Here is a 72089-nt window from a genome sequence, read left to right as displayed (position 1 = left end):
TATCTATCTATCTCATATCTATCTATCTATCTATCTCCTATCTATCTATCTCCTATCTATCTCATATCTATCTATCTATCTATCTATCTATCTATCTATCTATCTATCTATCTATCTCCTATCTATCTCCTATCTATCTCATATCTATCTCCTATCTATCTATCTCCTATCTATCTATCTATCTATCTATCTATCTCCTATCTATCTCATATCTATCTATCTATCTATCTATCTATCTATCTATCTATCTCATATCTATCTATCTCCTATCTATCTATCTATCTATCTCATATCTATCTATCTATCTATCTCATATCTATCTATCTATCTCATATCTATCTAATATCTATCTATCTATCTATCTCATATCTATCTATCTATCTATCTCCTATCTATCTCTCTCTCTATCTATCATCTATCTATCTATCTCATATCTATCATCTATCTATCTATCTCCTATCTATCTATCTATCTATCTATCTATCTATCTATCTCATATCTATCTATCTATCTATCTATCTATCTATCTATCTATCTATCTATCTATCTCATATCTATCTATCTATCTATCTCATATCTATCTATCTATCTATCTATCTATCTATCTCATATCTATCTATCTATCTCATATCTATCTATCTATCTCCTATCTATCTCCTATCTATCTATCTATCTCATATATATCGATCTATCTAATACACATGTAATATCTATCTATATAATATCTATCTAATATCTATCCTTTATCAATTTGTCTATTGATACATCCCTGGAGTGGAGAAGACAGGTGTCACAACAGAATGGGAACAATTCAGACTCTCAGGATTTTGCCTGCAGGGAGGCTTTCTACTGTCCGGGTTCATTGAAGGGTTCACTTATATATGGCAGACAAGTGTAATAAGACATCTGTTGATGATGTTGTGTATGGTGTGAGGTAGTGATTATATGGCATTGGATGGATGGTGGGTAATTACCAGGTATTAGGTGGGTAAGTGGCTGGGGAGGGGTAACATGACAGGACCTCCATAAGGCTACATTCACACAAACGTATGGAGGACGTATACACATGTGCGGCACCATACCAATCCGTACACAGGAAAAAGATAGACACGTTCGTCTGAATGCAGCCTAAGACTACTACAAATACGTCAATATTACCCAAACTCAGAATGCTCTATTACTGAAAGTCCTGATCTGTCCCTGCTGATGACTGCCCCTAGTGGTGGGTGTAGGAAGATATAAATTTCCCCTTGAAGTGTAAGAGGATTCTTTCTTCATTTTCCCTGCCCCTGCTTTCTTCAGTAAATCACTTTACTTTCAAAGACGCTTACTTTTTAACTAAAATTCATACGTTTTTGGCAAAAAATTATTTTCATTATAATGATAATACTTATTTGTTTATGTGGTGTGTATGTACATTGCTTTTAATGGAGATTGAGATTTACAAAGGATACGTATGTGTCACTCCCCCTACACCAGGGGTCCAGTACCCCCAACTACTACCTGAAAACGTGGAGGAACCTTAGTAAGCAGTGGGTGCTCCGAACTAGTCAGTGACATCACATCTATTCACACATTAAGGGTGCGAACACCGCATTTTCGTTGGGTTTTGTGGGTTTTTTTCAGATTTGTCACGAATTGCCCCGGGTTTTTGGCGCACGCGATCGGATTGTGGCGCATGGGCGCCGGCTTGCATGCAACAAAAATTGGGGGGAATGGACGTCGGACAACCCAACTGATTCGGACAAACTGCGGAATTTAAAAACCAAATTGTGACGCAAGATCAAGCACTCACATGTACCGGGAAGAAGAAGGTGAACTCCGGCAAACCTCAGTGAGGGAAGCGAAACATGCAGGAAATTGGACGCACGATCTTAGTGAATCGCGACAGACCCGAATCCTCTTCGGACAACGCACAGCGGGGATCGCGACGGTAAATATGCCCCAATGAGTCAGGCTTATAAAATTAAGAACGGACATTGCCTATAGCAACCACTTGTATTCCTCCTTTCTGACTAGCTTGTGACTACAGGTAATAGAGCTAGGCCTCGTCTGTCAATACAGGCCTCGCTGCCATAGCAACCAAGTTCTCATTTGTTTACATCAGGTTAAAAAGCGAAATCTGAGCGGTGATTGGTTAATAAGGACTAAATTCTTTTTGTTTCTTATTTGGGGCACATTTAATAAGGACCTTGTCGGACTTTGCACATTCTTTTATGTCCAAACTGATTGCACATGTATCTTAGAAGTGTCCGCGTCACATACGCGTCGCACCCGATTCATTTGTGTCGCAGCTGCATTATGCCCGACGCAATACAAATTTCTGCACATAAAGGGGTGTTCCGGTGCTCAGTCGGACCAGTTTTAAGTGTGTGGCTCATCGCATGTTAAAGGTGCACCATAAAAATGTTGGTGCACACTGTCAGAGCAGTGCATCAGGCGCCAGATTCTTGCAGAATGGGCGCCACAAATCATGAATCTGGCGCCCCCTCTACACTACGCAGACAAACTGCACCTAGTAAGTAAATGTGGCCCATTGTACGTCAGTCCCCTTGAAGTGGATGAGGCTAAACTGCAATACCAAGCACAGCCACTATATAATGTATGGCGCTGTGCTCGTCCAAAATACTGTGGTCTCTTCCAATGGGTGTGGTTATGGACAGGGTTGGGGTTACTAGCCATCCTGTCACTTTAGGGGCCCATAATCTGGTGACAGGTCCCCATTAACTACATAAGTTCCCATAAGTTCTACAGTAATATTAACCTAGTAGTCAAGACCCATACCATTGCACATTATTTTACAACAGAATAAATAAAATTATTAATGAAAAATTTTACTAATATTTTATATCAATAACATTTCTGCTACCAATGCACTACATATTATAAGTATTAGGACAATCACGGTAAGAAGTAGATTATTTTAATGTAATGCTTTAAATTCATAATGTTAAAATATGTATTATTAATTATTCTTATTAATGTTTATTTTTACATGTTATTGTATAAAAAATATTTTAAATACAAAAAAATGATTTTTACTAGTAAAGTTTAAATTTTTTACATTTCATTAATGATTTCTAATATTTTTGAATTTATTTATTTATTTATTTATTTATTTATTTATTGTGTTTAAAAAAAAAATCTTTAATTATTGTAATAAAATTCCAGAGCCGTGGAGGCCGATCTGTCAGTTTTGGTGAAATTCTGCTTTCAAAACAATTAGAAAGGTGAAATAAACATGAAGTAAAATGATCAATTGTCATCATTCAGTTTGTGGGATTTGGAGGAGCCCGGAGGGGCAGAAAAGCTTCATTTTTCACGGAATAAATGACAGGACGCATTTATTTAGAAGGTGTTTGAAGCGGCGCGGGCTGACGACACAGAGGAATTAACATTATTCTGCGCTCCTCTAATTGTTCCTGAAAACTGCACAACGCGGCAGTCTTATTTCCAAAAGAATTTCACGTAAAAAGAAATTAAATTGTGCTAAAGAGATCCTCCTTAAAGGGGATGTCCAGATTTGGTATTTTGTATGGAGGATCCATTTTACTGAAAATGTACTAATAGGGTAGGGGCATAGAGTACCAAATAGTTGTGGAAGGAGTCTCACCTGTTGGAAAATGGGAGTCCTGTGTAAATAAAGATACTGTATATACTCGAGTCTAAGCCGACCCAAGTATAAGCCGAGGTCCCTAATTTTACCACAAAAACCTGGTAAAACCAATATTTTTTTTTACTCGAGTATAAGCCGAGTTGGGGTTTTCAGCACATTTTTTGTGCTGAAAAACTCGGCTTATACTCGAGTATATATGGTAAGTTGTTAGTGATTGCCAACCACAACCTATATATATCAGTCTCTGAAAAGGTCTTACAGAAAAGGGCAGCACAGGGGCTATAGGGCAGCACGGTGGCTTAGTGGTTAGCATTACAACCTTGCAGAGCGGGGGAGCTGGGTTCAAGCAAAGAGGCAATGAGTTTGCATGTTCTCTCTGTGTTTGCGTGGGTTTCCACCGGGTCCTCTGTTTTCCTCCCACACTCCAAAACATACTGGTAGGTTGATTAGATTGTGAGCCCCATTGGGGACAGGGACCGATTTGGCAAACTCTGTGCAGCGCTGCATAATCTGTTTGCGCTATATAAATAAAGAATTATTATTATTATTAACATGCAAGGAAATATATCCATATGTCCATGGTTGGACTATCCCTTTAAGTCCACGTTCCGTAGCTAGGAGCCAGTACTTAGACAAAGGATAGGCAAAGTAGGCAGTTGCCTAGGGCATAACTAAGATGGGAAAATAATTTATGCCAAGACATTGCTGAGGAGAACCCCATTTTTGTGGCTGTTCTGAATGGACAGCTCAACGCTGGTTGGGGGCATTATTGATATCCTGTAGGTAAGTCATGTATTTATGAATTTATATTATGTGAATATGTCATGAATCATATAATTGAGAATAACCCTTTAAGTAGCCTGCCTGGAGAGATGTGCAGTTATACAGTTGTTTAGGTTGTTAGTAAAAGCATGATGGTAAATAAATATATATTCCTCAGGGGTGTGTCCTCACACTTCTGTGCTCTGTGCTCTCTGCAATGCGCTTCTCTACAGCCCTCTCTCCTCTGAGTAAAGGCTGTAGCAGACTCCTGGCTGAAAACCAGGCAGAAGGGAAAAGTTTGTGGATCAGTGGAAGGCACAGAGAACAGCAGTGTCAGGACTATTTGGAAAGGATAATATAATCCATCTTACACAGTTCTGCTGCTACTAACAAGCCATGTCAGTGCACAACTAGAGACATAAAGTTATTTTGCACCCCCTATACGTAAGATATAGGCGCATCTTCCTTCCCTTATTACAAAATATGTAAATTATAATCAAATTACAAACAATCAGTGTGAAATAATTGAATTATTTGTTCCTACGTGTTCCTTATAATGCAGCCACCGCTTCCTATTGACATGACGGGGCCACGATGCATTTTCCAATATATCTTTAGGGGTTTTTTTTCTCCCTCTTACCAGCTGTTTCTCCAGCGCATTAGTTTTCTACGTGACCCCCTGAGATATTCATCTATTTTATCGGAGTTGTGAAGGAACCTTACGTATGAATTGTAAATGAACTTATAAATGCGATCTAATAAATGCGTACCTATTTATACATGCATATGTGCGCATACATCGCAAGCCGCCCGAATGGAATTATTGAGTAGATATTTCAGTCGCTGGAAGAGGAGAATTCATTTGTGGAACGTATCAGAGTCACGGCACGATGATATTCCAGCTGTTAAATCCCAGTGCTGGGTGCCGGCAAAATATCTCGTATTATCCGGGAAAAAAAGATTATAGTGTAAATGTTCTGGATAGAATCTTAAGAAGATACAAAAAGGGGAGGCCAACAACTTCCCAAATGAAAATTCTATTAAAATTATTAAAAAAAAATGTACATATGACTTCCTGTTTTTTGGAGATCACTTTTCAGCTTTGCCATATGAACTGGGACAGGAGGTGCGGAGTCTTCTCATTAGAACTAAAGGGAAATTAAAGCTCTGGATGGAGGACAAATACTTTGTCCATGTGTTGGACATGTGTAACCCCACTCCTAAGTGGATATCCCCACTCTGTAGCCGCAGTCCTTACGTTACTAACTGTAAAGTTGTGAATAATGCTGGATAAGGGCGACAGATATTCTTCTCCACTCATGCATTCACAGGCACACTTGGCTCAGTTCAGTATTCTTCATGGGGAAGTGATCACCCTCACACTGACAGACACATTAGTCCAAATTTATTCTACAGTTTTTGGTGTATACCACACCACGTTATCACTTTTCAGCTTTGCCATATAAACTGGAACAGGAGGTGCAGAGCCTTCTCATAAGAACTAAAATGAAAGCTCTTTACAGTAGTACAGGTGGAAGCCAAGTACTTTACCAAGTTCTGGAAAATGTATCAATATCTAAGTATAAAAATGGGGTCAGACATGTGTAAGTCCACCCTTTAGTGGTTGTCCCGACTTGGTTTGAGTTGGTAGCATCCCATGCGCAATTCTCATTCTACTAACTATAAAGTTGTTAAACTGGAGTAAGGTTTAGGCCGGTGGCACACCTGGCGTTTTTAACCCGTTTTTGGGCCATTTTTAAGCAGTCCGTAAAAAAACGCATTCGTTTTTAACCCATTTTAATTAGGATAATTGGTAAAACCAGTTAAAAAGGGAGGCGTTTTTAACTGACTGCTTAAAACGGCCCAAAAACGGGTTCTAAGAGCCACATGGCACATGCACACTTGGCTCGGTTGAATAGTGAATGGGAGATGGTCATCCTCCCACTGACAGACACATTGGACCACATATAGTAAACAATGTATGCTCGTTTTTGGTGTACACCGCCCTATATATTATACAGCTTTGCAGTATAGACTGGGACAGATGAGCAAAGTTTTCTCATCAAAAGTTAATCTATTGCCCCTGATTTTGGGAAAGTGTCCCAGCAAATCCGGGCTGTATGGAGATGACGGAGAGGGAGACAAATCTATGACACTTCTCATTGTAAAGCACAAGCACCCTGCTGACTGTCTCCAATATGGCCGCCCCCTGAAGTATATTACAATAATACCAAACTAAAAAAAATATAGATGTATCTGAATATAATATATTGTTTGTGCAAGGCTTTATTTGGTGCATGTCTGTCCCTCCGCCAAGTTTGACAAAAGTTGATGAAATCTGTGACTGTAGAAATTGCAAAGAAATACAAAGTCAAGTTCCAAAAAACAGATATCCCCCATTTATCATCCTGTAACTATTCCAGCAAATTCTATACTTCCAGCCTCTGATATCATGCGGTTGCTTCTTGGCCCCCGTCCGCTCCTCGGCGTTTACTCACCATTGAGACTTCTGCGGTTCGTTTTTTTGCCAACACTAAGCTAATCATATCACGTCTCCGGTTTCCCTATAGTGGCCTAGTGAAAAACACAGCACAGCAGGGCTGAGTTTGACAAGTGATAACCGATTCAGCTCTGCTACATGTCAACCAATAACAGCGAAGCTGGGAAAAACACAGGCACAGCAGAGCTGAGTTTGTCGAATCATAACCAATTCAGCTCGGCTACAGGTCAACCAAACACGGTACAGCTGTGAATAACACTGGTATAGCAGAGCTGAGTTTGTCAAGTGATGACTCTTGTAGGGTACAGTCACCTGTACCGCCAGCGCTGCGTTTACAAGTGCACTGTCAGCGCAATGGGGGCGCGCACAGACCGGAACGTATTTGCATTGGTAAGCAATCGCAAGCGTCTCACAGAAAACGCTAATGAGACTGGGCCGAGGCACAGCCCCTGCGCTACTGTTGCGCTTGTAAAAGCAGCGCTAAAGGTGTGTATGACCGTACCCTCAGGGCGCGTTCACACATAGCGTTTTTGACGCGTTTTCATTGCGTTTGAAACGCATTACAAAAGTTGAGGAGAGGTGATTTGCCTAATTACATCACTGTTAACATCTCCATATACAAAATGCATCGTAAACATGATGTTAACTCACGTGTTAACAGTGTGTTAACAAACGTTAACCGTAAGCTGTTGTAATGCGCTTCAAACGCAATGAAAACGCGACAAAAACGCAACGTGTGAACGCGCCCTCAAGCTTTGGGAAATAATAACTAATTCAGCTCTGCTACATATCACAATTAATATTCAACTAAATTTGCACATCCAGTTTGTGGGTCATTTATATTATATGTATCTATAGCTCCGATGTAGCATTTTTTTTTTTTTTCAATTCAAGGCAGCAGGTTTTCGTAATCTGCAAATTTAACCCAAAAATTGTGATTAACCAACTCAGCTCTGCTACATCTATACTGTAAATTACATTGAACTAAAGTCAATAGTAGACAATTGGGATTGGATTTACGGACTGGTCCCGCATAGCGCAATCTGATCCTGGCGGTGGCCCCCATGGGCGTAGTGCGGCCCAGTATGTAGGGGCTGTATAAGTGACAATACGCCGCACGTTGGAGTGTTATAAATGACAATACAGGTGCCATCTGCCAGCGTCTCGTACAGTCATAGGGGGGGGCTGAGCGTCGGCGCCCCCTCCAGCACTGAAAGGGTTGAGCGAAGGAATACAGGATTGGAAAGGAAGGGAACAATATCTCCATTTCTCTCTGGATGTTTGTGTGCGAAGCGGAGCGCAGGTCCGGCCCATCTGTGCATTGGGACGTTGCAGCAACAGATGTGCACTTCTATATATAAAGCTTCTTCATTAGGGAGGTAACAATACCAACAGCAGTAATAATTCCCTTCAATATGAAGAGTCTTTAAAAAACGCTGCCTTTAAATTACACTCTGCAATTAGTTTAATTGTTTGTAATCTAATGATTGCAGTTATTATCAGCAGCCGGCGACTTGCTGGGTGCTGGCGCCACCTAGTGGATGGAAGACAAGGCGCAGCGCTCTCCCTTTAAGACTGACCTACAGATTCCTGACCCCCTAAACATAGCCTATTATTCAGGGACCGTTACTATAATGATAATAATTCCTTTATTTATATAGCGCTGCACAGAAATCAGTCCCTGTCCCCAATGGGGCTCACAATCTAATCAACCTTCCAGTATGTGGGAGGAAACCGGAGGACCCGGAGGAATCCCACGCAAACACAGAAAGAACATACAGGGGGTAATTTACTAAGGGCCCGATTCGCGTTTTCCCGACGTGTCACCCGAATATTTCTGATTTGCGCCGATTTCCCCTGAATTGCCCCGGGATTTTGGCACACGCAATCGGATTGTGGCGCATCGGCGCTGGAATGCACGCGACGGAAATCGGGTGGCGTGGCCGAATGATAACCCAACGGATTCGGGAAAAACTGCCGCATTTAAAACAAAAAAGGTGTCGCGGAGCTTGCACTTACCTTCACTAGGAATAGGCCGGTGAACTTGAGCGCGTTCCGATGCTTTTCAGCGCAGCAGCGCCACCTGGTGGACGTTGGAGGAACTGCCTTAATAAATCCCGGCCGCACCCCAATCCAGCGCAAAGAACGCGCTGCTGGATCGCGAATGGACCGGGTAAGTAAATCTGCCCCACAGTCTCTTTGCAGATGTTGAATGACCATATACCTTATTGTATCAAGTTTGATTGTTATCTCCTTTTTTTTATCCCAGCATTGTATAAAACACTGTATAAGCTTTTCAGAAAAATCTTTCCTGTTACCCACCATTTTTTTAAAATCTTTCTTCAATTCATCTTTATACAAATGAACTGCTCGGTGCACTGGAGGCGGGGTTATACCTGCAGGGGCACTTGTGTACTTCTTTCTACACCTTATTTTATACGGAGGATGCCAATCGTTATGTAAAAGGGTGGTGCAAAGTATGGGCCCGCCCCAATGCACTGAGTTTGAAGAAATGGCCCCACCCCCAGTGCACTTAGAAACTAATTTACATAAAGTCATTTCTCTGGAATGACAGATGGCTGGGAAACAGGAAAGATATTTCTGGGAAGTTTATACAGTGCCCTATACAATGGTGGGGGTTACTTGTGGGGTCATTTGGGGGCTGATAAACTCCCTTTAAATGTGCACAGTGTAGCAGCACTATCAGCGCTGGGTGCTCCCAGCGCCTCTATGTTGGGGCTGTGCTACTTTTGTAGTCCTGTATCTATTTCCCCAGCATGTGGTACAGTGGCTTGTTGGCGCCCCCCAGCACCAGGCACGTTGTTGTTGTTGTTCGGAGATGAAAGGGGAAAGATGTTACATTTTATTTTTGTAGTAATATAAAAGTTCTCTGCTCCGGACCGTCCATTGTCACCTACCTCCCGAGAGTCCCTGCACAGGACCACAGATGGTATTATAAGAAAGCAACTTTGTTAGTTTTTTTTACTTATTGGAGCCAAGATAATACTAATATAATACCATTATAATACGGCCACATACTGCCCCAATAATACCGCAATACAGCCATATACAATTCTAATGTTACTGCCATTCACAACCCAAATATTTCTCCATAATACTGCAATATACGGCTCAAACCGCCAAAATACCACCATATTAGAATCATACAGTATGCTACAATATAGTGACATGTAATAAAAAATAATTGTGCCATAATCTCTCCATAATACTGCAATACACCATCCATATAATACCACCTAAATGTTTCAATATATGGCTTATAAACTCACAGGGGGTCATTTACTAAGGGCCCGATTCGCGTTTTCCCGACGTGTTACCCGAATATTTCCGATTTGCGCAGATTTTCCCTGAATTGCCCCGGGATTTTGGCGCACGTGATCGGATTGTGGCGCATCGGCGCTGGCATGCACGCGACGGAAATCGGGGGGCGTGGCCGAATGAAAACCCGACGGATTCGGAAAAACCGCCGCATTTAAAACAAAAAAGGTGTCGCGGAGCTTGCACTTACCTGCACTAGGAATAGGCCGGTGAACTTGAGCGCGCTCCGATGCTTTTCAGCGCAGCAGCGCCACCTCGTGGACGTTGGAGGAACTGCCTTAATAAATCCCGGCCGGACCCCAATCCAGCGCAAAGAACATGCCGCTGGATCGCAAATGGACCGGGTAAGTAAATCTGCCCCATAGAGTATGCAACAATACTGTGATATATAGTCAAAATTATTTTGCCATATTCTCCCCATAATACTGCAATGTACAGCTCTAATAATACCTCCATAATACTGCAATATACAGCTCTAATAATACCTCCATAACAATGCAATATATGGCTCACACAATACTTCCCCGATACTACCATACTGAAATCATATAGGCTGCTATAAAAATGCAATATATAATATCAAAATTATTGTGTCATAATGTCAGCATGATAGGGCTACATACAGCCCAAATTATACCTCTATAATACTGCCGTATCCAACCCAAATAACACATCCATTATACTGCCACATACAACGTAATTCAAACTGCTATATTACTGCTAACCCACATAATACCCCCATACTTCTGCCACACACAACCGGAATAATACCCCCAAAATACTGCCTAATAAAACCCAAATAACACCTCCATACTTCTGCCATATACAACCTAAATAATACCTCCATACTTCTGCCATATACAACCTAAATAATACCTCCATACTTCTGCCCCATACAACCTAAATAACACCTCCATACTTCTGCCACACACAACCGGAATATTACCCCCAAAATACTGCCATATACAACCCAAATAACACCTCCATACTTCTGCCATATACAACCCAAATAACACCTCCATACTTCTGCCATATACAACCTAAATAATACCTCCATACTTCTGCCATATACAACCCAAATAACACCTCCATACTTCTGCCATATACAACCTAAATAATACCTCCATACTTCTGCCATATACAACCCAAATAACACCTCCATACTTCTGCCATATACAACCCAAATAACACCTCCATACTTCTGCCATATACAACCTAAATAACACCTCCATACTTCTGCCATATACAACCTAAATAACACCTCCATACTTCTGCCATATATAACCTAAATAATACCTCCATACTTCTGCCCTATACAACCTAAATAATACCTCCATACTTCTGCCATATATAACCTAAATAATACCTCCATACTTCTGCCATATACAACCTAAATAATACCTCCATACTTCTGCCCCATACAACCTAAATAATACCTCCATACTTCTGCCATATATAACCTAAATAATACCTCCATACTTCTGCCATATACAACCTAAATAATACCTCCATACTTCTGCCCTATACAACCTAAATAATACCTCCATACTTCTGCCCCATACAACCTAAATAATACCTCCATACTTCTGCCATATACAACCTAAATAATACCTCCATACTTCTGCCCCATACAACCTAAATAATACCTCCATACTTCTGCCCCATACAACCTAAATAATACCTCCATACTTCTGCCATATACAACCTAAATAATACCTCCATACTTCTGCCATATACAACCTAAATAATACCTCCATACTTCTGCCATATACAACCTAAATAATACCTCCATACTTCTGCCATATACAACCTAAATAATACCTCCATACTTCTGCCCTATACAACCAAAATCAAACTGCTATAATACTACCACCTATAACCCAAATAATACAGCCATATACAACCTGAATTTTATTGTTATATACAACCCAAACAATACCATCATAATACTGCCACATACAGCCTAATTAATACCACAATACAGCCTTCTACACATCTAATAATAGTGCCATTTCCAACCCAAATAATATGGTTATAATACAACCTAAATAATTCTGCCATACACAACTCACATAATACTGCCATAGTAAAGTAGAATAATACCATTATAACACTGCCATATACAACCCACATAACATGCCACAACACCCTAAACCAAATACTACTGCACTAGACAAGCTCAATTATTCTGTTACACACAAATTAAATAATATGCAGCTCATATTATACTACTATGATACTGCCACATGTAGCCCAAATAATACTGCCATATACAGCTCATATTATTCTACTATGATACTGCCACATGTAGCCCAAATAATACTGCCATATACAGCTCATATTATACTACTATGATACTGCCACATGTAGCCCAAATAATACTGCCATATACAGCTCATATTATACTACTATGATACTGCCACATGTAGCCCAAATAATACTGCCATATACAGCTCATATTATACTACTATGATACTGCCACATGTAGCCCAAATAATACTGCCATATACAGCTCATATTATACTACTATGATACTGCCACATGTAGCCCAAATAATACTGCCATATACAGCTCATATTATTCTACTATGATACTGCCACATGTAGCCCAAATAATACTGCCATATACAGCTCATATTATTCTACTATGATACTGCCACATGTAGCCCAAATAATACTGCCATATACAGCTCATATTATACTACTATGATACTGCCACATGTAGCCCAAATAATACTGCCATATACAGCTCATATTATACTACTATGATACTGCCACATGTAGCCCAAATAATACTGCCATATACAGCTCATATTATTCTACTATGATACTGCCACATGTAGCCCAAATAATACTGCCATATACAGCTCATATTATTCTACTATGATACTGCCACATGTAGCCCAAATAATACTGCCATATACAGCCCATACTATACTACTATGATACTGCCACATGTAGCCCAAATAATCCTGCCATATACAGCTCATATTATTCTACTATGATACTGCCACATGTAGCCCAAATAATACTGCCATATACAGCTCATATTATTCTACTATGATACTACCACATGTAGCCCAAATAATACTGCCATATACAGCCCATACTATACTACTATGATACTGCCACATGTAGCCCAAATAATACTGCCATATACAGCTCATATTATACTACTATGATACTGCCACATGTAGCCCAAATAATACTGCCATATACAGCTCATATTATACTACTATGATACTGCCACATGTAGCCCAAATAATACTGCCATATACAGCTCATATTATGCTACTATGATACTGCCACATGTAGCCCAAATAATACTGCCATATACAGCTCATATTATACTACTATGATACTGCCACATGTAGCCCAAATAATACTGCCATATACAGCTCATATTATTCTACTATGATACTGCCACATGTAGCCCAAATAATACTGCCATATACAGCTCATATTATTCTACTATGATACTGCCACATGTAGCCCAAATAATACTGCCATATACAGCCCATACTATACTACTATGATACTGCCACATGTAGCCCAAATAATACTGCCATATACAGCTCATATTATACTACTATGATACTGCCACATGTAGCCCAAATAATACTGCCATATGCAGCTCATATTATACTACTATGATACTGCCACATGTAGCCCAAATAATACTGCCATATACAGCTCATATTATACTACTATGATACTGCCACATGTAGCCCAAATAATACTGCCATATGCAGCTCATATTATACTACTATGATACTGCCACATGTAGCCCAAATAATACTGCCCTATGCAGTTCATATTATACTACTATGATACTGCCACATGTAGCCCAAATTATACTCCTATATACAACTAAAATAATACCATCATAATACCGCCAAGTAGTTAAGTATTAATACTACAACACCATTACCATGTAGAAATGAATGTGAATATTTGGGACTGACTTATCTTACAGACCCCCGTCTCTCCGGGGACACATGGTACGGGCCAGTAATGGTTCCCACAGGTCGTATTATGAGCTGTCCATAGATGGGGGGACATATATTTGGAATAGGGGTATAATATGCAGTAAATGAATGTGAATGGCGGTTTCTCTCCGTGCACCAGGCTGCATAATTACACAGGACAGATGGACCATAAGTGGCAAATTACATGAAAAATAAAAATGACCTAGAATTAAGGCACAAAACACACCATATGGGCAGCACCTGAGAGATGACTCCCTAATTATTACCTAGGAGGGTCCCGGCATATGCTGGAAACTGCCACACACCCGCTATCCCACTACCACTAGGCTTCAATATCAATATGTGCATTCTGATGTAGCAGAGCTGTATATGTCGCTTCAATAGCAATATGTGCATTCTGATGTAGCAGAGCTGTATATGTCGCTTCAATATTAATATGTGCATTCTGATGTAGCAGAGCTGTATATGCCCCTTCATTATCGATATGTGCATTCTGATGTAGCAGAGCTGTATATGTCGCTTCATTATCAATATGTGCATTCTGATGTAGCAGAGCTGTATATGCCCCTTCATTATCAATATGTGCATTCTGATGTAGCAGAGCTGTATATGTCGCTTCAATATCAATATGTGCATTCTAATGTAGCAGAGCTGTATATGTCGCTTCAATAGCAATATGTGCATTCTGATGTAGCAGAGCTGTATATGTCACTTCAATATTAATATGTGCATTCTGATGTAGCAGCGCTGTATTTGTCGCTTCTTTATCAATATGTTCAATCTGATGTAGCAGAGCTGTATATGCCCCTTCATTATCAATATGTGCATTCTGATGAAGTAGAGCTGTATTTGTCGCTTCTTTATCAATATGTGCATTCTGATGTAGCAGAGCTGTATATGTCGCTTCAATAGCAATATGTGCATTCTGATGTAGCAGGGCTGTATATGTCGCTTCAATATCAATATGTTCATTCTGATGTAGCAGGGCTGTATATGCCCCTTCATTATCAATATGTGCATTCTGATGTAGCAGAGCTGTATATGTCACTTCAATAGTAATATGTGCATTCTGATGTAGCAGAGCTGTATATGTTGCTTCAATATCTATATGTGCATTCTGATGTAGCAGAGCTGTATGTGTCGCTTCTTTATCAATATGTGCATACTGATGTAGCAGAGCTGTATATGTCGCTTCAATAGCAATATGTTCATTCTGATGCAGCAGTGCTGTGTATGTCGCTTCAATAGCAATATGTGCATTCTGATGTAGCAGAGCTGTGTATGCCCCTTCATTATCAATATGTGCATTCTGATGTAGCAGAGCTGTATATTTCGCTTCAATATCAATATGTGCATTCTGATGTAGCAGTGCTGTATATGTCGCTTCAATAGTAATATGTGCATTCTGATGTAGCAGAGCTGTATATGTTGCTTCAATAGCAATATGTTCATTCTGATGTAGCAGAGCTATATATGTCGCTTCAATAGCAATATGTGCATTTTGATGTAGCAGAGCTGTATATGTTGCTTCAATAGCAATATGTTCATTCTGATGTAGTAGAGCTGTATGTGTTGTTTCAATATCAATATATGCATTCTGATGTAGCAGAGCTGTATGTGTTGTTTCAATATCAATATGTGCATTCTGATGTAGCAGAGCTGTATATGTTGCTTTAATAGCAATATGTTCATTCTGATGTAGCAGAGCTGTATATGTCGCTTCAATAGCAATATATGCATTCTGATGTAGCAGAGCTGTATATGTCGCTTCAATAGCAATATGTGCATTCTGATGTAGCAGAGCTGTATATGTCACTTCAATAGCAATATGTGCATTCTGATGTAGCAGAGCTGTATATGTCGCTTCAATAGCAATATATGCATTCTGATGTAGCAGAGCTGTATATGTCGCTTCAATAGCAATATGTGCAGTCTGATGTAGCAGAGCTGTATATGTTGCTTCAATAGCAATATGTTCATTCTGATGTAGCAGAGCTGTATGTGTTGTTTCAATATCAATATATGCATTCTGATGTAGCAGAGCTGTATGTGTTGTTTCAATAGCAATATGTTCATTCTGATGCAGCAGTGCTGTGTATGTCGCTTCAATAGCAATATGTGCATTCTGATGTAGCAGAGCTGTGTATGCCCCTTCATTATCAATATGTGCATTCTGATGTAGCAGAGCTGTATATTTCGCTTCAATATCAATATGTGCATTCTGATGTAGCAGTGCTGTATATGTCGCTTCAATAGTAATATGTGCATTCTGATGTAGCAGAGCTGTATATGTTGCTTCAATAGCAATATGTTCATTCTGATGTAGCAGAGCTATATATGTCGCTTCAATAGCAATATGTGCATTTTGATGTAGCAGAGCTGTATATGTTGCTTCAATAGCAATATGTTCATTCTGATGTAGCAGAGCTGTATGTGTCGCTTCAATAGCAATATGTGCATTCTGATGTAGTAGAGCTGTATGTGTTGTTTCAATATCAATATATGCATTCTGATGTAGCAGAGCTGTATGTGTTGTTTCAATATCAATATGTGCATTCTGATGTAGCAGAGCTGTATATGTTGCTTTAATAGCAATATGTTCATTCTGATGTAGCAGAGCTGTATATGTCGCTTCAATAGCAATATATGCATTCTGATGTAGCAGAGCTGTATATGTCGCTTCAATAGCAATATGTGCATTCTGATGTAGCAGAGCTGTATATGTCACTTCAATAGCAATATGTGCATTCTGATGTAGCAGAGCTGTATATGTCGCTTCAATAGCAATATATGCATTCTGATGTAGCAGAGCTGTATATGTCGCTTCAATAGCAATATGTGCATTCTGATGTAGCAGAGCTGTATATGTTGCTTCAATAGCAATATGTTCATTCTGATGTAGCAGAGCTGTATGTGTTGTTTCAATATCAATATATGCATTCTGATGTAGCAGAGCTGTATATGTTGCTTCAATAGCAATATGTGCATTCTGATGTAGCAGAGCTGTATATGTCGCTTCAATAGCAATATGTGCATTCTGATGTAGTAGAGCTGTATGTGCTGTTTCAATATCAATATATGCATTCTGATGTAGCAGAGCTGTATGTGTTGTTTCAATATCAATATGTGCATTCTGATGTAGCAGAGCTGTATATGTTGCTTTAATAGCAATATGTTCATTCTGATGTAGCAGAGCTGTATATGTCGCTTCAATAGCAATATATGCATTCTGATGTAGCAAAGCTGTATATGTCGCTTCAATAGCAATATGTGCATTCTGATGTAGCAGAGCTGTATATGTCACTTCAATAGCAATATGTGCATTCTGATGTAGCAGAGCTGTATATGTCGCTTCAATAGCAATATATGCATTCTGATGTAGCAGAGCTGTATATGTCGCTTCAATAGCAATATGTGCATTCTGATGTAGCAGAGCTGTATATGTTGCTTCAATAGCAATATGTTCATTCTGATGTAGCAGAGCTGTATGTGTTGTTTCAATATCAATATATGCATTCTGATGTAGCAGAGCTGTATGTGTTGTTTCAATATCAATATATGCATTCTGATGTAGCAGAGCTGTATATGTTGCTTCAATAGCAATATGTGCATTCTGATGTAGCAAAGCTGTATATGTCGCTTCAATAGCAATATGTTCATTCTGATGTAGCAGAGCTGTATGTGTTGTTTCAATATCAATATGTGCATTCTGATGTAGCAGAGCTGTATGTGTTGTTTCAATATCAATATATGCATTCTGATGTAGCAGCGCTGTATTTGTCGCTTCTTTTTTAATATGTGCATTCTGATGTAGCAGAGCTGTATGTGTTGTTTCAATATCAATATATGCATTCTGATGTAGCAGAGCTGTATGTGTTGTTTCAATAGCAATATATGCATTCTGATGTAGCAGGACTGTATATGTCGCTTCAATTTCAAAAATCCGGATTCTAATTTAGCAGAGCTGTATATGTCGCCGATTATAGAAACAGTCTCAGATTCTGAAAAACTGCCCGAACCTTGTACTTCTCACTCAGCTTAGTGCTCGTTACAGTGTATCAGTTTAATAAGTGAAAGCTATCACAATCCATCATAATAAACCAGGGACATTACTCATAGATCCAGGCACCAGGACTGTGGTACTCTTCTTATATCTGTTATCCATGCCTCCCTCCTTCTAAAATCAACTTGTATAATTATGCTAATGAGCCAGAAGGGCTCCTTGGGAAGTTACTAGAGCCGTTCCGTGCTGTAGCTTCACAGGCTGTTACACTGTATATGGTATGTTCCCCTGCCATTGAGTGCTAAAACATCTGCAGTGAGATTATATCAGGCATTGGGCGGAGAAGGGGATACAGTGTAACAGCCTTTGAAGCTACAGCACAGAGTGGTTCTGGTAACACCCCCAGAGGTCTTCAGGCTCATTAGCAAAATATTAAAAGTTATATTTAGAAGGAAGGAGGCCATGGATAAGAAATATAAGAAGATGACCACAGTCACGGTGCCTAAATCTATGAGTAATGTCCCTGGTTTATCAGAATGGATTGTCAGCAAGTTTGTTGACAAAGCGTTTGATTTGTTTTTACATCAGTTTGGAGAATTTAGCATCGTCTGGATAAAGGCTACTGCGAGAGTTCAGCTCTGAAGGCGGCAGAATTCAGTCCCATTCTGTATGTTATGGGGGATCAAGGTGGAGGTATGATGGAGATACAGAACACTGAGAGCCATAACAGGGGCTCTGCCTCCCTCTAGTGGACAATCTGGGGACTTTTTTTTAAAAAAAAGCTAAAAGTTTATCAATTACACATTACAGCTGCAGTGCAAATATGTCTTTCTGCTTTCTCTAAGCATTTGCTTTACGATATAATAGTGTATTATAACTTACCTTGCTTCCTGACAGAATCCTCTGTGTAGTCCCAGGGGTTGGGCTTTGGTTTGGATGTATTTAAAAAAACAACATGTGTGCTGCAGACTCCTCAGCTCTCAGCCCCCACCTTCGTGCTCCTGTAAGCTCCTACTGCCCCCACTGATGCCAGCTCTCCAGACTGTGACCTCTGTGAAGGAGCAGGAGGGAGGAGCTATACAGGAGCACAAAGGTTTGAGCCGAAAACTGAGGAGTGAGTAACACAGACAAGTCACATGTTGTTTTTTTTAAATGCTTGCAAACCAGAGCCCAACCCCTGGGACTACACAGAGGATTCTGTCAGGAAGCAAGGTAAATTATAACACACAATTATATTGTAATGTAAATGCTTAGAGAAAGCAAAAAGGCAGATTTTTAATGCAGTTTGATTGCGCTTCTATAACCTGTCTTTGGTGAAAGTGTAGTCACTGGTGACAGGTTCCCTTTAATAAACTGTAATTATGCAAAAATTTTGTGGGAAAAAAAAACTGTTTTCAACAAAAATGTACTGAATAATTTTTGTTTAGTGGGTCTATGAATTTGTTCCTAGCAGGGCGGCGCCAGCACTGGGCATACCCGGGCAAGTGCCGGGGCCCAGAGCTGCTGTGGGGTCCCAGATAAGACTGTACATAAGGAATCAATGAAGTAAGGGGGGCTGTATCTAATGAATCCATAGGGAGTGAGGGGGCTGTTTGGGATGATAAACTAGGGAATATTTTAGGGAACAGGAGACTGTTTCAGTTTCATACATACTTTGCCGAATCCTGCCTTAATCCAGTTTTCCTGATCACTCTAGCAACTCTAAGATAAGTGCAGATATTCCTTCCCCTCTTTTTTGGAGAAGGTCCATTTTGTTCTGACTCCAACTCCGGCTGCTGGTATCTAGTCTGCAGAAGAACCACTGGGACCAGAGTCTTCTCTGCAGGTGGTGTATAAACTTCCACTGGTCACAGACTTCATCATCATGTCACCATACCGTCACTTCCTAAGGTCCTTGATGTCCTATCTTGGTGGCATGTGTTTGCAGGGGTTTGAAAACATGGCTGCTTTCTTCCTAAGACAGCGCCACACCTGACCACAGGTAGTGCATAGTATTGCAACTAAGCTCCATTCATTTCTACATAGCTGATCTGCAATACCAGCACAGACCATAGTCAGGAGTGGCGCTGTTTTAGGGAAGAAAGCAGCCAAGTTTTTCAACTTCTGGACAACCCCTTTAAGTGGTGTAAGGAAACAGAACTGAGGTCATTAACAAAAAAAATGGCAGCCCTAGAGTAAAAAGTAATGTTAATGAAGGATAAAAAATGTACAACCCGGGGAACCAAGGACGTCAGAGCTGTTCTAATATTTTAGGATATCATCTACTTATTTTTTAAAGGTCTCATTAAAAGTACAAATTCATTGTAGGATGGCACATCCATTTGGCTGGGACGGGACCCCAAACCTTGATGAAGATGAGGGTCCCAGAAATAGGACACTTGGATATCATGGGTGGGCGGTTCCTTTATCTGTAGGACACACCCAATAAGACGGTTTCTCGTTGTGGTGGACCGTCCATGTATTACATACAGGACACAGTGTAATACTATGTTTGTCCAGCAGAGGCCGCTTAAGGGGAAGTTCATGACTAGCCAAGAAGTCTTAGGCAGGAGGAACTGGCGGCGATCATCTGGTCTCTAAAGGGGAGGCCACACATGGGGTGTGTACCTGTAGAGTATATGGTGGCAAGGAAGGAGTTAACAGCGGAGTGTCAGGGATGCATACTAAGTACATCCTTATTTGTCTTCCACCACGCCAGGTGATCATATCTCTGAATGCCAAGTACTTAACCTTCTACATGGCACCTCAAATGTATCCTTACTACCTATGGGATATTGTAACTCAACTTTACTAAATCACCACCTAACGTGTATGGGGCCTTCAGACTCCTCCCAGATGTCAGGGAAAGAAGCATCGGGTATGTGAGAGGTAGTGGCGCCTCACCAGGGGTGCTGCCATGCCAACCGGCTCCTCTGTTACTGGAGATGCCCAGCAGCCATCAGTTTCTAGCACCAGGAGGATGTGCAGGGGAGAGCAATCCAGACAATCACTGAAGCTGGAGAGGCAGAAGTGAGTGTGGTTCACCATTCCTGTACCCCAACACATATGCCATCGCTAAAAATGCTGCTCCACGTCTCTTGTCTGTAGCCCCTACTACATCTATCTGTGACCCCTCCCTGCCAGCCTCTCCTACGGTTACCCATTCTACATTCCATATATCTCTGACCTCATCAGCCAATACCACCCCACACCTAATCTCCGCTCCTCACAGTCCCTTCAGAATCACTCTATACTCCATTACCATCCGCTCTTCTCACAACTATTTTCAGGACTTCTCCCGTGCTTCCCCCATAATCTGGAACTCTCTACCCAAATGTGTCAAACTGTCCCCCACCTTCCAAACCTAATCTAACCTGACCACAGGTGTCTCAGGCCATCCTGGGTCCTGCACCCCAGGATAATACATCAGTATGTGAGAGGTGGGGTCCTGTACCCCAGGATAATACATCAGTATGTGAGAGGTGGGGGTCCTGCACCCCAGGATAATACATCAGTATGTGAGAGGTGGGGTCCTGTACCCCAGGATAATACATCAGTATGTGAGAGGTGGGGGTCCTGTACCCCAGGATAATACATCAGTATGTGAGAGGTGGGGGGTCCTGTACCCCAGGATAATACATCAGTATGTGAGAGGTGGGGTCCTGTACCCCAGGATAATACATCAGTATGTGAGAGGTGGGGGTCCTACACCCCAGGATAATACATCAGTATGTGAGAGGTGGGGGTCCTGTACCCCAGGATAATACATCAGTATGTGAGAGGTGGGGGTCCTACACCCCAGGATAATACATCAGTATGTGAGAGGTGGGGGTCCTACACCCCAGGATAATACATCAGTATGTGAGAGGTGGGGGTCCTACACCCCAGGATAATACATCAGTATGTGAGAGGTGAGGGTCCTACACCCCAGGATAATACATCAGTATGTGAGAGGTGGGGTCCTGTACCCCAGGATAATACATCAGTATGTGAGAGGTGGGGGTCCTGTACCCCAGGATAATACATCAGTATGTGAGAGGTGGGGGTCCTACACCCCAGGATAATACATCAGTATGTGAGAGGTGGGGTCCTGTACCCCAGGATAATACATCAGTATGTGAGAGGTGGGGTCCTGCACCCCAGGATAATACATCAGTATGTGAGAGGTGGGGGTCCTGTACCCCAGGATAATACATCAGTATGTGAGAGGTGGGGGGTCCTGTACCCCAGGATAATACATCAGTATGTGAGAGGTGGGGTCCTGTACCCCAGGATAATACATCAGTATGTGAGAGGTGGGGGTCCTACACCCCAGGATAATACATCAGTATGTGAGAGGTGGGGGTCCTACACCCCAGGATAATACATCAGTATGTGAGAGGTGGGGGTCCTGTACCCCAGGATAATACATCAGTATGTGAGAGGTGGGGTCCTGTACCCCAGGATAATACATCAGTATGTGAGAGGTGAGGGTCCTACACCCCAGGATAATACATCAGTATGTGAGAGGTGGGGGGTCCTGTACACCAGGATAATACATCAGTATGTGAGAGGTGGGGTCCTGTACCCCAGGATAATACATCAGTATGTGAGAGGTGGGGTCCTGTACCCCAGGATAATACATCAGTATGTGAGAGGTGGGGGTCCTGTACCCCAGGATAATACATCAGTATGTGAGAGGTGGGGGTCCCACACCCCAGGATAATACATCAGTATGTGAGAGGTGGGGGTCCTGTACCCCAGGATAATACATCAGTATGTGAGAGGTGGGGTCCTGTACCCCAGGATAATACATCAGTATGTGAGAGGTGGGGTCCTGTACCCCAGGATAATACATCAGTATGTGAGAGGTGGGGGTCCTGTACCCCAGGATAATACATCAGTATGTGAGAGGTGGGGGTCCTGTACCCCAGGATAATACATCAGTATGTGAGAGGTGGGGTCCTGTACCCCAGGATAATACATCAGTATGTGAGAGGTGGGGGTCCTGTACCCCAGGATAATACATCAGTATGTGAGAGGTGAGGGTCCTACACCCCAGGATAATACATCAGTATGTGAGAGGTGGGGTCCTACACCCCAGGATAATACATCAGTATGTGAGAGGTGGGGTCCTACACCCCAGGATAATACATCAGTATGTGAGAGGTGGGGTCCTGTACCCCAGGATAATACATCAGTATGTGAGAGGTGGGGGTCCTGTACCCCAGGATAATACATCAGTATGTGAGAGGTGGGGGTCCTACACCCCAGGATAATACATCAGTATGTGAGAGGTGGGGGTCCTGTACCCCAGGATAATACATCAGTATGTGAGAGGTGGGGGTCCTGTACCCCAGGATAATACATCAGTATGTGAGAGGTGGGGGTCCTGTACCCCAGGATAATACATCAGTATGTGAGAGGTGAGGGTCCTACACCCCAGGATAATACATCAGTATGTGAGAGGTGGGGTCCTACACCCCAGGATAATACATCAGTATGTGAGAGGTGGGGGTCCTGTTCCCCAGGATAATACATCAGTATGTGAGAGGTGAGGGTCCTACACCCCAGGATAATACATCAGTATGTGAGAGGTGGGGGGTCCTGTACCCCAGGATAATACATCAGTATGTGAGAGGTGGGGGTCCTACACCCCAGGATAATACATCAGTATGTGAGAGGTGGGGGTCCTGTACCCCAGGATAATACATCAGTATGTGAGAGGTGAGGGTCCTACACCCCAGGATAATACATCAGTATGTGAGAGGTGAGGGTCCTACACCCCAGGATAATACATCAGTATGTGAGAGGTGAGGGTCCTACACCCCAGGATAATACATCAGTATGTGAGAGGTGGGGGTCCTACACCCCAGGATAATACATCAGTATGTGAGAGGTGGGGGTCCTGTACCCCAGGATAATACATCAGTATGTGAGAGGTGGCGGGTCCTGTACCCCAGGATAATACATCAGTATGTGAGAGGTGGGGTCCTGTACCCCAGGATAATACATCAGTATGTGAGAGGTGGGGGTCCTACACCCCAGGATAATACATCAGTATGTGAGAGGTGGGGGTCCTGTACCCCAGGATAATACATCAGTATGTGAGAGGTGGGGGTCCTACACCCCAGGATAATACATCAGTATGTGAGAGGTGGGGGTCCTACACCCCAGGATAATACATCAGTATGTGAGAGGTGGGGGTCCTACACCCCAGGATAATACATCAGTATGTGAGAGGTGGGGTCCTGTACCCCAGGATAATACATCAGTATGTGAGAGGTGGGGTCCTGTACCCCAGGATAATACATCAGTATGTGAGAGGTGGGGGTCCTGTACCCCAGGATAATACATCAGTATGTGAGAGGTGGGGTCCTGCACCCCAGGATAATACATCAGTATGTGAGAGGTGGGGGTCCTGTACCCCAGGATAATACATCAGTATGTGAGAGGTGGGGGTCCTACACCCCAGGATAATACATCAGTATGTGAGAGGTGGGGGTCCTGTACCCCAGGATAATACATCAGTATGTGAGAGGTGGGGGTCCTGTACCCCAGGATAATACATCAGTATGTGAGAGGTGGGGGTCCTGTACCCCAGGATAATACATCAGTATGTGAGAGGTGGGGTCCTGTACCCCAGGATAATACATCAGTATGTGAGAGGTGGGGTCCTGTACCCCAGGATAATACATCAGTATGTGAGAGGTGGGGGTCCTACACCCCAGGATAATACATCAGTATGTGAGAGGTGGGGTCCTGTACCCCAGGATAATACATCAGTATGTGAGAGGTGGGGGTCCTGTACCCCAGGATAATACATCAGTATGTGAGAGGTGGGGGTCCTGTACCCCAGGATAATACATCAGTATGTGAGAGGTGGGGTCCTGTACCCCAGGATAATACATCAGTATGTGAGAGGTGGGGTCCTGTACCCCAGGATAATACATCAGTATGTGAGAGGTGGGGTCCTGTACCCCAGGATAATACATCAGTATGTGAGAGGTGGGGTCCTGTACCCCAGGATAATACATCAGTATGTGAGAGGTGGGGGTCCTGTACCCCAGGATAATACATCAGTATGTGAGAGGTGGGGGTCCTGTACCCCAGGATAATACATCAGTATGTGAGAGGTGGGGTCCTGCACCCCAGGATAATACATCAGTATGTGAGAGGTGGGGGTCCTGTACCCCAGGATAATACATCAGTATGTGAGAGGTGGGGTCCTGTACCCCAGGATAATACATCAGTATGTGAGAGGTGGGGGTCCTGTACCCCAGGATAATACATCAGTATGTGAGAGGTGGGGTCCTGTACCCCAGGATAATACATCAGTATGTGAGAGGTGGGGGTCCTGTACCCCAGGATAATACATCAGTATGTGAGAGGTGGGGTCCTGTACCCCAGGATAATACATCAGTATGTGAGAGGTGGGGGGTCCTGTACCCCAGGATAATACATCAGTATGTGAGAGGTGGGGGGTCCTACACCCCAGGATAATACATCAGTATGTAAGAGGTGGGGGGTCCTACACCCCAGGATAATACATCAGTATGTGAGAGGTGGGGGTCCTGTACCCCAGGATAATACATCAGTATGTGAGAGGTGGGGGTCCTGTACCCCAGGATAATACATCAGTATGTGAGAGGTGGGGGTCCTGTACCCCAGGATAATACATCAGTATGTGAGAGGTGGGGTCCTGTACCCCAGGATAATACATCAGTATGTGAGAGGTGGGGTCCTGTACCCCAGGATAATACATCAGTATGTGAGAGGTGGGGTCCTGTACCCCAGGATAATACATCAGTATGTGAGAGGTGGGGGTCCTGTACCCCAGGATAATACATCAGTATGTGAGAGGTGGGGGTCCTGTACCCCAGGATAATACATCAGTATGTGAGAGGTGGGGGTCCTGTACCCCAGGATAATACATCAGTATGTGAGAGGTGGGGTCCTGCACCCCAGGATAATACATCAGTATGTGAGAGGTGGGGGTCCTGTACCCCAGGATAATACATCAGTATGTGAGAGGTGGGGTCCTGTACCCCAGGATAATACATCAGTATGTGAGAGGTGGGGGTCCTGTACCCCAGGATAATACATCAGTATGTGAGAGGTGGGGTCCTGTACCCCAGGATAATACATCAGTATGTGAGAGGTGGGGTCCTGTACCCCAGGATAATACATCAGTATGTGAGAGGTGGGGTCCTGTACCCCAGGATAATACATCAGTATGTGAGAGGTGGGGGTCCTGTACCCCAGGATAATACATCAGTATGTGAGAGGTGGGGGGTCCTGTACCCCAGGATAATACATCAGTATGTGAGAGGTGGGGGGTCCTACACCCCAGGATAATACATCAGTATGTGAGAGGTGGGGTCCTGTACCCCAGGATAATACATCAGTATGTGAGAGGTGGGGTCCTGTACCCCAGGATAATACATCAGTATGTGAGAGGTGGGGTCCTGTACCCCAGGATAATACATCAGTATGTGAGAGGTGGGGGTCCTGTACCCCAGGATAATACATCAGTATGTGAGAGGTGAGGGTCCTGTACCCCAGGATAATACATCAGTATGTGAGAGGTGAGGGTCCTGTACCCCAGGATAATACATCAGTATGTGAGAGGTGGGGTCCTGTACCCCAGGATAATACATCAGTATGTGAGAGGTGGGGGTCCTGTACCCCAGGATAATACATCAGTATGTGAGAGGTGGGGGTCCTGTACCCCAGGATAATACATCAGTATGTGAGAGGTGGGGGTCCTGTACCCCAGGATAATACATCAGTATGTGAGAGGTGGGGTCCTGTACCCCAGGATAATACATCAGTATGTGAGAGGTGGGGGTCCTACACCCCAGGATAATACATCAGTATGTGAGAGGTGGGGGTCCTGTACCCCAGGATAATACATCAGTATGTGAGAGGTGGGGGTCCTGTACCCCAGGATAATACATCAGTATGTGAGAGGTGGGGGTCCTGTACCCCAGGATAATACATCAGTATGTGAGAGGTGGGGTCCTGTACCCCAGGATAATACATCAGTATGTGAGAGGTGGGGTCCTGTACCCCAGGATAATACATCAGTATGTGAGAGGTGGGGGTCCTGTACCCCAGGATAATACATCAGTATGTGAGAGGTGGGGGTCCTGTACCCCAGGATAATACATCAGTATGTGAGAGGTGGGGGTCCTGTACCCCAGGATAATACATCAGTATGTGAGAGGTGGGGGTCCTACACCCCAGGATAATACATCAGTATGTGAGAGGTGGGGGTCCTGTACCCCAGGATAATACATCAGTATGTGAGAGGTGGGGGGTCCTGTACCCCAGGATAATACATCAGTATGTGAGAGGTGGGGTCCTGTACCCCAGGATAATACATCAGTATGTGAGAGGTGGGGGTCCTGTACCCCAGGATAATACATCAGTATGTGAGAGGTGGGGTCCTGTACCCCAGGATAATACATCAGTATGTGAGAGGTGGGGGTCCTGTACCCCAGGATAATACATCAGTATGTGAGAGGTGAGGGTCCTGTACCCCAGGATAATACATCAGTATGTGAGAGGTGGGGTCCTGTACCCCAGGATAATACATCAGTATGTGAGAGGTGGGGGTCCTGTACCCCAGGATAATACATCAGTATGTGAGAGGTGGGGTCCTGTACCCCAGGATAATACATCAGTATGTGAGAGGTGGGGTCCTACACCCCAGGATAATACATCAGTATGTGAGAGGTGGGGGTCCTGTACCCCAGGATAATACATCAGTATGTGAGAGGTGGGGGGTCCTGTACCCCAGGATAATACATCAGTATGTGAGAGGTGGGGTCCTGTACCCCAGGATAATACATCAGTATGTGAGAGGTGGGGGTCCTGTACCCCAGGATAATACATCAGTATGTGAGAGGTGGGGTCCTGTACCCCAGGATAATACATCAGTATGTGAGAGGTGGGGTCCTGTACCCCAGGATAATACATCAGTATGTGAGAGGTGAGGGTCCTACACCCCAGGATAATACATCAGTATGTAAGAGGTGGGGGTCCTGTACCCCAGGATAATACATCAGTATGTGAGAGGTGGGGTCCTGTACCCCAGGATAATACATCAGTATGTGAGAGGTGGGGTCCTGTACCCCAGGATAATACATCAGTATGTGAGAGGTGGGGTCCTGTACCCCAGGATAATACATCAGTATGTGAGAGGTGGGGTCCTGTACCCCAGGATAATACATCAGTATGTGAGAGGTGGGGTCCTGTACCCCAGGATAATACATCAGTATGTGAGAGGTGGGGTCCTGTACCCCAGGATAATACATCAGTATGTGAGAGGTGGGGGTCCTGTACCCCAGGATAATACATCAGTATGTGAGAGGTGAGGGTCCTGTACCCCAGGATAATACATCAGTATGTGAGAGGTGGGGTCCTGTACCCCAGGATAATACATCAGTATGTGAGAGGTGGGGGTCCTGTACCCCAGGATAATACATCAGTATGTGAGAGGTGGGGGTCCTGTACCCCAGGATAATACATCAGTATGTGAGAGGTGGGGGTCCTGTACCCCAGGATAATACATCAGTATGTGAGAGGTGGGGTCCTGTACCCCAGGATAATACATCAGTATGTGAGAGGTGGGGGTCCTACACCCCAGGATAATACATCAGTATGTGAGAGGTGGGGGTCCTGTACCCCAGGATAATACATCAGTATGTGAGAGGTGGGGGTCCTGTACCCCAGGATAATACATCAGTATGTGAGAGGTGGGGGTCCTGTACCCCAGGATAATACATCAGTATGTGAGAGGTGGGGTCCTGTACCCCAGGATAATACATCAGTATGTGAGAGGTGGGGGTCCTGTACCCCAGGATAATACATCAGTATGTGAGAGGTGGGGTCCTGTACCCCAGGATAATACATCAGTATGTGAGAGGTGGGGGTCCTGTACCCCAGGATAATACATCAGTATGTGAGAGGTGGGGTCCTGTACCCCAGGATAATACATCAGTATGTGAGAGGTGGGGGTCCTGTACCCCAGGATAATACATCAGTATGTGAGAGGTGGGGTCCTGTACTCCAGGATAATACATCAGTATGTGAGAGGTGGGGTCCTGTACCCCAGGATAATACATCAGTATGTGAGAGGTGGGGTCCTACACCCCAGGATAATACATCAGTATGTGAGAGGTGGGGTCCTGTACCCCAGGATAATACATCAGTATGTGAGAGGTGGGGGGTCCTGTACCCCAGGATAATACATCAGTATGTGAGAGGTGGGGTCCTGTACCCCAGGATAATACATCAGTATGTGAGAGGTGGGGGTCCTGTACCCCAGGATAATACATCAGTATGTGAGAGGTGGGGGTCCTGCACCCCAGGATAATACATCAGTATGTGAGAGGTGGGGGTCCTGTACCCCAGGATAATACATCAGTATGTGAGAGGTGGGGGTCCTGTACCCCAGGATAATACATCAGTATGTGAGAGGTGGGGTCCTGTACCCCAGGATAATACATCAGTATGTGAGAGGTGGGGTCCTGTACCCCAGGATAATACATCAGTATGTGAGAGGTGAGGGTCCTACACCCCAGGATAATACATCAGTATGTGAGAGGTGGGGGTCCTGTACCCCAGGATAATACATCAGTATGTGAGAGGTGGGGTCCTACACCCCAGGATAATACATCAGTATGTGAGAGGTGGGGTCCTGTACCCCAGGATAATACATCAGTATGTGAGAGGTGGGGGTCCTGTACCCCAGGATAATACATCAGTATGTGAGAGGTGGGGGTCCTGTACCCCAGGATAATACATCAGTATGTGAGAGGTGGGGGGTCCTGTACCCCAGGATAATACATCAGTATGTGAGAGGTGGGGTCCTGTACCCCAGGATAATACATCAGTATGTGAGAGGTGGGGGTCCTGTACCCCAGGATAATACATCAGTATGTGAGAGGTGGGGTCCTGTACCCCAGGATAATACATCAGTATGTGAGAGGTGGGGGGTCCTGTACCCCAGGATAATACATCAGTATGTGAGAGGTGGGGTCCTGTACCCCAGGATAATACCTCAGTATGTGAGAGGTGGGGTCCTGTACCCCAGGATAATACATCAGTATGTGAGAGGTGGGGGTCCTGTACCCCAGGATAATACATCAGTATGTGAGAGGTGGGGGTCCTGTACCCCAGGATAATACATCAGTATGTGAGAGGTGGGGGTCCTGTACCCCAGGATAATACATCAGTATGTGAGAGGTGGGGGTCCTACACCCCAGGATAATACATCAGTATGTGAGAGGTGGGGGTCCTGTACCCCAGGATAATACATCAGTATGTGAGAGGTGAGGGTCCTACACCCCAGGATAATACATCAGTATGTGAGAGGTGGGGTCCTGTACCCCAGGATAATACATCAGTATGTGAGAGGTGGGGTCCTGTACCCCAGGATAATACATCAGTATGTGAGAGGTGGGGGTCCTGTACCCCAGGATAATACATCAGTATGTGAGAGGTGGGGGTCCTGTACCCCAGGATAATACATCAGTATGTGAGAGGTGAGGGTCCTGTACCCCAGGATAATACATCAGTATGTGAGAGGTGGGGTCCTGTACCCCAGGATAATACATCAGTATGTGAGAGGTGGGGGTCCTGTACCCCAGGATAATACATCAGTATGTGAGAGGTGGGGGTCCTGTACCCCAGGATAATACATCAGTATGTGAGAGGTGGGGTCCTGTACCCCAGGATAATACATCAGTATGTGAGAGGTGGGGTCCTGTACCCCAGGATAATACATCAGTATGTGAGAGGTGGGGGTCCTGTACCCCAGGATAATACATCAGTATGTGAGAGGTGGGGGTCCTGTACCCCAGGATAATACATCAGTATGTGAGAGGTGGGGGTCCTGTACCCCAGGATAATACATCAGTATGTGAGAGGTGGGGTCCTGTACCCCAGGATAATACATCAGTATGTGAGAGGTGGGGTCCTGTACCCCAGGATAATACATCAGTATGTGAGAGGTGGGGGTCCTACACCCCAGGATAATACATCAGTATGTGAGAGGTGGGGGTCCTGTACCCCAGGATAATACATCAGTATGTGAGAGGTGGGGTCCTGTACCCCAGGATAATACATCAGTATGTGAGAGGTGGGGGTCCTGTACCCCAGGATAATACATCAGTATGTGAGAGGTGGGGGTCCTGTACCCCAGGATAATACATCAGTATGTGAGAGGTGGGGGTCCTGTACCCCAGGATAATACATCAGTATGTGAGAGGTGGGGGTCCTGTACCCCAGGATAATACATCAGTATGTGAGAGGTGGGGGTCCTGTACCCCAGGATAATACATCAGTATGTGAGAGGTGAGGGTCCTACACCCCAGGATAATACATCAGTATGTGAGAGGTGGGGTCCTGTACCCCAGGATAATACATCAGTATGTGAGAGGTGGGGTCCTGTACCCCAGGATAATACATCAGTATGTGAGAGGTGGGGGTCCTGTACCCCAGGATAATACATCAGTATGTGAGAGGTGGGGTCCTGTACCCCAGGATAATACATCAGTATGTGAGAGGTGGGGGTCCTGTACCCCAGGATAATACATCAGTATGTGAGAGGTGGGGTCCTGTACCCCAGGATAATACATCAGTATGTGAGAGGTGGGGGTCCTGTACCCCAGGATAATACATCAGTATGTGAGAGGTGGGGGTCCTACACCCCAGGATAATACATCAGTATGTGAGAGGTGGGGGTCCTGTACCCCAGGATAATACATCAGTATGTGAGAGGTGGGGGTCCTGTACCCCAGGATAATACATCAGTATGTGAGAGGTGGGGTCCTACACCCCAGGATAATACATCAGTATGTGAGAGGTGGGGGTCCTGTACCCCAGGATAATACATCAGTATGTGAGAGGTGGGGGTCCTACACCCCAGGATAATACATCAGTATGTGAGAGGTGAGGGTCCTACACCCCAGGATAATACATCAGTATGTGAGAGGTGGGGTCCTGTACCCCAGGATAATACATCAGTATGTGAGAGGTGGGGGTCCTGTACCCCAGGATAATACATCAGTATGTGAGAGGTGGGGTCCTGTACCCCAGGATAATACATCAGTATATGAGAGGTGGGGTCCTGCACCCCAGGATAATACATCAGTATGTGAGAGGTGGGGTCCTGTACCCCAGGATAATACATCAGTATGTGAGAGGTGGGGGTCCTACACCCCAGGATAATACATCAGTATGTGAGAGGTGGGGGTCCTACACCCCAGGATAATACATCAGTATGTGAGAGGTGGGGGTCCTGTACCCCAGGATAATACATCAGTATGTGAGAGGTGGGGGTCCTGTACCCCAGGATAATACATCAGTATGTGAGAGGTGGGGGTCCTGTACCCCAGGATAATACATCAGTATGTGAGAGGTGGGGGGTCCTGTACCCCAGGATAATACATCAGTATGTGAGAGGTGGGGGTCCTACACCCCAGGATAATACATCAGTATGTGAGAGGTGAGGGTCCTACACCCCAGGATAATACATCAGTATGTGAGAGGTGGGGTCCTGTACCCCAGGATAATACATCAGTATGTGAGAGGTGGGGTCCTGTACCCCAGGATAATACATCAGTATGTGAGAGGTGGGGTCCTGTACCCCAGGATAATACATCAGTATGTGAGAGGTGGGGGTCCTGTACCCCAGGATAATACATCAGTATGTGAGAGGTGGGGTTCTACACCCCAGGATAATACATCAGTATGTGGGGATCTGACGTCACAGTGCTATGGGGGGAAGGGGCTGAGCTGCCGCACGGCAGTGACATCAGCGAGTCCCTGAGTGACGTCACGTGTGTCCTGTACGCCATGTACGGCCGCTCCCGCGTGCAGTCATTGCCGTTCTTGCGCTACCACCCGGGTACTCAAACCCCGCCCCCCGACATACCCCATCCCGCCCCGCGCCATGCCCCACCCACCTGCGCCGTGCTGACCTGGCGTCACTATAGACCCGCCCTCTACCAGGAAGCTCCACCTCCGGTCCTTGCCCAGTGACGTCACCCTGCTTGCGGCCTCCATCTTGAAGCCGCGGCCTCAGAGTCCGGTCCTCCCGCCCCGGGCAGTGGCCTCCCCGGTATCCGCCTCCATCTGGAGCCCGGGACCAGAAGTGGCCAGGGGGCAGCATGGCGGGTAAGAGAGCGGCGCGGCCCGGGGGAAATGGCGGGAGCATGGAGAAGGGCGGGAACCGGGGTGTGTGCCGGCACTGCAGCGTCCTGCGGGGGAGACACCGGCTACACGGGGGGAGCCTGGTACTCACTGTATATAGAGGAGGAGACAGCGGCTACACGGGGGGAGCCTGGTACTCACTGTATATAGAGGAGGAGACACCGGCTACACGGGGGGAGCCTGGTACTCACTGTATATAGAGGAGGAGACACCGGCTACACGGGGGGAGCCTGGTACTCACTGTATATAGAGGAGGAGACACCGGCTACACGGGGGGAGCCTGGTACTCACTGTATATAGAGGAGGAGACACCGGCTACACGGGGGGAGCCTGGTACTCACTGTATATAGAGGAGGAGACACCGGCTACACGGGGGGAGCCTGGTACTCACTGTATATAGAGGAGGAGACACCGGCTACACGGGGGGAGCCTGGTACTCACTGTATATAGAGGAGGAGACACCGGCTACACGGGGGGAGCCTGGTACTCACTGTATATAGAGGAGGAGACAGTGGCTACACGGGGGGAGCCTGGTACTCACTGTATATAGAGGAGGAGACAGCGGTTACACAGGGGGGAGCCTGGTACTCACTGTATATAGAGGAGACACCGGCTACACGGGGGGAGCCTGGTACTCACTGTATATAGAGGAGGAGACAGCGGCTACACGGGGGGAGCCTGGTACTCACTGTGTATAGAGGAGGAGACACCGGCTACACGGGGGGAGCCTGGTACTCACTGTATATAGAGGAGGAGACACCGGCTACACGGGGGGAGCCTGGTACTCACTGTATATAGAGGAGGAGACACCGGCTACACGGGGGGAGCCTGGTACTCACTGTATATAGAGGAGGAGACACCGGCTACACGGGGGGAGCCTGGTACTCACTGTATATAGAGGAGGAGACAGCGGCTACACGGGGGGAGCCTGGTACTCACTGTATATAGAGGAGGAGACAGCGGCTACACGGGGGGAGCCTGGTACTCACTGTATATAGAGGAGGAGACAGCGGCTACACGGGGGGAGCCTGGTACTCACTGTATATAGAGGAGGAGACAGCGGTTACACAGGGGGGAGCCTGGTACTCACTGTATATAGAGGAGACACCGGCTACACGGGGGGAGCCTGGTACTCACTGTATATAGAGGAGGAGACAGCGGCTACACGGGGGGAGCCTGGTACTCACTGTGTATAGAGGAGGAGACACCGGCTACACGGGGGGAGCCTGGTACTCACTGTATATAGAGGAGGAGACAGCGGCTACACGGGGGGAGCCTGGTACTCACTGTATATAGAGGAGGAGACAGCGGTTACACGGGGGGAGCCTGGTACTCACTGTATATAGAGGAGGAGACAGCGGCTACACAGGGGGAGCCTGGTACTCACTGTATATAGAGGAGGAGACAGCGGCTACACGGGGGGAGCCTGGTACTCGCTGTATATAGAGGAGGAGACAGCGGCTACACGGGGGGAGCCTGGTACTCACTGTATATAGAGGAGGAGACAGCGGTTACACGGGGGGAGCCTGGTACTCACTGTATATAGAGGAGGAGACAGCGGCTACACGGGGGGGAGCCTGGTACTCACTGTATATAGAGGAGGAGACAGCGGTTACACGGGGGGAGCCTGGTACTCACTGTATATAGAGGAGGAGACACCGGCTACACAGGGGGAGCCTGGTACTCACTGTATATAGAGGAGGAGACAGCGGCTACACGGGGGGAGCCTGGTACTCACTGTATATAGAGGAGGAGACACCGGCTACACGGGGGGAGCCTGGTACTCACTGTATATAGAGGAGGAGACAGCGGTTACACAGGGGGGAGCCTGGTACTCACTGTATATAGAGGAGGAGACAGCGGTTACACAGGGGGGAGCCTGGTACTCACTGTATATAGAGGAGACACCGGCTACACGGGGGGAGCCTGGTACTCACTGTATATAGAGGAGGAGACAGCGGCTACACGGGGGGAGCCTGGTACTCACTGTATATAGAGGAGGAGACAGCGGTTACACGGGGGGAGCCTGGTACTCACTGTATATAGAGGAGGAGACAGCGGCTACACAGGGGGAGCCTGGTACTCACTGTATATAGAGGAGGAGACAGCGGCTACACGGGGGGAGCCTGGTACTCACTGTATATAGAGGAGGAGACAGCGGCTACACGGGGGGAGCCTGGTACTCACTGTATATAGAGGAGGAGACACCGGCTACACGGGGGGAGCCTGGTACTCACTGTATATAGAGGAGGAGACACCGGCTACACGGGGGGAGCCTGGTACTCACTGTATATAGAGGAGGAGACACCGGCTACACGGGGGGAGCCTGGTACTCACTGTATATAGAGGAGGAGACAGCGGCTACACGGGGGGAGCCTGGTACTCACTGTATATAGAGGAGGAGACAGCGGCTACACGGGGGGAGCCTGGTACTCACTGTATATAGAGGAGGAGACAGCGGCTACACGGGGGGAGCCTGGTACTCACTGTATATAGAGGAGGAGACACCGGCTACACGGGGGGAGCCTGGTACTCACTGTATATAGAGGAGACAGCGGCTACACGGGGGGAGCCTGGTACTCACTGTATATAGAGGAGGAGACAGCGGCTACACGGGGGGAGCCTGGTACTCACTGTATATAGAGGAGGAGACAGCGGCTACACGGGGGGAGCCTGGTACTCACTGTATATAGAGGAGGAGACAGCGGCTACACGGGGGGAGCCTGGTACTCACTGTATATAGAGGAGGAGACAGCGGCTACACGGGGGGAGCCTGGTACTCACTGTATATAGAGGAGGAGACAGCGGCTACACGGGGGGAGCCTGGTACTCACTGTATATAGAGGAGGAGACAGCGGCTACACGGGGGGAGCCTGGTACTCACTGTATATAGAGGAGGAGACACCGGCTACACGGGGGGAGCCTGGTACTCACTGTATATAGAGGAGGAGACACCGGCTACACGGGGGGAGCCTGGTACTCACTGTATATAGAGGAGGAGACAGCGGCTACACGGGGGGAGCCTGGTACTCACTGTATATAGAGGAGGAGACAGCGGCTACACGGGGGGAGCCTGGTACTCACTGTATATAGAGGAGGAGACAGCGGCTACACGGGGGGAGCCTGGTACTCACTGTATATAGAGGAGGAGACAGCGGCTACACGGGGGGAGCCTGGTACTCACTGTATATAGAGGAGGAGACAGCGGCTACACGGGGGGAGCCTGGTACTCACTGTATATAGAGGAGGAGACAGCGGCTACACGGGGGGAGCCTGGTACTCACTGTATATAGAGGAGGAGACAGCGGCTACACGGGGGGAGCCTGGTACTCACTGTATATAGAGGAGGAGACAGCGGCTACACGGGGGGAGCCTGGTACTCACTGTATATAGAGGAGGAGACAGCGGCTACACGGGGGGAGCCTGGTACTCACTGTATATGGGTGTGTATTGTATAGTATTTATGTATTTAGAGGGGTATGTAAGGTTCAATGTAGTGTATACAGCTATTTAGGGGCATATGTAGTGTATATAGCTATATAGAGGGTATATGTAGTGTATATAGATGGGTATATTTGTTGCATAGGGGTATATATAGGGTCTATGTACAGCACTTGTATAGATATATGTGGAGAGATTATGTCTATAGGGGTGTATGTACTGTATACATTTATTTATAGGGGGTACATATATGGGTATTTACTGTAAGGATCAATATAGAGGGCCATGTGGAGTATATATGTATCTGGGGTGCGTATAGGGGGTGTATAGTGGCAGGTATAGGGGGTGTATAGTGGCAGGTATAGTGGCAGGTATAGAGGGGGTATAGTGGCAGGTATAGAGGGGGTATAGTGGCAGGTATAGAGGGGGTATAGTGGCAGGTATAGAGGGGGTATAGTGGCAGGTATAGAGGGGGTATAGTGGCAGGTATAGAGGGGGTATAGGGGGGGGGGTATAGTGGCAGGTATAGGGGGGGTATAGTGGCAGGTATAGGGGGGGTATAGTGGCAGGTATAGGGGGTGTATAGTGGCAGGTATAGGGGGTGTATAGTGGCAGCTATAGGGGGTGTATAGGGGGGTATAGTGGCAGGTATAGGGGGGGTATAGTGGCAGGTATAGGGGGGGTATAGTGGCAGGTATAGGGGGGGTATAGTGGCAGGTATAGGGGGTGTATAGTGGCAGGTATAGGGGGTGTATAGTGGCAGCTATAGGGGGTGTATAGTGGCAGCTATAGGGGGTGTATAGTGGCAGCTATAGGGGGTGTATAGTGGCAGCTATAGGGGGTGTATAGTGGCAGCTATAGGGGGTGTATAGTGGCAGGTATAGGGGGGGTATAGTGGCAGGTATAGGGGGTGTATAGTGGCAGCTATAGGGGGGGTATAGTGGCAGCTATAGGGGGTGTATAGGGGGGTATAGTGGCAGGTATAGGGGGGGGTATAGTGGCAGGTATAGGGGGTGTATAGTGGCAGGTATAGGGGGGTGTATAGTGGCAGCTATAGGGGGTGTATAGGGGGGTATAGTGGCAGGTATAGGGGGGGTATAGTGGCAGCTATAGGGGGTGTATAGTGGCAGCTATAGGGGGGGTATAGGGGGGGTATAGTGGCAGGTATAGGGGGGTGTATAGTGGCAGGTATAGGGGGGGGTATAGTGGCAGGTATAGGGGGGTATAGTGGCAGGTATAGGGGGTGTATAGTGGCAGCTATAGGGGGTGTATAGGGGGGTATAGTGGCAGGTATAGGGGGGGTATAGTGGCAGGTATAGTGGCAGCTATAGGGGGTGTATAGGGGGGTATAGTGGCAGGTATAGGGGGGGTATAGTGGCAGGTATAGTGGCAGGTATAGTGGCAGGTATAGGGGGGGTATAGTGGCAGGTATAGGGGGGGGTATAGTGGCAGGTATAGGGGGTGTATAGTGGCAGCTATAGGGGGTGTATAGGGGGGGTATAGTGGCAGGTATAGGGGGGGTATAGTGGCAGGTATAGGGTGGGGTATAGTGGCAGGTATAGGGGGGTATAGTGGCAGGTATAGGGGGTGTATAGTGGCAGCTATAGGGGGTGTATAGGGGGGTATAGTGGCAGGTATAGGGGGGGTATAGTGGCAGGTATAGTGGCAGCTATAGGGGGGTATAGTGGCAGGTATAGGGGGGGTATAGTGGCAGGTATAGTGGCAGGTATAGTGGCAGGTATAGGGGGGGTATAGTGGCAGCTATAGGGGGTGTATAGTGGCAGGTATAGGGGGTGTATAGTGGCAGCTATAGGGGGTGTATAGGGGGGTATAGTGGCAGGTATAGGTTTGTAGTACTGGCGGCTGCTTTCATAAAGATTGAAATATTTGGCTTTTGGGTGAAATTTATGTAAAACTTCCCTCTGCAGAGATGTTCTGTGATAGGACGTGTGATGGTGATTGGTCGTCTCTATTGTGAGCAAAGTCATGGGGGAGGAGTTTGGCGAACATCACAAAAAGTTGCACTTTTGTGCAGTTGAGACAATTGTGAGACATTTGTATGGCAGAAATCTGGAGTTACGTCGTCCCCTGAGGCGGCTCCCGCTATTCTTGATGGACGTCCATTGGGTCATTGTACTCCTGGGATACAGGATTATCAGCCTCTACATGGGGATTGGTTCTTCCTATGAGTTGTCGATGGGATTGAGGTCTGGAGAAGGCGCAGGCCCCTCCATGTGAGGTCCTCAGTCGCCGGTCGCTAGTCCCTGATGATGAGACCTCGATGAGCTGGAGCGTTGTCATTCAGTAAGTGTAGGGGAGTTCTGTAATGATGTGTCTGATGCCTACAACATCTGATCCCTAGCGCTCTCCTGGATGTCTCCTACATCACTGGTGGACATCGTGGACTTTCATCAGCACCGAGGCCACTGGTCCATACAAGACAATGACCCCTGTGCCTGGTGGAGAGGTCTCACGGGCCACCCTGTTGTAATCGGTTTCACGTGGTCTGAGGTGACACATGGTGCCTCTCGGCTCCTTCAGATGCAATGACTCGGTCATCAGTGACCATACAATGTCCACTACCAGTCTCTGTATCTGTGGCGATGACTCTCTAAGCTCAGAGGCCACTTCTGAGAACATCAGCTTGAAGCCTCACAAATGTCGCATGTAATCAGCATGATGAGGAGGACTGTCTAAATACCAGTATTAATGGAACCAGGACATTTATGGCACGATTCATGGATTGAACCGGTGCGGTGTTTAGTCTTGTTACAGAATAGAAAGTAAAAGCAAAAAATAAGCCATGGAGCAGTCAGAGCTGTGTGTTACATGTTTAGAGAAGGTGACGTGAAGCTCCCCCTGTGGAGGTTAGAGGGCATTTAATTTCACCCACAAGCCAAATATCCCGAACTATTTGTGAGTGTATGTTGTGTGCAGGTCATTAGTGTCATTGGACGTGTTTCCATCAGTTCTGTGTCTCGATATTCTGTATATGTTCTATGTGTATGGAAGGATCTCTGTATCCGTGTGCTGTGTGTGTGTGTGTGTGTGTGTGTGTGTGTGTGTGTACGTGTGTACGTGTGTACGTGTGTACGTGTGTACGTGTGTACGTGTGTACGTGTGTACGTGTGTGTGTGCGCGCGCCAGTATGCTATGAGAGATCCTGTAGTGTGAGGGGTCCTGTGCAGTGGCCACGCAGGACCTAGGCTTGGCCTGTGTAAGGTGTGGTGTGCTGTACTGGAGCAGTATCTGGTCCTGGTGCTCCGGGTGCTGCTCCAGTTATTGGTTTATAGGACCATGTGACTAGATCTGATCTCCAAGTCATAAAGCGATGGAAGTTTCCGTGCCATAAATCAGATTTGTGCGGGGATAATGTAGGGTGGAGCTCTCCGAGACCTGCCACAGCTTCAGGCGGGTAACGGCCTAAAAAATTTTTTTGGTCAACAAATTTTGCATAAAGTAAGTTCTGTGTAGTGGGGCCCAGATCCAAGACTGTGCACTGTCCACATACGGCGCCGCCTCTTGCCCCCGCCCCCCCCCCCCCCCAAGACTGTGCACCGGCCACCTCTTGCACCCCCCCCCCCCCCCCCCTAGACTGTGCGCTGGCCGCCTCTTGAAAAGACTGTGCGCCGGCCGCCTCTTGCACATCCCCCCCCCCCCCCTAGACTGTGCGCTGGCCGCCTCTTGCACATCCCCCCCCCCCCCCCTAGACTGTGCGCTGGCCGCCTCTTGAAAAGACTGTGCGCCGGCCGCCTCCTGCACCCCCCCCCCCCCCTAGACTGTGCGCTGGCCGGCTCTTGTCCCACCCCCCCCCCCCCCAGACTGTGCGCCGGCCGCCTCTTGTCCCCCCCTAGACTGTGCGCCGGCAGCCTCTTGTCTTTCTCCCCCCCCCCCCCCCCCAGACTGTGCGCCGGCAGCCTCTTGTCTACCCCCCCCCCCCCAGACTGTGCGCCGGCAGCCTCTTGTCTTCTCCCCCCCCAGACTGTGCGCCGGCAGCCTCTTGTCTACCCCCCCCCCAGACTGTGCGCCGGCAGCCTCTTGTCTTCTCCCCCCCCCCCCCCAGACTGTGTCCTGGCCGCCTCTTCCCCCCCCCCCCCGCTCCCCCCCAGACTGTGCGCCGGCCGCCTCTTCATCCCTACCCCCCCCCCCCCCCCCAAGACTGTGCCCCGGCTGCACTTGCACCTTTGATAACCAATACTGTAAATGCCATGTACATTGTGGCAGGTGAAGGGTTTTAGTGTGTGTGCAGCACACGTCAGGGTTGATCAGAGAGTCGATGGGTTTCCCCCCCAAAATCTGTGTCGGACCTAACGAGAGGCCTGTGGTGGTGTTTGTGGTGGTTGTGTAGAGGACCTATGTTTGGGGGGGTATTATGTGATGGTCTCTTGCTCTGGACGCTGCAGACACTGGTGAATTAGTGCAGTGTCCACATCCTTCCAGACATGTTGCAGGATATCACTCCCATCATGGATATCACTCCCATCATGCACATCTCCCTGTGTAGGAGCGGATGCTGCTCCTGACCTTCCTGCAGGGCTGTGGGGGGGGGGCTCCGGCCTTTATTGTGTTGGTCTCCCCCCACCCCCATCCCCTCCAGCACCAGGACCTGACAAAGGCGTCAGTCACACGGGGTTAACCCTTTGTTGGCTGCAGCCTGTGTGGCGGGACATGTTATTACACGGCTGATCCCTCCCGGGGGGGTGAGGACGCTCGGGCTCCTTCCTGGGGAGGGCGGTGCGGGATCTCCCTGAATGGCAGCTGTGTTCCCGAGGCGCTGGGATCCATGTTTCTGAAGTTTTCTCCGAGAGCCGTCTTCCTGGGTAGGAGGGACAGTGTGCGGGGCTTGCGTATGGCAGCTGCGGGGTCGTTACAGTGTCTTCTCCAGCCTTTTGTTGGCGCTATAGTGGTGTCGCTGCTATTGTTTAACCCTTTGCTGTGTGGCCTGTGTTCCTGCTTTGTCCATGTATGTATTTTATTACACTGTATTCAGTTCTGGGGCCCGGGCCATAGAGAAGTGGGCTCCAACTTCATGGACTTGGTACTACACTGTAAGCGTGGATGCTGGGAGTTGTAGTTCAGCAGCGGAGGATCCGGGATGCTACATGTGACCTGTGCACCATAACTTTTATGTAATTGCAAAGAATCGGGAGACCTTGTGCTGGGGGAAGCTGCCACCAATAATCAGTGGGGTTTAGTTTAGTTGGGGAACTTCTGGTAATTATCCTAAAAGGCAAAGTGCAGTCTAAGTCTGGTTCTGTACACGTGCAATGTACTCGTGGGTCTAATGGGCACAAATTTAAGGTGCGACATCTGTGATGTGGTAAATTTCGGCTATGATTGAATGGGATCAGGAGTAGGTAAGTGATGTGGGCAGGGGGGTAGAAACACCCCCCATGATGTCCATGACGTCTGTCAGTGATGCTACCAGCAGACAATAGAGACGCCAGGCCTGAGCTCCATTGTGTATCAGCCTGTAATGTTATCTGGAAGTGCTGCTCTTATCCTGTAGGGGGCGCTCTCTCATTGGTTACTGCTGTGTTACTACCCTATGGCTGATAATCGGACCCCTCATCGCCCTCCAGTCTGTCACCCACTTTGTAAACTTTCTTGTAACGGGTGTAAGACTATGAGCGGGTCTCCATCCTCCTCCCTAGTGATACAGGCCCTCTGTGTGTGGGGGTGTGAGCCACTAGGGGGCGCTACTATTGTAAAGCAGTGGGATCTCTGCAGTGCTGCTGGATAAAACAATATTTCTATAGCGCCTTCATATTCCATAGCGATGTACAGTTATCAGAGTGAGACTGTCCCCCTAGTGTGAGGTGCCGTACCTCTCTTATTCCTCCTGGGAATGTGTGGATTTATTGGCGTCTCGTTGCTGACCTTTGTGTTTAACCCTTTCCTTGTTTCCCCCGCAGGAGCTGGTGGAGGCAATGATATTCAATGGTGTTTTTCTCAGGTGAAAGGAGCTGTGGAAGACGATGTCTCAGAAGGTGAGTGCACACATTATATGGGGATAGGTTGTCCCTGGACAGAGAGCTGTTGGGGTTACTGTGTATAGCGCCCCCCACTGTCAGCCATTGTCAGTTTCGGATGGGGGATGAGCAGGTAATTGTCCTCTTCTCCTCATATCCATGAGGTTTCCCTATATTTCTGCATCCTGTGTAACAATACGATGGAACCTGTCGGGTGACATTACTGTTCCTATCGTAATGGGGCAGGATCTCAGGGTAGTAGGTGGAGAGGCTGAGGATGTGTCTGGAGGTCACACTAAGGGCTTGTGCACACAAATGTTTGTGTTTATGAGCCCTAAGGATTAGAGGTGGAGCGTTCACTTGTTTTTTAGGATGATGAGGATGTAGTCCACACATAGGTGAAGAGTATCAGAGCATAGACCTTATTACCTATCCACAGAGCACTGGTGCCCCAGGTGAACATACTGCGGCTCTGGTCCCCCTGAGGGCGTGTGGCACTTACATACAAGTGAATAAAGCTCTGGCTGGGCATGCACATCCACACGGGGGCCCCGGCTGGGCATGCACATCCACACGGGGGCCCCGGCTGGGCATGCACATCCACACGGGGGCCCCGGCTGGGCATGCACATCCACACGGGGGCCCCGGCTGGGCATGCACATCCACACGGGGGCCCCGGCTGGGCATGCACATCCACACGGGGGCCCCGGCTGGGCATGCACATCCACACGGGGGCCCCGGTCCCCATAATCGCTGCATCTCTCCTTGTCAGACATTTATCCCCTAACCCTATAATGCACTCCCAAAATTCCCTGCTCATGACTCACTCCCCCTGACATCAGGATCAGGTGTGATGAAAGTTAACATGCCCAATCCTTCTTTCTCTGTTTAGAGCAGTCACACCCCAGACACAGATCCAGACCCTTCCCTGAACAGTGGCTGCCGCTATCTATGGGGGAGGGGGCGCGCACAGCAGGAGCTGCGCCTGTATAGGGGGCAGCGAACTTACTTGTGGCTTGGTGTGAGATGACTTTGCTCTCTCCTCCCAGGGGTGCACTCCCAGACCTGTTCTCCCAGACTTGCCCTCACTAGTTTTGGTTTTGGCAGTGACAGCTCAGCATGAAGACTTTCTTCTTCCTCTGAGCTCTCTGCAGGGCTGACATTACAGGGGGCACCCTGGCTGTCACAATCACTGGCCTCAGCAGTCCTGTAGATGAACGGTCACCCGTCCACCATAAATATCCACCAGAGCTGCGGCCACCATCACTGTGAGCATCGGCAGGTCATTAACCCCTTAAGGACCAGGCCCTTTTTCGTTTTTGCGTTTTTATTTTTCACTCCCCACCTTCAAAAATCTATAACTTTTTTATTTTTCCATGTACAGAGCTGTGTGATGGCTTATTTTCTGCGTAACAAATTGCACTTCGTAGTGATGGTATTAAATATTCCATGCCGTGCACTGGGAAGCGGGAAAAAAATTCTAAATGCAGTGAAAATGATGAAAAAACACATTTGCGCCATTTCTTGTGGGCTTGGTTTTTACAGCTTTCACTGTGCACCCCAAATGACATGTCTATTTCATTCATTGGGTCAATACGATCACGGGGATACCAAATTTGTATAGGTTTTATAATGTTTTCATACATTTACAAAAATTAAAACCTCCTGTACAGAAAAAAAATTCTTCATTTTGCAGTGTTCTTGCGCTAATAACTTTTTCATACTTTGGTGTATGGAGCTGTGGGTGGTGTCATTTTTTGCAACTTCTGATGACGTTTTCAATGCTTCTATTTTTAGGACTGTTCGACATTTTGATCACTTTTTATAGAATTTTTTCTATTTTTCAAAATGGCAAAAAAATGCCATTTGCGACTTCGGGCACTATTTTCCGCTACGGGGTTTAACGCAGTGAAAAACGGTTATTATATTTTGATAGATCGGGCATTTTCGGACACGGCGATACCTAATGTGTTTATGATTTTTACTGTTTATTTATATTTATATCAGTTCTAGGGAAAGGGGGGTGATTTGAATTTTTATGTTTTTTTAATATAATTTTTTTTTTTTTACTTTTTTTTATTTATTTTTTTTACTATTTTACAGACTCCCTAGGGTACTTTAACCCTAGGTTGTCTGATTGATCCTACCATATACTGCCATACTACAGTATGGCAGTATATGGGGATTTTGCATACCATCTATTATAATGTGCAGATCGCACATTATAATAGATAGCCCCGATCATGACAGCCTGGGATCTTTGTGTGATCCCAGGCTGTCATGGCAACGGATCGCCGCTCCCCGGTGACGTCACGGGGAGTGACGATCGGAGCCAAGATGGCGGCGCCCACGCGCCGCCGGCTCTTTAATGCCGCCGGCAGCTTTGCCGGCGGCAATCAAAGGGTTAACACTCGCGATCGGTGCAAGCACCGATCGCGGGTGTTAGCGACGGGCGTTTGCTTCATTATGAAGCAAACGCCCGGTGAGTATGAAGAGGGCTCAGCCTGTGAGCCCTCTTCATACTCCCCCATGCGCAGTAAGACGTAAGGGTACGTCTTATTGCGCTATGGGGTTAAAGACTTTCTCATTTCCCCCCAAGGTCTTTATGTGCCACGTGTCTGGACACCAGCGTGGCCCGGGCAGCTGCCTATAGTCACGTGTGGCACATCTGGTCCTTACCAGCAGCCTATAGTCATGTTCTGTGCCCTATGCCCCATCACATCTAGGCCATTGTGTGTAACGCTGTGTTATTCCTCCTGTCGTTGCAGCTGATATCATATCTACGGTAGAATTTAATCATTCTGGAGAATTATTAGCCACTGGAGATAAAGGAGGACGTGTGGTCATCTTCCAGCAGGAGGTCAGTATACGTGGACACCTCCCGCATGGCGATGATGATTCTGTTACTATCGGGGCATAGCAGAACCTAAATGGTACCACCTTGGTTTCGGACCAGGCTCTTGGTCATTGGAACCACAACTGCAGTGGGGTCCCAGGGAACGTGGTGACACACAGATGGGAATTTCCCTTTGAAAGACTCTTCAGGAAGCGCAGACGTTGCGATCTCGCTGCCGGTGCTGCAGTAACCGGATCAGCCCTGTGTTTTGCTGCACTGGAGGCGTTCCCGGCCCAGAAGCTGACGCTTCCTATTATCTTTGTAGGGTTAGGGGCGCTGCTGCCATCTAGTGGTTGATAAGACGTACACGCGGTTACATACTCTGATGATACTGTTCTGTTCCCTGCAGAGTAAGAGCCCCTATCACAGAGGGGAGTATAGTGTCTACAGCACTTTCCAGAGCCACGAGCCCGAATTCGACTACTTGAAGAGTTTAGAAATCGAGGAGAAGATCAACAAGATCCGATGGTTACCACAGAAGAACGCATCGCAGTTCCTGTTGTCTACAAATGGTGAGGCCCTGCTGTGCACGTATAGTGGACCCCCAGCCATCAGTCCCCGCTCAATGCATAGACGGAGACTAGAAGGTCGGGAGATCTCTGTATTCTCCACCATGAGTTGTGTGGATGGACGATGTCTGTAGACTGGTGGACGCTGCTTTACATCAACACGTTCAAGATTACACACAATTGTATCCCTGTGGATAGATCGGCCTTTTTATTAAGTGTTTTGCTTCTGTACAAAATACTACACACCCGAATCTTCACATACTGGCACTAAATCTCCCCAAAACATACTTACCTTAGCCGTGACTAATATCTCTGCTATGGGGAGTGCTGGGGTGGTCCGAGGTCTCCTTGGATCACAGGATGTCAGGTCCTCCTCACAAGTGACATCCTGTGGTCTGATAAGGCCTGACACTGGCTGCCTTGTAGAACCAGAACTTTTGTTCTAGGGCACCTAAGGCAGGTAGGCCACAGATTCTGCTGTGTCACCATTACGGTACTGGTGTGTTTTTAAAGCGGTGATACTTGTCTTGTAAATGACACAAGAAACCTAATTCTAGCAACTACAGAGCCCAAGATAGTGTCGCCAGAAGCCGCTCCACTCAGTGACTCCTCAAGGGCAAGAAGTGACTCTTGGCTCATTAGCATGATTTATTTTAATGTTGGAAAATGGTTAAAGTTAATCCAGGCACATTACTCATAGATCCAGGCACAGTACTCCTAGATCCAGGCACAGTACTCCTAGATCCAGGCACAGTACTCCTAGATCCAGGCACAGTACTCCTAGATCCAGGCACAGTACTCCTAGATCCAGGCACAGTACTCCTAGATCCAGGCACAGTACTCCTAGATCCAGGCACAGTACTCCTAGATCCAGGCACAGTACTCCTAGATCCAGGCACAGTACTCCTAGATCCAGGCACAGTACTCCTAGATCCAGGCACAGTACTCCTAGATCCAGGCACAGTACTCCTAGATCCAGGCACAGTACTCCTAGATCCAGGCACAGTACTCCTAGATCCAGGCACAGTACTCCTAGATCCAGGCACAGTACTCCTAGATCCAGGCACAGTACTCCTAGATCCAGGCACAGTACTCCTAGATCCAGGCACAGTACTCCTAGATCCAGGCACAGTACTCCTAGATCCAGGCACAGTACTCCTAGATCCAGGCACAGTACTCCTAGATCCAGGCACAGTACTCCTAGATCCAGGCACAGTACTCCTAGATCCAGGCACAGTACTCATAGATCCAGGCACAGTGACTTTGGTAACCTCCTTATATCCATGGCCTCACTCTTTATAAAACGAGCTTTTACCAGATCCCCTCCGTACTGCAGGAGCAGGTCACACCCTACTCCCCCCATCCTGAACAGACCTGTTCTCGTTCACTGGCAGCAAGCAGAGATCTGCAGTCAGAGTATATGAGGAGCTGGTGAATATATTATCCGTGTACTTGTGTTTCTCCCAGATAAAACTATCAAGTTGTGGAAAATCAGTGAACGTGACAAGAGACCTGAAGGTTACAACCTGAAAGAGGAGAATGGGAGGTATAGGGATCCGACCACTGTGACCACTCTCAGGGTAGGTCCTCTGCGGCAGGAGCGCTGGTTCTGGCCCACGTTCTGCTTCGCTCTCTACATTGTGTGTTTCGGGGTTTTCTCTTCCCAGGTGCCAGTATTCCGCCCCATGGACCTGATGGTTGAAGCGAGTCCTCGGAGGATATTCGCCAACGCTCACACGTATCACATCAATTCCATCTCCGTCAATAGCGACTATGAGACGTATCTATCGGCGGACGACCTGCGGGTCAACCTGTGGCACCTGGAGATCACAGACAGGAGCTTTAGTATCCTTCTCACTGTGTACCCAATGTCTAGGCATTTACCCCTTCCTGCCCATGCCCTATTTTGTTTGCTCCCTTGCGGGTCTGCACGCTCCTACAGTATTGCAGGTGATTTTTGCATCACATGTTACAACACACTGTTGCAGATCTTCAGCAGTGACAGGTTCCGGAGCCTCTTGTATACTCCAGGCTGATGATGACATCACAGGGAGAGACAATCTCATGGTTTGCTGGCTTCATTTAGGCGCCAATTGTAGATGTTACCACTGGACTGTATAATGCAGAAAACATCCCGAATATTTGCAGAGGTCTCTACAAACCTCCTTCACAGCACTTTGACTTACTGTAATGTTGTTAGAGGGGTTGTCCAGTACTTAGCTTTTCATCCTAGCAGTTCCATCTCGTTTTTGTAGTGTCATCTCCTTGACTCCCTGTCCCAGATATCGTAGATATTAAACCCGCCAACATGGAAGAGCTGACGGAAGTGATCACCGCGGCCGAGTTCCACCCGCATCACTGCAATACCTTTGTGTACAGCAGCAGCAAAGGCACCATCCGTCTGTGCGACATGCGCGAGTCCGCGCTGTGCGACCGCCACTCCAAGCGTAAGTCCTCCAAACGCCAGACTCCTAACTCAAGATCAACTCTTAAGGTACTGAACGGGTTAAACATTGATCTCTTTTTCCAGTGTTTGAGGAGCCAGAAGATCCCAGCAATAGATCGTTCTTCTCAGAGATCATCTCTTCCATATCTGACGTGAAGTTCAGCCACAACGGGAGATACATGATGACCAGGGACTACTTGTCCGTCAAAATCTGGGACTTGAACATGGAGAGCCGTCCTGTGGAAACATATCAGGTGACTGGGAATCTGAGGGACGGATGGGAAGAGGTGATCTACCATCACAAGTAGATCTCTCCTGCCTTCCCCTCATCTAGTCTGTAATGTAATATTTCCGGAATCTAACTTTATTTTAGTAATATGTAAATTACCTGCTATGGCCACACCCCAGTAGTCTTAGCAGTGCCGGCTCCGTGGCAAGCCGGCAGACGCCAGGATGGAGAAGAGCGCAGAGGATGTGTAAGGAGACGGCATTGCTAAGGCTGCTGGGTCATGGGGGTAGCCTCCACACCCGGCCAGAAATACTCCACACTCCAGAGGCCTCTGCAGGTCACTTACTTATTACCAAGATAAAGTTTTTGACAAGTTAGGTTCTAGGATTATTAGATTACAGATGAGGTCAGAGGTCAGCAGCAGAGATCTACTCTTGATGGTAGGTTTTCTTTAATGGTAGTGACCTTAGGGCAGGTTCAGGTGTGTGAGGACAGGACACTATGATGCAGAGTCTTCCCTGACAGAACAGTAGCGCCAAACTACAAATGTGGTTGTCGAAAACGCACCTTCAAGGGAACCTATCACCAGATTTTAAACTATGCTTAAAACCACCACAAACCTCCCTATAAAGGTAGATCGGGAGGTAGATGGATCAATGGGACGTGAGGATAGACCTTCTAAGGGCTAATACTCACGCCCCTGCACTTTTTTGGAAGCTTTTATTAAACTAGTATGCAAATTTTGTAATGCGGCTACTGGGGCGCGTAGCTGCACGCCCTCATCCGACGATCCTGTCTGCGCATGCGCAGAACAGAAGGCCCGCACCTGTGCAGCCCCGGCTTTGGAGCAGTGACCACGCAGACGCGGGCCTGCTGTTCTGTGCATACGCAGACGGCAGGATCGTCGGACGAGGGCGCGCAGCTGCGAGGAGCTGCGCGCCGAAGATAGTGAGTAGGAGAAGAAAAGAGGCTACCGGGGCGTGGAGTAGCTGCGCCTCAGTAGCCGCATAGCAAAATTTGCATACTAGTTTAATAAAAGTTACCCAAAAAGTGCAGGGACGGGAGGATTAGCTCTTAAAAGGGCTATCCTCACATCCTATTTATCCACCTACCACCCGATCTACCTTTATAGGTAAATTTGTGGTGGTAGGTTCCTTTTAAAGGATGAAATGTACTTTCTAGAATCCCCTCTAGTGAAAACTGGGGGAGATTTATCATACGCTGGCGTATGATAGCTGCTATGCCCCTCCTCATTGCGCCGGATAAGAGGCTTAGGCCTATCTGGAGGGCAGCGGCCGGCATGAAAACTATTCCATGACAGACCTGGCATAGTTTTGTGTAAAAACCATTGAACAAAAGTGCACTGGTTTTGCAAAAGAACGCAGGCACAGGAAGGGGAGGTTTTAATCGTAAATTCTTGCAATGCACAAGAATTTGCGATGATTCCACTGCTTCTACACCAGAAAAGTGACGTAGAAGCGCTGATAAATCCCCCCCTATGTGTATACCATTAAAATGAATCTCCTTGTGTCATGTGAAAATGAGCAGAGAAGAGTCATATTTGCATGAAATGAGTCCAGTTTAGAGGCTGCAGAGGGGAAAGTGTTGTTTCAGACCAAACCTATTAAAGATAAGAATCTCAATTCTCATGAGGCTTGTGATTGTGAGATCTACAGTCACAAAGATCCAATTCTCCTCTATCTTTTTCTTCACCGGCCTGTGTTTCGGTTCTGTATCTCACACGGCTGATTCTTATGTTTAATTTGACACCAGGATCATGTTTACAGGAACTACAGAACACAAGATGGAGGCGTCTGGAGTGACCTTGCATCTGCAGCCTCTAAAAGTGACTCATCTTACATGACTCTTTGCTCATTTTTACATGACTTTGGAGGAGAAGTTACATTTCATCCTCTCCCTGAGGCGGCTGCTAGTTTGTTTCCACCAGGTTTTACCCCAGTAATCTACTACATGGATGCAGTATTATACTGGAAGGATACTTGCACTCTGGTCTGTGTTTCGGAGAAAATACTTTTACAGTCCTGCCAATGAACCTCAGGGGCTCCTGTCTATGTCCCAGAAGCCCCTCCTAACTCCATAGTCTAATTATTCACCCCTCTGTACCCTGTTGTTGTTTTCCCTTCCCAGCCAGAGAGTTGATGACATCAGATGAGGGGCTTCTTTGATGCAGACATGAGCCCCTGAGGCTCATTTGCATAAGTTTAAAAAGGCAAATTTCTCCTAAACGGGGCAGTTAGAAGATAACAGAAGAACAGATACTGTTTCAGGAGACACAAGTGTTTGCTTGGGTTTCCTCCCACACTCCAAAGCATTCTGGCAAGTGATTAGATTGTGAGCCCCAGGGGACAGGGACTGATGTGACAAGCTGTGTGTAGCAGACTGTATATATGTGAATGTGGTTGTGTTGGTCTCTGGCCGGTCACATGTGCATCCGCTGCTTAGAAATGACCTGATGATTAATGCCGCTGTCCCCCCGCAGGTACACGAATACCTCAGGAGTAAGCTCTGCTCCTTATACGAGAACGACTGCATCTTTGACAAGTTTGAGTGTTGCTGGAACGGGCCGGACAAGTGAGTATAGCCCCTCCCCCCCTCGCTGCAGCTCCTCCTCCTCGCTCCAGGGACGTCGCCCTATACTAACGCCCCTCTCGCTTTCCCTCCGCAGCGTCGTCATGACCGGCTCCTACAACAACTTTTTCCGAATGTTTGACCGCAACACCAAGCGTGACATCACCCTTGAGGCCTCACGGGAGAACAGCAAGCCGCGCATGGTGCTGAAACCGCGCAAAGTGTGCGCCAGCGGCAAGCGGAAGAAAGACGAGATCACGGTGGACAGTCTGGACTTCAACAAGAAGATCCTGCACACGGCCTGGCACCCGAAAGAGAACATCATAGCCGTGGCCACCACCAATAACCTGTATATATTCCAGGACCGCGTCAACTAGTAGCGGCCTCCCCCTACAGGACAGTCCTTGTAGTCCGGCCTAGTTCCAATAGTCGAGCCTAGAATTCGTAAACTTCTGACAGTGCGGGAACTTTTTGCCAGTCGCTCCCCGTCTGACTCTTCCAGTGTTTAAGGTGCCATTAATTCTCTTTATTTTTTTGTATAGGGGGACGCCCCCTCCCCTGCTCCTGCTGCCTTCTCGCCCCCTGGGGGTCACAGCAGGAATTACTGTACTTTTGTTTTCTTTAACCATCTTGCCTGATGTGTAGCTTTCATTTTTTTTGTCTATTTTTTTTTATTCTTATTTTGAGATGTCACTGGCAGCAGCGGCCTGCACTCTGTACGGTTCCTCCTGTAGGACTAGGGTGGTCCGGGGGATTGAGGGGGTCCATTCTGCCTTGTCCCCTCCCCCTCCCTTTTCACTCCATACTTGTATTTTCCTCTCCCCTCCGTTACGTCTTAGAAGTCGATTCTTTTGTCCCGTTTCCCGCTCTTCTCCCTCGTGTTGCCCTGCGCTGGTGTGAATCCCCTCGCAGTGTACAGGAGGGGGCCGGAGTTTTGGGGGGTGGGACAAGGTCCTGGTCTCTCATTTTCTTAATGTCGGCCTGACCGTACACATCACTTTCTTGCCTTGTCCTGACGCTGGGAGGGGGAACAAAGAGGACTCTAAAAAATAAAAACAAACAGGAAAAAAAAACTAAGAAAATCATGAAAAAAAGCCAAAAAACGAAGGATAAAAAAAAACTACTGAATAAAAGACGATGAAAATATAAAAAAAAAAAAAACTTGTGTTTTTTCTGTTATTTATTGAAGTTGATACTTAGGCGGGTAACAGGGTTCATGCTTGAGGAGGGAGACAAATTTCATAGGAAAAATTCTAGTTCAGCTTAAAAAAAACCTAAAAAACCTGTGTCAGCAGGGATAAGGTTAGTCACGTGTATGGGACATGGGAGACTTCAATCCTGGAGGACATCTCATGGAGAATATTTCCAGGAAGAGTATCAGAGGAACAGCAACTTGTACAGAGGTTTCCGTTCTGTCTGTGCAGATCCCTCTGTATAAGCCTCCTGCATGGTACACGCTGCCTAATAGAGGAGTAGTGGGGTATATACTGGGGGTATATAGCATCACAGCTTGTGTAACCTGTATGGAGGGGATGAACAAATACACCTGGACCAATGAAATAAGATTGATGTTGTGTATGGCCGGCTCTAGTGCCACACTCATCGATAGGTGGCTGGCGGTATTGCGCCTCAGTTGCATTCATGAGGAGGTTCCATACATTCCTTTGTAAGAAAATGTGTGTAGGTTTGTAGTAACATCTCCTCTGTGTCTGATGTGGACAGCACCCTAAATATCAGAGCGGTCAGTGCAGGTCCAGCTCCCATTATCACCCGCTGATTCCCACTTGTCTGCCTGGTCCTGAGCGGATGACGCTACAATTAGCTCAGTTCTGGTGATCAGATGTCCTGAGCCCAATAATAAACATGACGTTATAACGAGCTCCTCCTGTCCCCCCCTGAAAAGTGATCTTCTCAGAGAAGAGGTGATGGGGGTCAGGTCTGGTAGGTGGTAGAATCGGGTTCTTGATTCTTATTCACCGCTGACCTATAAGGTGAGACCCCAATGAGGCAGAAAATGAATGGGAAGGTGACGACATAGTTACATCTTTCATTGACGACTACCTGTAACGTAAGGAGAGGGCATCCGTTATGGAGACTGGTGCGGACGGTGCTTAGATTTGGGGGGACCAGTTACATCCAATTAACTGGAAACACTCACTTATACATATTTCCTTGATATTCTCCCATTCAAGTTTTTTCTATGATTTTTAGCAATAATTTTTGATTTCTGTAGAAATATCAGCTCCGGTATTATACATCCAGGTAGATTTAAGTGTCCTGCCACAAATCTGCACCAAATCTATTCAGGATCTACAGTGAATCTATGACAAATAGCCATAATAAGAAACTACCTGCTCCACGACCACTCTAGGCGATATGTAAATAAGAAAAGCGTACAATGTGACAATTTTAATGCTGCAAAACCGCATTAGGACCGCGCCATGTGAACACGACCGGAAAGAAGGACGCTTCTCTGCCACGTAACTTCATGGTTAGCAAAGGGTTAATAGGTTTTCCTTTTAGTCATGTGACCCTCAGGCCCCGCCCTCTCCCCCCTCAGGTGATGAAGCGGGGTGACGTCACGCGGGGTGTGGCTACGCAGTGCGGCGCCTTCTCCCTCAGTGACCGGAGCTGCGGCCGTCATGTCTGACAACAACAACGGGGAAGAGCCGGCGCTGCACGGTGAGTGTGCTGGGGGCTCCCCCCGGTGGTCGGGCGGCGGTGACGGGACGGTGAGGCGGGAGGGGACGTGCGCGCGCACCCTGCTGCGGCCTCTTGTGTTTCGGGAGAGACGGGGACAAGGCAGCGGCGAGACAAACATCAGAGGCGGCCAATCAGAGGCCAGCACAGGGGCTTGTGGGCGGGGTCTAAGTAAAGAATTTGCAGGTTCGGGCCAATCAGGAGCCGGGGCGGGTGTAGAGGGGCGGGGACGTGCAGAAGATGTACACAGTGTTGTTATTGTCAGCCCTGCGCTGGGATTGCTGTGGCTTGTAGTCCCACCCCCGGTCATGTGACCAGCAGGCAGTAACCTGCTCAGCGCCTGTGGCCCGGGAACTGCATTTTTCTACAAGTCATGCTGGGAGTTGTAGTTCCACGCACTGAGAAGGCCGCAGAGCTGCGCTGTGCCCGTGTTGTGTGAGGGTCATAAGCCACCACACGTGATACAGGTCATATGTCAGCCAGAGATCTCAGGATGTGTGCGCTGCTCTGATAACTGACCGTGTCACGTGACCGAGGGAGGGGCGGTGACCTCACTAGGGGCCATGAGGTCACTGGTGACGTCAGCGGATATCTGGTGGTGATATGGAATTGAACAAAGTGACTCTCCTCCTGCAGAATCTAAACTTGACTCTTCTCTGCTCAATGTCACATGACTTTGGAGGAGATTTTATTATGGTGATAAAGAGATAATCCTAGAAGGGACATTTCATCCCCTACCTGAGGGGGCTGCTAGTGTAATGGGGGAAAATCTAATGACAGGTTCTGAAAGGAGTTACTCAGGGAGGTGAAGAATACATTAGATGTATGTGGGATCATATGATGTCCTGCACTGTACTATGTATCCGTCTTATAGCTGGCTCCTCTGTTACTCCTCATGTCAGTGTGTGACTACATTGATACTTGTGACTATTCCCAGCAGGATGTGTCTCCAGAGGAACAGTGTAACATGATCAATGTAGTAATGCTAGCAGCTTTCCAGGAGGGATAATAGAGGGATATCGGGAATCGGTGCTCTACCAGGTGACCCTCTGCTATCCCCGGGTCTATGGGACGTATAGAGAGTCTCCATGATGACTGTGGAGGAGCTCTATACTAGACACTACTTACTGTACCGCTATACAGGTAAGTAGTGACTAGGGAGATGCTCCCGAAATCTCCTGCCCAAGGCTTCCTAAGAATTACCGTCATATATACAATATTTTCTCAGGGTTTTGTAGGATCTCTTATTATACCCCTGCATCCTCTGTTATTCCTCCTGGAAATGCAGGGTCACATTGTCTTTGTACTGAAGAATCGCTCTCGGCCCCCGGTCACTTGTCACCTCCTGCGTCACCGCCACCAAACACAATTCGCCTGTAGCAAAACATTCAGGTTGAGTCTCGTGCGTCTTCAGTCGCTGCCATGTTTTACATTCTTCTTAGGAAGAAGCGGGTCCTCAAAGGCAGCAGTGTCTGGGGGAGCCCTGATGCTTGGGGTGTCCTACCCCTCCTGGCCACATGGGGCAGTATTTTGTGTACTGTGGAGTGTCACCTGCATTGATACATTGTAACAAGATGCCTTGTTAGAGTTATGGTTTCTATGCTGGATACATTGTAACCTCTCCGGCCTGTGGAAGCCGCTCTCCAGTGCTCTGGTGGTGAAGGTCTCTCCATTGTGTCTGGCAGCAGTGACCCTGCAGCGTCCGGTACTGAGGGGATGACTGGGATTTGGGGGCTGGATGTGGCAGAGATGGCAGCGTGCGTGCAGGACTGCACACTGTAGGGGCGGCTGCTCCCACCCCCTCCATCCTGGTCTCACCCAGCGGAGGATGGGAGTATCTCAGGACAGACTTACAGAACGGATTATCCTCCTGGGGAGGGAAGGATTTAGAGGAGATGCCCTCAGATATTGTAATATCAGGATATAATATACATGAATACTGTGTAGAGTAGATGTTCTCTCCTGGCCGGGACATGTGGAGCACACTATGGCGGTAGCGCTGTACACGCTGAATCATCAGGGTTACTGTACATGATGATCTTCCTGCCATGTGTCAGGTCACAGTCAGGATCTCTGTGTGCTGGGTGCACTACACGGGTCATGTGCCTGTATCCGGAGCCTCCGCAGATGTGTAGGTGTGGATGATGGGATCAGGAGGAAATGTCTTGTGCTCTTCCTTATCATTATTATCTTATTTTCATTTAAAAATCTGCAAAACTCTGATCCAACAAAAGTTTCCGATTTTTAAAGGGGCTCAAAATTTTCTTTGAAAATTGAGTAGGAAATTACAAATTGCATGTGTATGGTGGGTGGCTGGGGGGGTGGTGGTGGTGTGACTATTCTAGCTCCTGATTGGCTGCAGAGATCACATGACTGAGACCTGTAGGTGTATGGACATCAATGGGGCTGATAACAACAGGTATCAGTAAGACATTGAATTTGAAGTGTGAAGTGACCCCTATAGCTGTCACAAGGGGTTGGCACCCAACTTTCCTGCCTATCATGTTACAGGTGGCTATCCCTGCCTGCGGGAGTTTGGAAAAAGCTGGATAAGACTCCTGGCTGGTGCATGTTGTGCTGTGTAATCCTATGATTCAGCAGTACGTGATGTACATGACTGCATCAGGGGTTAAATCCGGCACATCACAGGACCGTTTATAGGCGGCTGATGTTACGGAGCCGCTTCCTCCTGTCATTCCACTGTTGGGAGCTCATCCACGTGAGGCCGGGCTCTGGGAGGCTCTAGACGTGTCACACACTTTGTTGCCGCTCTCATAATCCGGGTGCAGCCGCTCGGGGAGGTTTATCTGTAGCTGTACTGCCGCGGCTGCTCCGTGTGATAAGACGCTTCCATCCTGGCTGACCACGTCCCTCCGTGTCTCCTCTCAGGCTCCTGGGTGGAGCTGCAAATGAACGGCAACGGGAACAACACGGACAGCAACAGGAATGGAGGCCTGGAGCACGTCCCCTCGTCCTCCTCCATCCACAACGGGGACATGGAGAAGATCCTCCTGGACGCACAGCACGAGTCCGGACAGAGCAGCTCCCGCAGCAGCTCCCAGTGCGACAGGTAGGGGGCTGCACCTTCCACGTGTCTTTAGGTTCCCCCCCACACAGTCACGTAGAATAGCTACCCCCCTCACTTGGGGCTATGGGACCTTTCATACAGCTATCTCCGGCAGCCCAGTATCAGGGGTCTTCTTTCCTGTAATGGCTGGGGGTCTCGGTGAGCATAGTCCTAACTATTCCAGATTTGGATGGTGTGGGCTTCCTTACTTGTGCCATCCCTATAAGGATAAAACTTCTCCTATGGAGGCGTCACGTCTTCAGTACAGTAGTGATTCCTGACAAACGCTGTGTGTGTTCTTAGCTAGTAGCATTACTTTCACCTCCTATGTCTCCTTCCCCTCCTCCTCCCCTGATACATGTAACATGGCTTTGTTCTTCTCCCCCCGCAGCCCCTCGCCTGAGGAAGGGCAGATCACCTTTGATGTGGAGATGCACACGAGTAAAGACAGCTTCCAGGTAAAGTGTCCACGCTGTATACACAGAGACCTGGCATGTCCCGGGGCAGCCCCACACGCTATCGGGGGCATCCCAATGTGACTATAGCACAGGCCACATGACTCTGTAATAGTCCTGCCTGTAGTCATGTAACCCCTCCCCCTCATTCATCACAATGGTGAGGTACTATACCTGCGCCACCAGGAAACGGGCTACTGCTGTGACGGCTAATTTGACCCCTTAGATGCCGCAGTCAATAGTTAACTCAGTGGTGAAAGATAAGGAAGGGCTTCCTCTATTACCCTATCATCATGAGGGGCAGTACTAGGGTGCCAGTTATTGCTATGGAGGTAGGAGCCCTAGCTATTAAGTCATTGATATTGTTCAATTCACCTCCTAAATAGTGATCAGAAAAAACCTGACGTACCCCTAACATAGTACCACAAAAATGCAGCTCTTCCTACAAAAAACAAGCCCTATAGAAGAGCTGTGTGACACAGGATAACATTTATAATATGATCACAAAACTTTATGGGTGTAAATACTAAGCATTTAGGGGCATCGCCTAGAGACGTGGTGTGTACCCCCTGGATATTGGGGGGCTTCTGGTCACTAACCCCATTACTAGATGCAGGGCAGCCATCAGGAAATTCGGGGCCCCATACAGCAAAAGTGTCTGGGCCCCAACACACCCCAAAACCGAACAAGCCTCCTGCCCCCCGCAGTGACCTTTCACAAACAGGGTTTGAGGCCTGTTGCTACGACAAGGCACACTCTTCTGGTAGATTGCCAATAGGAGTCATACTATTGAACGTTAGGTGCAATTTTTCACATTTTCATAAAAAAAGCTAAATCCTGCTATTGAGGGACCTGCTCAGGTTTCAAGTCACTTTGAGAGGCCTAAATAAAGTAAAACCCCATAAATTACTCCATTATAGAAACTATACCCCTCAACGTACGTAAAACAACTTTTATGAAGTTTGTTAACCCTTTAATTGGTTTACAGGGGTTAAAACAAAATCGGATGCAATTTCGAAATTACATTTTATTTGGCTAAATTAATGTGTTTTTCATAAAATGTACAAATTCTCAGTGGATAAAATTCCAAAACGCTCCTCAAAATTTGATCCCCCATCTCTCCCGCGTATAACAATACCCCATATGTGGTGGTAACCTGCTGTATGGGCACACGCCAGGGCATTGAGGGGGAGCTGCGCCATTCAGAGCAGATTATGCATTGTCACTTTTTATTGGCTATACAATCTTTATTTTTTTGGCAATTTGGACATATAAGGGCTTATTTTTTGCGACATGAGATGCACTTTACAAATACTTCATTTAAGTGGGTCTATAGCTTTTCGATGAGATTTTATTAACTCTTTAATGTATGGAGGAAAAGAAAATTGTCAATTTGGGGTTTCTTTTTTTTGTATATTTTGGGGGTCGTACACCATACACTAAAAATACTATAATATTTTCATTCTATAGATCACTACGATTACGGTGATACCTCATTTATATAGTTTTTCATTTATTTTTACAATTTTACTGGAGAAAAACTAATACAGAGGAAATCTTATTTGTTTCTGCATCGCCATCTTTTCGGGAACTTAACCTTAATATTTTTTGGTTGACAGAGCTAGTTTAGGGCTTATTTTTTACGTGTTGAGTTGTTCTTTCAATTGGTACCATTTTGGGGCACATAACTTTTTTTGATCACTTTTTAGAACATTTTTGTAAAGGGATTTTATGAAAATTTATATTTTTGGCGAGTTTTTCGGGTTTTGTTTTTACGGCGTTCACCGTATGGGTCCAATAATGTTTCTGACTTATTGTACAGATTGTTACGGACGCGGTGATACCAAATATGTGGGGGGTTTTGGTGATTTTCAGGTATTTTTACTTTATTAGATGTGTATAGGGAATGTTTGTGTTTAGGGGACTTTAACTCTATTTAATTAATTATTTTTATTAAAAATTGTGTTTATTCAGTGTTTTTAACTTTTTTTTCTTTACTTTTACAGGCTATTTGTTCAAGCTATTCTTCACCTAATACAGTGTAATACAGATGTATTACACTGTATTATGTGAAACACTGAGCATGCTGCGCATGCTCAGTGTGTCACAGCCGGGTCCTGCCAGGAGGCACGGACCCGGCACCCGGAAGAAGATCGCGCAGCCCCGGGCACCGGCAGTCCCGGGGCTGCGATCAGAGCAGCGGGACCCCCCCGGTAAGCGCCGCGGGGGGGTCCGAATCCTGTTAAATGCCCCTAGCACGCCGCGGTCAGCGCGACCGCGGCGTGTTAGGGGTTAACACCCGCGATCGGAGAAATCTCCGATTGCGGGTGTTAGAGGAGGGTGTCGGCTATAATATATAGCCGACACCCGCAGCTTCTGGCCCCGGCTCCATTCAGGAGCCGGGGCCAGAAGTTTGACGTACTATTACCGCATATTGCGGGAACGCACCTCCCGCCATGCAGTAATAGTACGTCAAATGTCGGGAAGGGGTTTACCAGCGGCCCCCGGCGCCTCCACCCCACACATATTGTGCAGCACAGACCGCACAGTCTGCGGCCCACCGGCCGGGCCCCCCCCCCTCCCCCCCCCTAGTGTCTTAGAGTCCGGGCCCCATAGGGCAGTACCAGTTGTACTGCCCTATCGGCGGCCCTGACTAGATGGAGCCTTGTCCCCGTCACACGCCTCATGCTGATAATTATAACTTCTTCCTATTACATCACACATTCCCGATCTGCTGCTCATGGATAATTGGGGTTGTATAACCTGAATATCAGTATCCGGTGCAGTGTTATTATCGGGCACGCGTCGCCCCACGTAACGTCACATCCTGGGTCTATGTAGGAGAAGATATATAGATAGAGAGAGATATCTGTGTCTGTCTGTCTGTATGTCCGTCCTGTGGCACATCAGCAGTGGACCCTGAAGGTCCTGTAAGTAGCTTCCAGCATATCCTATAGGCTCACAAATAGATGGAGGGACTTGGTCAGACTCACACGCTCGTCCCCCATAGGAGGGAGTGACCTCAGGACTGAGTTACATGATGATAGATCCCACATCGGAGTATAAGGTACAGTCATGGAAATAATGCTGGAAATGGGTAATTACATGGGTGCATCCAAATATTTACTCACTGAGTCCTGGATTCTTTTTATGGAGCAGAAGAACCTGCTGGGTGACACTCCAGGCCCCCGGGGCGGCGCCTCTTGCACAGTCTTTATATGGCAGTAAAAGCAGCGCGGTATCTATGGTGGACGCTCTCCTAGTTATGTCTGGGTTATGGTTTTGGGATGACACTGTGTAATGCAGTGTGAGGTGTCAGCCATTCAGCATCTATGGATATATCAGCATCGCCCCCTTATCTCCTGGAGGTACGACGTGTTACCCAATTAGCCATAATAAGAGACAAATTACTATATAATATCGGCAGCCTCGTATCTCTTATACATCCCCAGACCCCGGTATGTGGCCGCCCTGGTCATAGAGACCTCACAATCTAGAATCCCCTTAAAGGGGAAGATCTCTGATACTCACATAGTACTGAGCGACAGGACACATGCTCCACCCCCATCCTCTGGATTGCTGGGGGTCCTGTTCTCGTGATCAGTGGGGGTCCAGCAATCGGACCCTCACCAATCAGCTTGTTATCTCCTGTCTGCTTAAGTAATTGTACCACCCCTTTAAGGACCCTGCCCTGTATCTCTCATCATCCTGTATCACTCCGAGCGATGGGGCTCTCTCCTACCTGTGTATCCAGAGACTGACCACAGATGTATTTGTTCTTTTAGTCTGAAGAAGAAGAGGGAGAAGGAGAGAAAGAAGAAGAGGCAGTAAAGAAGAGCGCAGACTGGGTATCCGACTGGTCAAGTAGACCCGAAAACATCCCCCCAAAGTAAGCCCCACACCCCATGTTACCCTCTGCCCACCATGTCTGTGGACCTCAGGGCATTGGTGTCCCCCTGGAAAGCTCTGCATGAAATCTATGATTTGGGGGTTGTAGAGGCCGGAGCTTCCTGTAGTAATATGTAATATATATAATATATAGTAACATGGCTCATGTATATCCCTCTGACCTCCACACATTGGGTTAGGCACATGGTGACCTCGCTCTGGTGTTCTCTCTGCAGGGAGTTTCATTTCCGACACCCCAAGAGGTCGGTGTCCCTGAGTATGAGGAAGACGGGCGCCATGAAGAAAGGAGGCATCTTCTCCGCAGAGTTCCTGAAAGTTTTCATCCCTTCTCTTTTCATCTCCCACGTCCTGGCTCTGGGGCTGGGGTAAGTGTCATAACCCGGGGGGGGGGGGGTTGTCCACTATACCCCATGTATTTTTGGAATGTGTATAAGTGCTGGGGGGCAGGATAATTTACCAATATACATCGATTACATGATTCTGGGCCGGTCTGTATGACCTCACCTTACCTTATCGCTTTGGACGGCTCTGTGAGGCCACCTAGTGGTAGCTGTAAGGCACTACCAGCTTTGCCACCTATGGCAATTTTCATAATCAGATTATTGGGGGGGTGGGGTGGTGTCTAACTTCTACTTCCTGTGCTACTGATCGGAGTGGGGCGCGGATATGAGACCCCCCACTAATCGGGTCAGTATCTCCAGGCGGTTCTGTTACATGACTGTCTGTGCGGCAGAGATAAAGCTGCAGAATATTTACTTTCGCTTTGACTGCGAATCGCAAAGAACACGTCCTCCAGATAAAACCCGAGGGGCGAGATAAGTCGTGGGAAGCACATCCACCCTTTCTCTACTTTGTGTCACTTTTATCTGTGAGAAGTTTTCCTGCCAATGTTATAAGACGTTTTCTGATGTTTTTGTCTCGTTCCAGCATTTACATTGGGAAGAGACTGACCCTCCCCTCGGCCAGTTCTTATTGATGGAGCATGACCTGGAGTCCCATCCCCCCCCCCTCCCTGACCCCGTGATGGTGTGTTCCTGTCACATTTGTGCATTTGAACTTTTTGCACCATGTTAAGCATGACTCCAAGCACCCTCTTCTCGTCACCCATCTTACAAGCCTATGGTGGGGGCCCCTCGGGGAGCAGCGATCTCTTAATGTGAAGACCCTGGACTCTACAAGCTCATCTCAGAGGCGCCCCCATCCAGGGAGAAGAAGTGTCTGCCTGAAGCCGCTCGGGTCCAACTAGTCCTTGTCCGGCTCTGAACAGAAATTTTTTCTTTATGGATGACCCCAGCGCTAACAAACAGAACCCCAAATCTGTAACTTGATCACCCTGCAGCCTTCTGGTGAGAGCCCCCGACTACACCAACTAAGGGGTGACCACCCCATCACAGCCCGAGGGTCTTATCTACAATTCTTTACGGATTGCATGCTCTTACCCCTGTTCATGGGGGAATTTGCCTTTTTATTTTCTGATTCCCGACTCAGGATTATTACAAGTGGGGACTCGCCGAGAATCATTCATTCGTAGCCGCTGATCTTACATCTAGTAGAAGATCCTAGTGTGAACTGTACCGAAGATCATCTCATCTTCTATAGATCCCTGGACCCATAGCAGTATTTGTAGGGTTACTAATCTCACTGACCTCCCCCTCCTAACACTGATGACCTGGATCTACAGGATTTGACTGCTCTGCCCCCTATAGGACAGTCATTTTTTTCACTTTCTCTCTAGGTTTATGTCTTTATTGTTTCGTCTGTAACATAAAATGTGAATTAGTAGCGCAGAGAAGATCTCGGATCGGATATAGATACGTATACAGGAAGTATACACGATCACAGGTCAGTCTGGAGCACTACTGTGAATGAGGAGAGGTCCGAATGATGAGGGACCTAATGGAGGGACGTGACATCAGCCCCGGGACTCTTCATTGCCAGCGTTGTGGACGCTATAAATTCTGTAATCTCCTAATACAGTGATATATGCAAGTGAAGACTAGTGGCCAATGTAGCAAATCCTATATAGAGGATATCAGCCCGTTCTCTGGATGCCCATACGGACCGGGCCGGCCCAACTTTAATCCCCCTGACCCATTAGGGGTAAAGTGTTTCTTAGATATACTCCCCTTAGACAGAAGTATCTGTATGATGCCCTAACCTGACCAAGTCACACACAGGGGGAGGGGGCTTATAGCCCTGTATAGATAATAATATCATTATCTATACTGACCGTTGGGTACTTGGTTTAACCTCCAATTATGAATAGTTGATCCAGCGATGCAATCAGGGACTAGGGAAACCCTGTAGAGTCAGACCTGGGCTCCTGTTAATACCCCAGAGATGTCTGTTGTAAAGACTGCCCTAAGATGCTGATACGTTATAACATGACAGAAGAAATCACGGCTGCCCAAACCAGGAAAAAGCACAAAAATGGGGGGAAAAAATTCATGCACTCGTACCATGTGACCACTCTCTACTCCATTGATTGGTCAAGGGGGCTGAGAGTGAGGAGGGGCTTACACAGGAAGTTGGGTATACACAGGAAGTGACCTTCCCGCCCTCTTCCTAGAACATTCAGAGGCTGTGATTTGGCATTAGGACATCGTACAGACGACCCACCTAAACCTCATCCCATTTCCAGTCCGAAAAAAAAGTTAATTATATTAAGGCGTATCCGTCATCACTGTACATGATCGGACCAAGGATCCAGTGTTATATTTAATACTTACTTGTTTACAGGACTGACCACATCCAGGGTTAATGGCCGCCCTTATGGTTTGCGCTTTGCAGTCAGCGGAGCCTTGCAGTGCCGTGTTTACCCCGCAGGGCCCCCGTAATCGGGGGGTGCAGGATCTGATTTTCTATCTAGTAGTTAAATGAGTGCACCCAATGCTTCCGCCTGCAGGGGGCAGTCAGGTTGGAGATCACTTATATGAGAAGGCTTTCTGTCCAGTGTGACTGGGCGCTTCAGTGATGTCACTGACCACGCCTACAAAATGGCCACCCCCCCGTTTCTGTATAATCATTGGGGGCTCTTTACACAAGCCACCCAGACAAGGTGAATACTGAAGTCAACTTTACTGAGTTTCCAGGGAAATTCCTAAATTGTAGCTGTACTCATTTTGTACCATTAAAGCTCTCACTCTCTACCCTGTGGTCTGGGGGTGTTATTTGTGGCTACAAATCCTGAATCCTATTGTATGATACATATAATATAAGGGTTATCTTATGTCATAAATGTCCCACATGAGGAGCACTCGGTTCTGGAGGACTGAGTGTGACCATACATGATCTGGGTGGACACGGTGTAATACCACATTTGCCCTGCAGTGGTCACTGTCCTCATCACCAGGTTAATTAAAAGATTTTAAGTCTGAAGTCTCCTTTAAACTAGTGAACAGGACACCGGGGACCAGAGAAATATATTACTTCAAAGAACAAATAGTGGTAAGTGGCATCTACACTAACCGGCCACTTTATTAGGTACACCTGTCCAACTGCTCGTTAACACTTAATTTCTAATCAGCCAATCACATGGCGGCAACTCAGTGCATTTAGACAATCTCCTGCAGTTCCAACCGAGCCAGAAGGGCTGGTCTGAGTATTTCAGAAACTGCTGATCTACTGGGATTTTCACGCACAACCATCTCTAGGGTTTACAGAGAATGGTCAGAAAAAGAAAAAACATCCAGTGAGCGGCAGTTCTGTGGGCGGAAATGCATTGTTGATGCCAGAGGTCAGAGGAGAATGGGCAGACTGGTTCGAGCTGATAGAAAGGCAACAGTGACTCAAATCGCCACCCGTTACAACCAAGGTACGCAGAAGAGCATCTCTGAATGCACAGTACGTCCAACTTTGAGGCAGATGGGCTACAGCAGCAGAAGACCACACCAGGTGCCACTCCTTTCAGCTAAGAACAGGAAACTGAGGCTACAATTTGCACAAGCTCATCGAAATTGGACAGTAGAAGATTGGAAAAACGTTGCCTGGTCTGATGAGTCTCGATTTCTGTTGCGACATTCGGATGGTAGGGTCAGAATTTGGCGTCAACAACATGAAAGCATGGATCCATCCTGCCTTGTATCAGCGGGTCAGGCTGGTGGTGGTGGTGTCATGGTGTGGGGAATATTTTCTTGGCACTCTTTGGGCCCCTTGGTACCAATTGAGCATCGTTGCAACGCCACAGCCTACCTGAGTATTGTTGCTGCCCATGTCCATCCCTTTATGAGCACAATGTACCCTGTAACATCTGATGGCTACTTTCAGCAGGATAATGCGCCATGTCATAAAGCTGGAATCATCTCAGACTAGTTTCTTGAACATGACAATGAGGTCACTGGACTCAAATGGCCTCCACAGTCACCAGATCTCAATCCAATAGAGCATCTTTGGGATGTGGTGGAACGGGAGATTCGCATCATGGATGTGCAGCCGACAAATCTGCGGCAACTGTGTGATGCCATCATGTCAATATGGAGCAAAATCTCTGAGGAGCTTCCAGCACCTTGTTGAATCTATGCCATGGAGAATTGAGGCAGTTCTGAAAGCAAAAGGGGATCCAACCCGTTACTAGCATGGTGTACCTAATAAAGTGCCCGGTGAGTGTAGATCCAGCAGAATTAAAGTTATAGCTTGCAGGTAGTCTAGGGCAGCAAAGGGGTTAATTTTTGTATTCCCAGTGGTACAGGGTGGTGAGGAGGACAATGATCTAAGGCAGTGAATGAGTTAATGTCAATATGGTGGTCAAGGACAGTGAAGGTGTCAATGGCAGAATCCCTTGTGGTCTAGGGCAGTGAAGGGGTTAATGTCAGATTTCCCGGTGGTCTAATGCAGTGAAAGGCCTATTCCTGGTAAGTTTCACACTTGCGGTAGCAGGAGACGGACTCTAGGGAGACCCTAGAAGGGTAACAACCCAGCAGCAGGACCGCTACCTTAGTCTTTGTGCTAAGAGGAGCACTGCCAGAGCCCTGCAAAGTGACCTCTAGCAGCCACCAATGTGCAGGTGTCTGCACAAACCATTAGAAACCGACTCCATGAGGATGGTATGAGGGTCCGATGTGCACAGATGAGGGTTGTGCTCACAGCCCAACAATGTGCAGGAGGCTTGGCATTTTCCAGAGAAAACCATGGTTGGCTAATTCTTCACTGGTGCCCACTGAGCACGGAGTCTGGAGATGCCATGTAGAGCGATCTGCTGCCTGCAACATCCTTCAGCATGGCCGGTTGGTCAGTGGGTCAGTAATAGTGTGGGGTGGCATTTCTTTGGAGGGCCACACCGCCCTCCATGTGCTCGCCAGAGGTAGCCTGACTGCCCTTAGGTTCCGAGATGATATCCTCAGACCCTTGTGAGACCATATGCTGGTGGTTCCTCCTAATGCAGGACAATGTTCGACCTCATGTGTCTGGAGTGTGTCAGCAGTTCCTACAAGATGAAGGCGTTGAAGCCTTGAAGGCAATGAACTGGGACATCATGTCTCACTCCTTCCACCAACATCACGAGCACCACAGACTGTCCAGGAGTTGGTGGATGCTTTAGTCCAGGTCTGGGACGAGATCCCTCATGAGTCCATCCACAATCTCATCAGGAGCATGCCGAGGTGTTGTAGGGAGGTCATACAGGTACATGGAGGCTACACACAATACTGAGCCTCATCAGGAGCATGCCGAGGTGTTGTAGGGAGGTCATACAGGTACATGGAGGCTACACACAATACTGAGTACTGAGCCTCATCAGGAGCATGCCGAGGTGTTGTAGGGAGGTCATACAGGCAGGTGGAGGCCACACACAATACTGAGCCTCATCAGGAGCATGCCGAGGTGTTGTAGGGAGGTCATACAGATACATGGAGGCCACATAGAATACTGAGTCTCATCAGGTACATGCCGAGGTGTTGTAGGGAGGTCATACAGGTACATGGAGGCCACACACACTACTGAGCCTAATCAGGAGCATGCCGAGGTGTTGTAGGGAGGTCATACAGGTACATGGAGGCCACACACAATACTGAGCCTCATCAGGAGCATGCCGAGGTGTTGTAGGGAGGTCATACAGGTACATGGAGGCCACACACAATACTCAGCCTTATCAGGAGCATGCTGAGGGGTTGTAGGTAGGTCATACAGGCACGTGGAGGCCACACACAATACTCAGCCTCATCAGGAGCATGCCGAGGTGTTGTAGGTAGGTCATACAGGTACATGGAGGCTACACACAATACTGAGCCTCATCAGGAGCATGCCGAGGTGTTGTAGGGAGGTCATACAGGTACATGGAGACCACACACAATACTGATCCTCATCAGGAGCATGCCGAGGTGTTGTAGGGAGGTCATACAGGTACATGGAGACCACACACAATACTGAGCCTCATCAGGAGCATGCCGAGGTGTTGTAGGGAGGTCATACAGGCACAGGGAGACCACACACAATACTCAGCCTCATCAGGAGCATGCTGAGGTGTTTTAGGTAGGTCATACAGGCACGTGGAGGCCACACACAATACTCAGCCTTATCAGGAGCATGCTGAAGTGTTGTAGGTAGGTCATACAGGCACGTGGAGGCCACACACAATACTCAGCCTCATCAGGAGCATGCCGAGGTGTTGTAGGTAGGTCATACAGGTACATGGAGGCTACACACAATACTGAGCCTCATCAGGAGCATGCCGAGGTGTTGTAGGGAGGTCATACAGGTACATGGAGACCACACACAATACTGAGCCTCATCAGGAGCATGCCGAGGTGTTGTAGGGAGGTCATACAGGCACAGGGAGACCACACACAATACTCAGCCTCATCAGGAGCATGCTGAGGTGTTTTAGGTAGGTCATACAGGCACGTGGAGGCCACACACAATACTCAGCCTTATCAGGAGCATGCTGAAGTGTTGTAGGTAGGTCATACAGGCACGTGGAGGCCACACACAATACTCAGCCTCATCAGGAGCATGCCGAGGTGTTGTAGGTAGGTCATACAGGTACATGGAGGCTACACACAATACTGAGCCTCATCAGGAGCATGCCGAGGTGTTGTAGGGAGGTCATACAGGTACATGGAGACCACACACAATACTGAGCCTCATCAGGAGCATGCCGAGGTGTTGTAGGGAGGTCATACAGGCACAGGGAGACCACACACAATACTCAGCCTCATCAGGAGCATGCTGAGGTGTTGTAGGTAGGTCATACAGGCACGTGGAGGCCACACACAATACTCAGCCTTATCAGGAGCATGCTGAAGTGTTGTAGGTAGGTCATACAGGCACGTGGAGGCCACACACAATACTCAGCCTCATCAGGAGCATTCCGAGGTGTTGTAGGTAGGTCATACAGGTACATGGAGGCTACACACAATACTGAGCCTCATCAGGAGCATGCCGAGGTGTTGTAGGGAGGTCATACAGGTACATGGAGACCACACACAATACTGATCCTCATCAGGAGCATGCCGAGGTGTTGTAGGGAGGTCATACAGGTACATGGAGACCACACACAATACTGAGCCTCATCAGGAGCATGCCGAGGTGTTGTAGGGAGGTCATACAGGCACAGGGAGACCACACACAATACTCAGCCTCATCAGGAGCATGCTGAGGTGTTGTAGGTAGGTCATACAGGCACGTGGAGGCCACACACAATACTCAGCCTCATCAGGAGCATGCCGAGGTGTTGTAGGGAGGTCATACAGGTACATGGAGACCACACACAATACTGATCCTCATCAGGAGCATGCCGAGGTGTTGTAGGGAGGTCATACAGGTACATGGAGACCACACACAATACTGAGCCTCATCAGGAGCATGCCGAGGTGTTGTACGGAGGTCATACAGGTAAATGGAGGCCACACAAAATACTGAGCCTCATTTGTCTTGTTTTACGGACATTACATCGAAGTTGGATCAGCTTGTAGTGCATTTTTCCACTTTAATTTGTGTGAATGACTCCAAATCCAGACCTCAACTTTGTAAAGAGCAAGTTATTCAATGAGATTATTGCCTTCATTTAGATGTAAGATGTAGTGTCATATGAGTGTTTTCTTTATTCTTTTGAGCAGTGTATAAGAAATCGGAAGGAAAATCAAATATATTAAAAGTCAAAGAAACTATTTTTATTTAAACATTCAAGGACATTCATTCCCTTAGATATAACTGTATTATATTTGGGATGACTTCCAGAACTGTCCACCAGAGGGCAGATAGACAATGTTCTCCTGACTGGTCTGGGTTAGTTTTCTGCGCTGTGATTGGTTGCTATCTGTTGCTTTCTTGCTTTTAGAAATTTCAATAAAAACTTGTTAAAAAATTGTCATGGAATGAGAATGATCCTTGTCTTGTTAGAAGGGCCTCCTGATACTGAGATAACGACATGTAGTGGGGATTTATTAGGGTCATATTACACACCAGTTAGGACGACCCCTTTCAGTGATTATCCTATCAAAGATTTCCTATGGATGAGCAGTAAATCATCTGCCCCAGGGTCACACATAAACTGACAATATGTCCTGAGTGCAAAGAAATATTCATTTTATGCAAATGAGTACTCGGGTGCACCATGGGCGTGGCTATACAGTCTCGTGGGGAGGGGGGGACTGTCAATCATATGCGAGGGGGAGGTGCTGGGAAGGTGCAGCAGGTCTTGTGGCCACGCCTACGGTGCACCGAAATGCTGATCATTTGCATGTATATAACAATGCGCTTGTATATAGAATGGAGGGGGGGGGGGTGCTCCCAGATCCTCTCTGCTGGTGCTACAGGTCTGTAGCCTCCACATCGGGCGCAGCCATTGTCACACATTAGACAGTTTCCATGACAACAGTGAAATCACTTGTCAGACGCCTCTACAGACACCTCACCGGAGGACACAGAAAATGCTCATATAATAATCACCTCATACACTGCTCATATAATAATCACCTCATACACTGCACATATAATAATCACCTCATACACTGCACATATAATAATCACCTCATACACTGCTCATATAATAATCACCTCATACACTGCTCATATAATAATCACCTCATACACTGCACATATAATCACCTCATACACTGCACATATAATAATCACCTCATACACTGCTCATATAATAATCACCTCATACACTGCTCATATAATAATCACCTCATACACTGCTCATATAATAATCACCTCATACACTGCACATATAATAATCACCTCATACACTGCACATATAATAATCACCTCATACACTGCACATATAATAATCACCTCATACACTGCACATATAATAATCACCTCACACACTGCACATATAATAATCACCTCATACACTGCTCATATAATAATCACCTCATACACTGCTCATATAATAATCACCTCATACACTGCTCATATAATAATCACCTCATACACTGCTCATATAATAATCACCTCATACACTGCTCATATAATAATAACCTCATACACTGCTCATATAATAATCACATCATACACTGCTCATATAATAATCACCTCATACACTGCACATATAATAATCACCTCATACACTGCACATATAATAATCACCTCATACACTGCACATATAATAATCACATCATACACTGCTCATATAATAATCACCTCATACACTGCACATATAATAATCACCTCATACACTGCACATATAATAATCACCTCATACACTGCTCATATAATAATCACCTCATACACTGCTCATATAATATCCACCTCATACACTGCTCATATAATAATCACCTCATACACTGCTCATATAATAATCACATCATACACTGCTCATATAATAATCACATCATACACTGCACATATAATAATCACCTCATACACTGCACATATAATAATCACCTCATACACTGCACATATAATAATCACCTCATACACTGCTCATATAATAATCACATCATACACTGCTCATATAATAATCACATCATACACTGCTCATATAATAATCACCTCATACACTGCACATATAATAATCACCTCATACACTGCACATATAATAATCACCTCATACACTGCACATATAATAATCACCTCATACACTGCACATATAATAATAACCTCATACACTGCTCATATAATAATCACATCATACACTGCTCATATAATAATCACCTCATACACTGCACATATAATAATCACCTCATACACTGCACATATAATAATCACCTCATACACTCCTCATATAATAATCACATCATACACTGCTCATATAATAATAACCTCATACACTCCTCATATAATAATCACCTCATACACTGCTCATATAATAATCACCTCATACACTGCACATATAATAATCACCTCATACACTGCTCATATAATAATCACCTCATACACTGCTCATATAATAATCACCTCATACACTCCTCATATAATAATAACCTCATACACTGCTCATATAATAATAACCTCATACACTGCTCATATAAAAATCACCTCATACACTGCTCATATAATAATCACCTCATACACTGCTCATATAATAATCACCTCATACACTGC

General features: G+C 47.1%; 2 protein-coding genes across 3 annotated transcripts; both read left to right on the top strand.

Annotated features, from left to right (window-relative positions):
• Window positions 1-33190: 33190 nt before the first annotated feature.
• PPP2R2A (protein phosphatase 2 regulatory subunit Balpha) lies at window positions 33191-52606 on the top strand. 2 transcript variants are annotated; one of them, XM_072149394.1, is made up of 10 exons: window positions 33191-33355; window positions 42748-42822; window positions 45573-45664; window positions 46050-46212; window positions 47677-47789; window positions 47877-48054; window positions 48492-48656; window positions 48740-48909; window positions 51385-51476; window positions 51571-52606. In XM_072149394.1, the coding sequence occupies exons 1-10, from the start codon at window positions 33349-33351 to the stop codon at window positions 51848-51850; spliced, it is 1335 nt and encodes a 444-aa protein (XP_072005495.1). In that variant the 5' UTR covers window positions 33191-33348; the 3' UTR covers window positions 51851-52606. The 2 variants fall into 2 exon arrangements, with proteins under 2 accessions (XP_072005495.1, XP_072005494.1); XM_072149393.1 differs by lacking the exon at window positions 33191-33355 and adding an exon at window positions 41455-41652.
• Window positions 52607-54014: 1408 nt separating this feature from the next.
• On the top strand, window positions 54015-64753 carry BNIP3L (BCL2 interacting protein 3 like). The gene is made up of 6 exons (XM_072149392.1): window positions 54015-54155; window positions 57063-57243; window positions 57632-57698; window positions 61481-61584; window positions 61820-61969; window positions 62532-64753. Exons 1-6 carry the CDS (start codon window positions 54116-54118, stop codon window positions 62578-62580), a joined length of 591 nt encoding a protein of 196 aa, XP_072005493.1. The 5' UTR covers window positions 54015-54115; the 3' UTR covers window positions 62581-64753.
• Window positions 64754-72089: the final 7336 nt, after the last annotated feature.

The sequence above is a fragment of the Engystomops pustulosus genome, chromosome 4 (genome assembly GCF_040894005.1).
Source record: "Engystomops pustulosus chromosome 4, aEngPut4.maternal, whole genome shotgun sequence".
NCBI lineage: Eukaryota > Metazoa > Chordata > Amphibia > Anura > Leptodactylidae > Engystomops > Engystomops pustulosus.
This window is presented reverse-complemented; position numbering and strand designations above follow the sequence as displayed.

Coding starts and splice junctions, on each gene's coding strand:
- BNIP3L (XM_072149392.1), top strand. CDS start 54,116: ATGTCTGACAACAACAACGGGGAAGAGCCGGCGCTGCACG. Junction 57,699..61,480: donor CGAGTAAAGACAGCTTCCAG/GTAAAGTGTCCA, acceptor TTGTTCTTTTAG/TCTGAAGAAGAAGAGGGAGA. Junction 61,585..61,819: donor CCCGAAAACATCCCCCCAAA/GTAAGCCCCACA, acceptor TTCTCTCTGCAG/GGAGTTTCATTTCCGACACC.
- PPP2R2A (XM_072149393.1), top strand. CDS start 41,616: ATGTTTCTGAAGTTTTCTCCGAGAGCCGTCTTCCTGG. Junction 47,790..47,876: donor CCACTGTGACCACTCTCAGG/GTAGGTCCTCTG, acceptor TTCTCTTCCCAG/GTGCCAGTATTCCGCCCCAT. Junction 48,910..51,384: donor GTCCTGTGGAAACATATCAG/GTGACTGGGAAT, acceptor GTCCCCCCGCAG/GTACACGAATACCTCAGGAG.